Below are 72089 nucleotides of genomic sequence, written 5' to 3' on the forward strand. Positions count from 1 at the left end.
GCGTCAGGATAGATTTTTTGATATTGATTTATTTGTGCATTAAATTTCCCCATCCACTTTAATGGTAATTGCAAAAACTCCCATTCAAGTATTTTTTTCTCGGAAACCGTACGGGCTACAGTTACAAGATTTGGAGGGGAGGTTAATAGTTTTTTGCGAAATTATTATGAAAATAATCACACCAGTCGGCCACATGGTGGCGCTATAACAGCCCACTTTACCTTTTGGCCTATAACTCTTGAACCGTAGGTCGTAAAATCAAAATTTCTTTTCACCTGGATTCCTTGGGTCCCGACGCATCTCCCCATATAGGCCTCGCCCATTTGCGTCAGGATAGATTTTCCGCCATTTTGAATTTTCTTCAAAACACACTTTTTGCTCCTTTTCCTTCAAATTTGGTCCAAATCTCACACAAATCGGTACACATGACCTATGGACCCATGCGATAAAGATAGCCAAACGGCATTTTGATAGTCCTTACCGTTCGTCCGTAATCGGCTTCCAAAGTTAGCGGGAGGGGCCCGTTTTACAAAGAATGCCAAAAATCACAAACGAAACGTCCAATCGATCCCAGATTTGAATCACATGTCAAGGTTGGTTTACTCAACAAATCCCCAAAAGCATTTCACTTTGACCCATAGGGGCCGCCACAAATGCGCAAAATGTCACCGTTTGATGCAAAAACATGATTTTTGGGGGATCAGTCCCTTCAAAATCAAAAGCAAGTGATCTCAGGAGTGAGGTGACAATATGATTGGCCCGTTACATTTGTGGGAGGGACCTGTTTGACAAAAATGCAGATGTGAAAAATGCAAGGCAAAGGGTTCTATTTTAAAGGGTTTAAAGGGTTATATTATACCTCTATGGGTTTTCCTTACACATTATATTTTTTACACAGATCGGTGCAGTTATAGGTAAAAACATGAAACGGCCTGTTATAGCGCCACCACAAGGCAGATTTGAAGTGTCATTTCTTCCTCGGCCTATTTATGTGTTTATGTTTAATGTGCGTGCAAAATTACATGGAAATTGCATGCTGTGTCCATGATTTGAGGCATTTTGTTCAAAACAGACACTTTGGAAGCCATTCTTAGCCAATAAGGATGGAATATGAACAATCTGAAAGACCTGTTTCGTTTAATGACTAGAGATACTGTGTCCCAATCTGTGTGATGTTTGGATCAAATCTGTAGGATACTGCCATAAAAAATGGTTTTGCAAAAAGCTGCCTCCTGGTGGCGCTATAACAGGCCTATGTGATTTGGGGTTCTGAATTGGCATCCAGGGAGTGTGTGTGCACAGTTTCGCTACGATCAAGCTAACAGTGCATGCTGGACATTAGCTGTTCACAGACAGAGGGGGTGAAGGACACACGGACGGATGGACGGACTGACAGACAGGGTGCAAAACATAGTCTCGGCCATGCCTTTTGGCTTGGCCCAGGCAGCAACAAAGCATCATGCTGTGTAAAGTAAAACACAAAAAAAGACTAATTCAGGTGCCCACTCGTCCAGGTGCCCAGTTGTCCTGGTGCCCACATGTCCCAAGTGCCCAGTTCCCAGTTGACCAGGTGCCCACATTTCCCTAGTGCCCATGTGTCGCTAGTGCCCTCCTGTCCCTAGTGCCAAGATGGTTTTGGTGCCCAGTTATCCCTAGTGCCTGATGCGTTGTAAGCTTGTAGATCTGCTATTTTCTAATGATACATTTTGTATACATTTTATGCATTTGAAAACTTAAAATAATTACTACTTTTACTTCTGGTACTTTAAGTATATTTTGATGCCGATACTTCTGTACTTTTACTCAAGTACATTTTCATTACCAGACACAGTGTTGGGAGAAATTAGGAATGTTAACTGCCTTCTGTGTTTTTTTTCTTCTTCTTCTTCTTCTTCTTCTTATTATTATTATTATCATTATTATTATTATTACCCTTATTATTATTATTATTATTATTATTATTATTATTGCTGTTGTTGTTTCGTTATTTTACTTTTTGGTTATAAAAAACAAAATAACTACATAGAAATATTTCAGTAAAAATATTTATTTAAGATTCATGTAAGGATCATTTTCAGAGGTTAGCAAATAGCCTAACTTCTTTTTTTTTTTTTACTTTTACTTTACTTTTATTTTTATGCCGCTGTTCTATCATGCAGACATTCAGTGTAGACGGCTGTTTATCTTATTATTATTATTCATATTGGTATAACATGATGATTGTTTTCATAGACCTGCTTGCTTATTTCTCTCGCACAATGTGCTTCAAATACTGTGTTTCAGGCCGGATGACGTAACGACACACGCTTAACGTTGTTGCCATGTCCGCTTATTATAAGCGAATTGTGGCTACTTTTTCTCTCAAGTTGCTCGTCAATATTGGTGGTTGCGACTTTTTGCCATTGTTTCTTAAAGTGCAGTTTCTTATCGCAAGGAGTTGTGAGCTTGTTGATTGGCTTTTTTTCATATAGCCTCGTTTTTAAAGGGCGAAGGGCTCGCTTCATAGACCTGGTTGCTTGTTTCTCTCGCAAAACCTGGCAACCCTGTGAAAGCACATTTTGAGACAAACCGCCCCCCTTCCCCCCTTCTTCTCAGATCTTTGTTTTACCAGCTTGACACATCGTGACGAGAGGAATTGTAAACGATTAAACTTCATTTACATTTATAGAATATCACTGATCTACATCTTTTCTTCCGAGGAGTTTCATTTCGTCGTCTTTTGTGTGAGGTGAGTAATATAATTGTTAAATTATATAGTATATCCGTCCATTAGCTGATATGCTAACTTTCCAAGCTAACGTTGCATCATGGATGAACTGCAAATGGTGCTTGCACTTTTCCCCGTTTTGTTCCGTACGTCTACTTAAACGTTCACATTTCAAACAAAGTTTTGCCCGATGGCCACGGATGTTACAGTTATGTACGATCCACCAGAAGTACCCGTATTTTCCGTATTGTTCAATTAAAATACTTTTAATCCGATCGGTGGCCATTTTCTCATAGAGTTCGATTGTATCAGAGTGCAATACACTTCCCAACCGATAGGGTCACATAGTTGAAAGCATGGCGGAAATGGTGAGAGACTGGCCACCGATCGGATTAAAATGCTTTTTATTGAACAATAGAGAACATACTGGTACTTCTGTGGGCCCCTACATAATTGTAACATCCGTGGCCATGACATAAGCACTTTATATTTGAAATGTGAACGTTTATGTAGATGTACGGGCCATAAATGGACAAAGTGCAAACTTCAGGTTGAAGTTAAGCCATGTCTGACATGTTTCATGGCTAGTTCTGTAGGCGAAACTACGTTTGTTTTCGGTGTCGGTGAGACATCGTCTCACAACACAATCGACCATATATCTGTATCAATTCATTATATATAACACAAAATGTAGCTTTTAATCGACTATGCATTTGTTTGTTATATATTATGTAAAAAAAAACATGTGATTATTAAAACTAGCCACTAACAAGAGTTCTCCTGTAGGACTTAAGTGTGTGTGTGTGTGTGTGTGTGTGTGTGTGTGAGAGGGGGAGAGAGAGAGAGAGAGAGCATGCGTGTGTTTTGCAATATTTTTACATTGAAACGTTTTTTATTGAAAAGTACCAGATCTACAAGCTCACTTGTGTGCTTACAATAAATGAGCTCAATGGAAAAAGCACATTTACACTACTGAATATAGCAGATGTACAAGCTCATTTGTATATCTAGATCTGATGTGGTGTGAGCAACTGTCTATGTAAATCAATAAATGTATCTTCAGGTTAACTTTGTCTAAAATGAATATTTTTCTAATTCATTTGCAGGTTTGGTGGAGATCCTGTGTGTTGGTGACAGCAGACAGACTCTTCCAGACACTACTGCAAGACAGGTTTGTTTAATATACAAACCTCACAACATTTGTAATCATCTAATGTTGCCATTATGGAAATGGTCTTGGGGTCAAAATGGCAGATCTACAAGCTCATAGTGTAGCATTCGGTGCTGCGCTATGAGCTTGTAGATCTGGTATTTTGGAAAAATTGTGCAAATCTTAGAATATATATAATATAAATAGTTTGAAAAACACGTTGCTATATCAGTGGTGCTTTTCCATGTCAAGGACCCCCAAAATGTATTTGGCTGTGGAGCTCATGGCGCTGCATATTATTTTTTACAAGTCACCTTGTAGATCTGCTATTTCTGCTTCTCTCACTATATTTTATATGTTTGGCAAATATTTGTAGATGCCTTTGAATACTTTTTTTTAAAGCATGAGGCACTACACTGTCTCTCAGCATTCTATGTACAGTATGTGACTACCTTGCTTATATAACAGATTCAGCTTTTAATTGACTTTGCTTGTTATATTTATTCTGTTAAAACTTGTGATTAAGATGGACAACTAGCCTGTAACAGGAGAATTTAGGACTGAGATGAGGTGTGTGTCTGTGTACACACACACACACACACACACACACACACACACACACACACACACACACACACACACACTTGGTGCCGCACTATGAGCTTGTAGAACTTCTATTTTTGAATAGCCAAACAAATCTACAATTGACACACAGATGCATCCCCGGTCTTAAGGTGTTGAAAGCAGTTACTGTGTTCACCCAGAAGGAGTATAGTAGCAGTAGCACCCCTACTGACTGTAAGACTGTTTGCATACTGGTACTGTGGTGTAGTTAACTGGTATAGTTGCTGTGTTTTCACCTTTTGGATGCAATATATTATTTACTATAGCACTTTACTGTAATGGCTGCATGAGATCACTGTACTGTATCTATAGCTGCATGCATGAGACCACTGCACTGCATCTAGAGAACACTGTGCTGTATCTACACCACTGCATCTTGCTATATGAGACCACTGCATATCTATAGCTGCATGAGATCATGTTCTGTATCTTCACCACTGTACTGCATCTATTAGACCACTGCACCGTATCGACAGCTGTATGAGACCACTGTACTACATCTAATAGACTACCCACTGTATCTATAGCATGCTGTACTGTATCTATAGACCACTCTAGTGCATCTGTAAACCTCTCTAGTGCACCTGTAGACCACTGTTGTGCATCTGTAGACCACTCTAGTGCATCTGTAGACCACTCTATTGCATCTGTAGACCACTGTCGTGCATCTGTAGACCTCTCTAGTGCACCTGTAGACCACTGTTGTGCATCTGTGGACCACTCTACTGCATCTGTAGACCACTCTATTGCATCTGTAGACCACTGTAGTGCCTCTCTAGCCCATTCTAGTACATCTGTAGACCACTCTGTTGCATCTGGAGACCACTGTTGTGATATGTAGACCACTCTAATGCATCTGTAGACCACTTTAGTGCAGCTGTAGCCCACTGTAGTGCATCTGGAGACCACTCTAATGCATCTGTAGCCCACTGTAGTGCATCTGTAGACCACTCTATAATGCATCTGTAGACCACTCTAATGCATCTGTAGCCCACTCTAATGCACATGTAGACCACTCTAATGCATCTGTAGACCACTAATGCATCTGTAGACCACTCTAATGCATCTGTAGCCCACTCTAATGCATCTGCAGCCCACTCTAATGCACATGTAGACGATGTGGTGTGAGCAACTGTCTATGTAAATCAATAAATGTATCTTCAGGTTAACTTTGTCTAAAATAAATATTTTTCTAATTCATTTGCAGGTGTGGTGGAGATCCTGTGTGTTGGTGACAGCAGACAGACTCTTCCAGACACTACTGCAAGACAGGTTTGTTTAATATACAAACCTCACAACATTTGTAATCATCTAATGTTGCCATTATGGAAATGGTCTTGGGGTCAAAATGGCAGATCTACAAGCTCATAGCGTAGCACTCGGTGCTGCGCTATGAGCTTGTAGATCTGGTATTTTTGAAAAATTGTGCAAATCTTTGAATATATATTCTATAAATACTTTGAAAAACACGTTGCTATATCAGTGGTGCTTTTCCATGTCAAGGACCCCCAAAATGTATTTGGCTGTGGACTTCATCTCAAAATGTTGTTCCTGTTCACACGATTTTGAAAAGCATGGCACATACAAGCTCATGGCGCTGCATATAATTTTTACAAGTGACCTTGTAGATCTGCTAATTCTGCTTTTCTCACTATATTTTATATGTTTGGCAAATATTTGTAGATGCCTTTGAATACTTTTTTTTTTAAAGCATGAGGCACTACACTGTCTCTCAGCATTCTATGTACAGTATGTGACTACCTTGCTTATATAACAGATTCAGCTTTTAATTGACTTTGCTTGTTATATTTATTCTGTTCAAACTTGTGATTAAGATGGACAACTAGCCTCTAACAGGAGAATTTAGGACTGAGATGAGGTGTGTGTGTGTGTGTGTGTGTGTGTACACACACACACACACACACACACACACACACACACACACACACACACACACACACACACTTGGTGCCGCACTATGAGCTTGTAGAACTTCTATTTTTGAATAGCCAAACAAATCTACAATTGACACAAAGATGCATCCCCGGTCTTAAGGTATTGAAAGCAGTTACTGTGTTCACTCAGGAGTATAGTAGCAGTAGCACCCCTACTGACTGTAAGACTGTTTGCATACTGGTACTGTGGTGTAGTTAACTGGTATAGTTGCTGTGTTTTCACGTTGTGGATGCAATGTATTATTTACTATATTCGTTACCGTTTCAAAGTATGCTTTAATAAGTACCTGACAAACAAACATGCTCACTTGTGTGTGCCTAATTGTCTTGAGGTCAATCCAGGGCTAGTGTTTAAGGAGGCATTGCCAATATCCATGGCTTGATTTACTTATATTTTGATAAGTGCTAGGCATACCTGAATTTTGTATTAACCCTTTAAGACCGTGATCGCTGTCATTTTAGATTCATTTGGCTATTCAAAAATAGCAGATATACAAGCTCATAGCGCAGCACCAAGTGAGTTTGTAGATCTGCCATTTTTGAAGAATCTTGAAAGTTTGCAAACATTTTTAACTCTGATCTGTGCTTCTGGGGGTCCCTGGAACAACTTATTTTGACATATGGGTCTGCAGCAAAATACATATCATTTTTGGGGTCCTTTGCGAACATTCTAACTCCGATATGTGCTTCTGGGAGGCCCTGGAACAACATATTTTCAAATCGGGGTCTGCGGCCAGATGCGTATCATTTCGGGGGTCCTTGACATGGAAAAGTAGAGCACTAACACACGTTGGCAGCTTGTAGATCTGCTATTTTTACTCTTATTGTGTGCCACTCCAGTAAGATGAAGTAGGCAGTGGTTTTCAAATTTGTTGATTTGAAGCACTTGTATGTCAATGTACGGGCCGTAAATGGATAAAGCGAAAACACCAGGTTGAAGTCATGTTTCAGAGCTAGCTCTGATCATTGTTTTTCTTAACATAACACCTTGCTTTTGTTATTGCGAACGCAGCGGAAGGAGGTGCGCCTCCTTCATTGCTGTACCACAATAACCTACCTGACCTGGTGGAGACCTGTGCTCCTCTTTTAGGGCCCAAGCACTGCACAGTAGTGCAAAGTGAGCTTACTATGAAACCGTGCTCGGGTTGTGTGTCTGTGTGTCTCTCTGTGTGCACTGTCTGTGTGCAGCCGCACCCCCATGTGACTCACTATTTGAAAATGGCAGATCTACAAGCTCACAATGCAACGCGTTGTGAGCTTGTAGATCTGCTGTTTTCCAATTCTCTCCTAAATTGGCAGACATCTGTAGCCATGACATAACAAGGCATTATACATATATATTTGAAAATGGCATATCTACAAGCTCACTGTGAGTTTAATGTTTGGAAAATAGCAGATCTACAAGTTCACTGTAAGCTTGTTGCCTTATTTTAAATAGCCGATCTACAAGCTCACTTGTCAGCTTGTAGATAACTTGTGAGCTTGTAGATCTGCCTTTGACAGATATGTATTTCTGTCTAAAATACAATATTTTTGCTTAAAATTTTCAGCTGTGGCGTGGCTGTACACCAGACCTGATATCTTGGCCAACACAGCTGTGGACTGAGGGGACCATCCCAGACTGCACTACTGCAAGGTTTGTTTAACATAACATGACACATGTGATTGTCTTGGGATCAGTCCATTGTCCCTTTTTAAGGAGGCATTGCCAATATATATACTCTGTAGCTTAACTCTTTGACTGCCATATCAATAGTGTAATAGTGTGCCACTGCTGCCAGCAAAAAACAGTGATTTTACTGTACCTTTTGAAAAATCACGGAATCATCTCTGTGACTGCAGTCCTCAAGGAGATCCGCGCATTACATGCACAGGGTTATCAATATTCCCAGAGGGGTCCCAAAATTATTTTGTTGATCCCCAGATTATTAGTGCACACTTTATTGTCTCCACCAGGCCGGAAGGCATGGCTGAGACTATGTTTTGCACTCTGTCCGTCTGTGTGTGTGTCATTCTGTCTGTGGACAGCCAATCTTTGGTACCGTTGACTTGATGGTAGTGAAACTGTGCACACACGCTCCCTGTATGCTATAGCAGAATTCTGTCCCAAATTAGTCACATGGGGCTCCTGGTTATGCCACCAGGAGGCCAATTTTTGCAAACACACTTTTGACTGCACTACACATGTTGTTCAAACATCACAATAATCGGTACACAGTATCTCTATTGTCATTCAACGAAACGGGCTCTGTTTTGAACAAAATGCCTCAAATCATGAACACAGCGTGCAATTTCGGTGACATTTTGCACACACATTCCCACTAGGAAGAGGAAGAAATGCCACTTGAAAAATGTCAAGTCAGCCTCATGGTGGCACTATAGCAGGTCGATACATGTTTTTACCTATAACTGCACTGATCTGTGTAAAACCTTGTATGCACACTCCCTAGTGGCCAAGAAAAAGCCTTTGCCCTGCATTTTTAACATCTGCCTTAAGTGCAATCAGGTAGCTGACTTGTGTAAAACTATTATTTTTCCCTATTGAAACTGCAATGATTATATTTCCCCCAAATGAATCTGGAAAATGAGGGCCGAAACGTACTCAAAAAGTTGTGCAACTTTGCACACACATCAAGTGAAGAAAAATTACGTATTTTAATCTTCTCAAAAAGGGGCATGGCCTAATCGCTCAATAGCGCCCCCTACAAAAGTTCATGCTTCAAGCCCAACAATACAACTTCACCTACATGCATGAAAATTGTTACAAACTTGTATCATGTCCCAACTTATGAAAAAGTCTCTTGGAGCCATGACCAAAACCAAACCGGAAGTTGGCCATTTTTTATTGGTAGTGGCGTTGTTGTGCATTTCATGCCGTTTTCACAGGTTGTACTTTCACTGACTCCTCCTACGCGGATTATCGGATCCCCCTCAAATTTGCTCACACACAAAAGACGTTAACAATGAAAAGTTATCAAAAGCTTGTGTAAAACGGCGTGACCACGGCAAAGCGTCCAACTTCAACGCCAAACAGGAAGTGAAAATAGCCGATCTACAATTCCTACTGGCTGGCCTTTAAACAGCCATAACTTCGGTTTGCAACAAACTACAGAGTACAATTTTGGTATGTGGACTAAGACCACCAATAGGGACGAGCTGTCATTTCTGAAGCCCCACCCCCTCTGTCTTCCTATTGGCTGGCCTTTAAACAGCCATAACTCGAGTTCGCAGCATACTACCCAGTAGAAGTTTGGTATGTGGACTTAGACCACCAATAGGGACGATCTGTAATTTCTGAAGCCCCGCACCCTCTGTCTTCCTATTAGCTGGGCTTTATACAGCCATAACTCCAGTTCCCAGCATCGAATATCTACAACATTTGCTAGGTACACTTAGACGGCCAATAGGGGCAGGCTGAAATTGCTTAAGCCCCGCCCCCTCTGTGTTCCTATTGGCTGGGTTTTAAAAAGCCATAACTCCGGTTCCCAGCATCAAAAACCCACAAAACGTCCTAGGTACACTTTGACGTCCAATAGGGACAGGCTGAATTTGTTAGCTAATTTAGCCTAACTTTTCAGCTGATTGCTATACAGGCTTGTATCGTAGATGTATACAGAACGTCGACGACCCGGTCATCGCTGCGTGCAGCTTTAATTCTAGTTACATACTGTTTCCACACATTTTAAAAAGGTAATGACTATGTAGGATCCAATTTAGTCAAAGCTGTCAGCCATTCTTATTCAAAAAATTCAAATGAAATAAAACAAAATGGTTACACTATTACTCTACAGATAAATGGTAACAGTAAACAACAGTAAAAAAAGTTTGCAACAGCAAACTTATGAATTAATCCTTTATTTTCCCATACTGCTAAACCTAACCTAAGTGCCGTACTTAGATTCTATGGTGTACTCATCATATACATAATCTTTGGTATACATATATTCTTATGTAATACTTTCTCTCTTTAGTTATACTTTTCTAATTTTTTTGGTTAATATTGTATACAATCTTGAATGGCTAAGTTAAACAAGGGAATGTCAACTATTACAAAACTCAAGTCTGTTATAGCCATAATGGCATGAATGATAGATGGATATGAATAAAACAAGTGCCATACATACAAATGCAGCTGTTATATTCTTAACATACCAATAATGCACATTATGGAAAGATGAAAAAACTCAACAGTCAAAGTAATTACTTCATATATACCGATACTTGAGCAGATCTAAACAAAGATTTTCATCAAAAATGTGCCCTTTAAACAGCCATAACTACAGTTCGGAGCATGCTTAACGCCCCAAACTTCGTAGGTGCTATATAGCAGTGTAAAACACTTCAAATGGCCATGCTTCAGTGACCAATGCTCTTAGCAGCGCAACATAGGACTAGGTTTGAAGGCTGCGCAGCAGCCTGAAACTCTACTGTCATAAAATGGCACACACGGTTTTTACTCAAGAATATAACGGTAGAAAAAATATATATTAAAAAGTAATTATATTGTGAAACTATAGCGCTAGTCTGAAATTGTTCTATATTTTTTTCTAGTGTTCATCGGATCGGAACAGCTCTTCTGGTGACTTTTTAACGGTAAGTAAGTCGATTCTAGATGCCTGGAGTGATTTTTGACTAATGCTACACTAGTGTTGAAGGTTGTTTTTTGGTAAAGACTGTACATTTTAATAAAAGTTCAGATCAAAAACTTGCTGACATCATGCCTGGTCGTGGGAAGAGATCTAACGCTAAAAGGAAATTCTGGGCTTCTAAATTAGCCCATGCAGATGCACCAAACAGTTGCACAGTGGTCAATGAAGGAACACAACATGCACAGTCAAATGTTGAAGACAACATTGGCGAGGCCATGGACCTTTCCAACAATGACCCTGTACAACAAGCATGCACCCCGCCACCCTCTGTGAAATCTGTGCAGGCATCCAAAAGCCAAAATCATCATAGGTTTTCCAAAATGTCAAAGAATCGGCAGTGTACATGCATGGCTCTGACATTTTTGGCACACCAACATGAAGGTCTTGACTTGAAGATGGATGATCTTGACAAGATACTAGACAGGGGAGACAGTCTGTATAAAAGAACAATAGAACAACTAAAAAGACAAAATCAGTTTCAGTCATGCCTGCTGACAATGGAGGAAGTACCTCTAAAGGTCGAAACGGAACACAATACGTACTCCGTGAAAAAATCGAACGTGGAAATGGGATATATGAGAGCTGAGGGAGAGCCCCACCGACAGCATTGGTTCCTGAAGCTTCAGGAAAGACTTAAGTGTCTGTCTGAGGACGTCAAATATGCACTCCTAACAGTATCACCATTCACCATTGCTGTTTTTAGAGACAGGTCTGGAAGATATGGACTGTTTGACTCTCATCAGAGAAGTGCTGATGGCCTACCTTTGCCTGGAGGAAAGGCTGTAATGATGACATTCACTCAGTTGGATGATCTGTTCGCTAAGATAGACCAGCTAATTGACTTCTCACATGAAAACACGATAGACAAAATGCAGTTTGACTTCATGCCAGTGACATTTGAACAGACAAATGCTCGGTCACCCCATCTGTCAACAGTGCAAGTTCATCCTGACAACCTGCATCACAAAGAGCCTGTTGATCTAACTTGTCAGGATGAAACAAACACTGGACCTCCAATCACCAAGCATTGTCTGCAGGCTGGCCATTCACTGTCAACACAAGTGATGTCAGACACTACAAATGAAGGGGCAAACAAAATAGGTAACCAACGAAAACGAAAATTAGCGAGGAGACAAAAGGACCAACTAAAATCTGATACCAAGGAAAAACCTTGGACTCCGAGGAAGGAATACATGAACAAATATATTGCCATGAGATGTATAACGGATACAAAATTCAGGACAAGGCAAAAACAATTTAAGAACGCATACTTTAAAAGAACATACAATGAAGATTGTATGTTCAGAGGGCAGCATCAGGTCAAAAAAAAGGCATATGGCAAAAAGAGGTTCAAATTAGATGAGGAGTTCAGAGGGCAAAAACAGGTCAAAATTAAGGCTTATGACAAAAGAAGGTACAATGAAGATGAGGAGTTTAGAGAAAAGCATCAGCAAAAACAGAAGGGATATAGAAACAAGAGGTTCAAAGGAGATGAGGAGTTCAGGGAAAAGTTCAGGGAACGCATGAAGTCCTATATGGCCCGCAGATGCAAAACGGACCCGTTCTTCAAGATGCGCTGTGTGATGCGACGTTCAATGAGGATAAGAAATAGATACAAGGACTTATGTGATGAACTGCGCAAACTTAGCAAAGCTTTAAAAGCGAGGAAAGATTTAGATACTGCGAGGAAAGATTTAGATACTGCGAGGATAGATTTAGTTACCGCACCCCAACAGAATGAGCTAGTACAAGGCGCTATAGCGAGTTTCCAGAAAGCCACAAAAGATGGACCAACTAAGGTGTGCACAACGTGCCATCGGGCTCTTTTCGCTAATCAAGTGTATGTTTGTCAAAGGTCAAATTACACGATCAAACCCGCAGTGGTTGCTGCCTGCTTAACAGGCAAATACCTTCATTCGTGTGATGATCAATGTGGAGGGCCGAAAGATTGCGCTGTACCCTTAGAAAGGCGAACAGAGTGGATTTGTCAAAGCTGTCACAAAAGTGTAGAAGTAGGTAGAATGCCACGCTTGGCTGTCGCAAACAACCTGGGACTAGCCCCCATTCCTCCAGAGCTCCGCCAACTCAATGTGCTGGAAAGACAAATTTTAGCAATAGACATACCGTTTGCCAAGATTCTCACACTTCCTAAAGGCAAACAGAGTGCGATACATGGTGCTGTGGTTTGCGTGCCAGCAGACGTGGCAACCACAGTAAACACGCTACCCAGACGGCTCGATGCATCCTGTTTGTACAGAGTGAAGCTGAAGAGACGTCTGCGGTACAAAGGCTATCATCTTTTTCACACTGTCAATATGACCAATGTGTTATCGGGCTTGAGTAAACTCATCGAGACACACCCCGACTACAAAAACATCATAATCCGAAATGATGAGAGCATCAACGATGCAAATGTGGAGGGCCAGCTTGAAGAGCTACCCACTGTTGAACAGACAGCCACAGATGAAGTCATGGACAGTTGTGATGAGGCCGAAATGATTGAAGTAGCCGATGCTACTGAATCTTTCGACCCATCACAGGGAGTGGATCAACATCCACCCACTGCCCAAGATGAGCAAGATGCGCTGAGACCTGGACATGGCTTGGACGGTTGCTTGCAACCGGATGACATTGGACAAGAGACAATGACATACGGCGATGGCATTTTCTGCCTCGCCCCAGCCGAAGGCAACAGGCCTGTCAGCTACAGCACAGTCCCAAATCTCGAAGCAAAGGCCTTCCCTGTCTTGTTTCCATCTGGCGAGAACACGTTAGATCGGAAGAGAAAGCTCAAACTGAGCCCAAGCAGGTACTTTAACGCAAGGCTTTTCAGTGCCGATGATCGTTTTGCGAGAGACCAAAGCTATCTCTTTTTTGCCCAGTTTGTTACAGAGACCCACACGGCCAAAAGCACCATCTCAATTCAATTGAGGAAGGGCAAACCCTTTAGCAAGGATGGTCGCAGGATCACTAACAAGATGTTGCAGGACAAGCATGAAGTCGAGAGACTGGTCCGAAACCGCGATGCAACAAGGTTCATGCAACCCCTGAGGGGGACGCCAGCCTACTGGCAGAAGACCATGTTTGATTTGTTTGCCATGGTCCGTCAGTTAGGCCCACCTACCTTCTTTTTGACCTTAAGTGCTGCCGAATTCAGATGGCCAGAGGTCATAACGGCAATAAAAGCACAGCAAGGCCAAATAGTGGATTTTGACAAGCTTGACTGGAACGAGAAATGCGACATCCTCAGAAGCAATGCAGTGACTACAATGCGCATGTTTGACAAGCGAGTTGCTCATGCGTATACAAAACTGCTGCAATCTGATGCTCGCCCGCTCGGTCACGTCATAGATTGGTTCCATAGAATAGAGTATCAGGCCAGAGGTTCCCCACATGTTCACGCCTTATTGTGGGTAGCCGACGCCCCCAAACTTGGGGAAGACTCGGACGAGAAAATATGCGAATTTGCGGACCGCTACATTTCGTGCCAGCTGCCTGATCCAAACGAAAATCCTGTGCTTCACCGAATTGTCCAAGAAGTTCAGATGCACAGCAGAAACCACACAAAGTCCTGTAAGAAAGGTAACAGGACATGCAGGTTTGGTTTCCCCAAGGCACCAGTGGACTCAACCTGGTTAACTAACCCAGTGCCAGTTGATCCAACGGAAGAAGTCACGGATGAAGACGAAAGTGGCGCAACAGGAGGAAATGATCCTTCATTTCCTCCTGTTGCACCCCTTTCGTCTTCATCCGTGACAGACGAAAGTGCAAAGAATGGTACCGAGGGCATAGGCAAACAACAGAAGGCAAGAGCACAGGCTTCTTTGGCCAAACTCAAACCTCTGTATGATCTACTTCTGGACTTACCATCAGAAGTGACCGACCTCTCAGAGTTGCTGGCAAAGTGCAATTTGACTCACGAAGAGTACGACAGCTGTCTTGAAGACATGCGAAATGTCCAGGTGCTCTTGATGAAGCGTGGAGTCAAGGATTGCTATGTGAACAACTACAACCCAGTTTTGCTGGAGGCCTGGAATGCCAACATGGATATCCAGTTTGTCCTGGATCACTTTGTTTGCATCTCATACATGTTGTCCTACATATCCAAGGCCGAACATGAGATGGGTGAGATGCTGAAACAAGTAGTCGTAGGCATAGACCCCACGAAAGTGACCGAGAGGGGTGCAATGAACGAACTTGTTCACGCATACGTTAAAAACAGACAGGTTAGCTCTCAGGAGGCAGTGGCCCGGACTTGTAGCTTGTCATTGAAGAAATGCTCGCGCCCAGTTGTCTTCCTCCCAACGGATGACAATGCAATGAAAATGAGCCTCCCGCTCAGCTTGCTGCAGAAAAGACCAGGAGATTCGAACCAAGTGTGGATGTCGAGTCTTCTGGACAAATACAATGCCAGACCCAAAACGTCGGTGTTTCACAACATGTGTCTCGCAGAATTTGCATCCGAGTACAGAATCGTGTACGGTAGCGAAGCAAAAAAGCCAGATTGCCTTAAGCTGTCTGACAACATGGGAACCATTAAAAAGCGCATGAAAAAACACGCGGTAATCAGATACGCGAAATTTTCGGAACAGAAAGACCCCGAGAAATACTTCGGCACCTTGCTGAAGGCTTACCTTCCGCATCGCTATCAGACCACACTGAAAACCGTAGACTTCCCCACCTACAAGGACTTCTACGAGTCTGCGTCGGTGAAAATACCTGGGCAAAAAGGGACTTGGCGCGCGAATGCCATCGTTGCGGAAAACAGGATGAAATATGAAAGACATGCTTCTTCGATGGAAGAAGCATTACAGGAGTTCATGAAAAATGGCCCCGCGGAAGATGCGTGGGCCAACATTGCCCCCGAAAATGAGCTCGAGCGGATGGAATGTCTTGCCGAACAAGATCAACATCCACTTGCGGACGACGAACAAGACGACGTCCCAGAGTTCAGTTGTCAAGAGGTGGGTACAATTGTTGCGCACAGGGTGTCGGCTCCGCAAATGAGCCTCGATTACCTGCGCTCATTGTGTCGAAACCTCAACCGGACTCAAGCCTCCATCTTTCACTCGGTACGTGACTGGTGTTTGAAGAGCGTACTTGAGAAAATTGACAAACCCGAACCCTTCTTTTTCTTTGTCACTGGGGGTGCTGGAACTGGCAAATCCCATCTGATTAAGTGCATCTACGGTGAGGCAACAAGGATTCTCCGTCGACTCTCCAGACTATCTGAAGAGACGGATGCATCCATGCCCACGGTGCTGCTGTCTGCGTTTACAGGAACTGCAGCATACAACATCGCGGGAAACACATTGCATTCCCTGTTGAAGTTGCCCAGAAAACTGAATCCACCCTACATAGGGCTGGGAAACAAATTAGATGACGTGAGGGCAAAGCTGGGAAATGCGGAGATTATCATCATAGATGAGGTCTCGATGGTTTCAAAGGCCATGTTTCTTTACATCCACTGGAGACTGCAAGAGATCAAAGGCAGTAAGAGGCCATTCGGTGGCATGTCGGTACTTGTAGTAGGCGACTTTTACCAGCTCCCTCCAACATCCAGTGGGAAACCGCTCTGCGTGCTCGAAGAAGGCACACCGGACCTTCTGCACCAACACTTTCAGATGATCACGTTGACCGAGATCATGCGACAGAAAGATGATGTGCCCTACGCACAGCTTCTGAATAGGTTGAGGGTCAAAGCGAAGAAAGATCCGCTGAGTGACACAGACAAAGCACTCCTTGCTCAACGAGTGACATTGCCTCACCTTTGTCCTAAGGATGTTGTGCACATCTTTGCAACCAACAAAGAGGTGTCTCAACACAACGCCAAATCTTTGTCTGCGCTCCACAGCCAGATTGTCAACATACCCGCGGAAGACTATAGGCAAGTTGATAACCACAGGACTCGACTTGCCAGTCCCCGTACAGGAGATCATCAGGATCTTCTTGACAACTTGCAGGTTGCAGTAGGCGCCCCAATCATGATCATTAAGAACATAGATGTGGAGGATGGCCTTGTGAACGGGACATTTGGCAAGATTGATAGTGTAGAGATACAGGTAAACAAGGACGAGAGTAGAGTAGCCAAGCTTTGGCTTGTAGTAGACAAGCCTGGAGCAGGACAGAAATACCGGAAAACTACACCTGGCTCTGCACAAGTGTACGTCGAGAGATACGAGGACCACCTGAAAGATAAAACGCTTCGTAGGCAATTTCCCATCAAGTTGGCATATGCTTGCACAGCTCACAAAGTCCAAGGCATGACTACACAGTCTGCAGTGGTTTCCTTGAAACGGATCTTCCAACCAGGCATGGCCTACGTTGCCCTCAGTAGGACAACGTCATTGCAAGGTTTGCATATAATTGACTTCGATGCGAAGAAAATCTATGCTGATCCTGCAATCACAGCTGCCCTAGAATCCATGAAGACCGCCTCACTGGACAGTTTTATGCCACTGTTAAAGTATCGAGAGACGACAGGCCAGGCGCAAACACTCGCGATTATACATCACAACACGCAAAGTTTACCGGCACACATTCGAGACATCAGGCAACATCACGAACTAACCCATGCAGATGTCCTGTGCTTGACCGAGACTCATCTCACCGGCTGCAATGTGGCTGACAGTCTCCAATTAGATGGATACACCATGTTCAGCCGCAACAAGCACATCTCGTACTCCAACCTTCCTGAACGTGCAGAACAGGATGGCGGAGGCGTCGCTGTGTATGTGAAAGACCATTTCCAGGCACGTGAAAAGCGTTACATACACAATGTGACCAACCTCGAGTTTGTGGTCGTCAAGATAGAGTCCCCTGTCAAGCTTCTGATAGCTGCAGTGTACAGACCACCACGTTACGATGACCCGTTCATGGACAATCTTAAGGCCCTTCTGGACGCCTTAGAAGTGATGGACCACCATCCCATCGTAGTCTGTGGTGATTTCAATGAAAATCTACTGGCCAGTGTAGGTACTCCGATAGCAATGCTGCTCGAGTCCAGAGGATACACACAACTGATCAAGGAGAAGACTACTGACAAAAACACGCTGTTGGATCACATTTACATCTCAAGACCACAGCAATGTCTACAGTCTGGAGTATTACGTACATACTACAGCTACCATGATCCTGTGTATTGCGTATTATCCTCCGATCAGGACTAGTGCATAGCCTGCAAGACAAGCTTGCAAACACTGGAACCATGTAGACCTTAGTTAGTTGTAGAACATCGTGCTCTTTCCCACCAAACGCATTCTGACCTGCTATATTCTAATATATAATATATCCCATCTGCCGCACTCAATAACAAACGGATTGCGAACAATGGAACCTACTGATGCTTGGATTGGACATAAACAATTGTTATTAATAGTGGTCACCAGAGATGTTGTCGAGACGGCAGGAACTATTCATAGCCACACGCTACCTCATGCTCTGGTGCCACTCCAGTGTAGGTACTCAGATAGCAATACTGCTCGAGTCCAGAAGATACACTGTTCAAAAAACACGCACCAAACCAAGCCGTAGGGCCATCTTCCGCAGGGACATTTTCATGAACTCCTGTAATGCCAAACCGAGCCGCAACCCGCGCACCAGACCAAGCTGCGACGCGCGCACCAAACCGAGCCGCAACCCGCGCACCAAACTGAGCCGCGACCTGCGCACCAAACCGAGCCGCGACACGCGCACCAAACCGAGCCGCGACCCGCGCACTAGACCAAGCCGCGACGCGCGCACCAAACCGAGCCGCAACCCGCGCACCAAACTGAGCCGCGACCTGCGCACCAAACCGAGCCGCGAGCCAAAATACCGACGCGTGACACGTTGTTTTCAGATCTACTGATGCTTGGATTGGACATAAACAATGGAAGGATGGCAAATAGTGGTCACCAGAGATGTTGTCGAGACGGCAGGAACTATTCATAGCCACACGCTACCTCATGCTCTGGTGCCACTCCAGTGTAGGTACTCAGATAGCAATGCTGCTCGAGTCCAGAAGATACACTGTTCAAAAAACACGCACCAAACCAAGCCGCGACCCGCGCACCAAACCGAGCCGCGACGCGCGCACCAAACCGAGCCGCGACCCGCCCACCAAACTGAGCCGCGACCTGCGCACCAAACCGAGCCGCGACACGCGCACCAAACCGAGCCGCGAGCCAAAATACCGACGCGTGACACGTTGTTTTCAGATCTACTGATGCTTGGATTGGACATAAACAATGGAAGGATGGCAAATAGTGGTCACCAGAGATGTTGTCGAGACGGCAGGAACTATTCATAGCCACACGCTACCTCATGCTCTGGTGCCACTCCAGTGTAGGTACTCAAATAGCAATGCTGCTCGAGTCCAGAAGATACACTGTTCAAAAAACACGCACCAAACCAAGCCGCGACCCGCGCACCGAGCCGCGACCCGCCCACCAAACTGAGCCGCGACCTGCGCACCAAACCGAGCCGCGAGCCAAAACACCGACGCGCAACACGTTGTTTTCAGATCGTTATTTTCAGTGCGACACAAGCATACATCATTTGAAGGAAATCACACTTTTTAAGAAGAAAACACCAGAGCAATAAATACTGCCGCAAACATCTGCTTTTTTTAAACAAATATCTCTGTTCCGTTAACATTCTCTTCCCCCTTCCACAAAGCGTTGTTGTTCTTTAGGGATACTGCATTAGGATATAATGTACACAGTCACACACACACATAGAAGATATGGAGATTGGAGATCAAAGAAAACAATAGAGGGGGGGGGGGGGCGTGTAATTGGGGACCCATAAAATGTTTCTGGGACCCATTTAAATGACCACCTGTGGGTCCCGGGACCCATTACATTGAAAACCTAGCAACATCACTGCAAATCTCACCTTTTTTGTCTTGTTGAGTATTATTCATATTGTAGGATTCTTTTGTCTTATTCATATTATAGCATTGTTTTGTCTTATTCATATTGTAACATTGTTTTGTCTTTTTTCATAACTATTGATTGTGAAGCATTTGTTTGAAAAGAACACTAACACTTGTTTCCCTGTTTTTCAGAAGCCGTCCAGCACTGACAGATTTGTTTTGCCTTTAACCTTTTTCTACTTTTCAGGAATGTTCTTTGTGAATGATTGTCATATTTCTAAGATAATTGCATTCCATTTATGTTGTGGCTCGTGAACCGGTAGTACCCAATTTCTATAAACACAATATTGGCCATCCCTGAAATTAATAACAAACTCACACATAAATTAAACAATTCGAACAAATGCATAACAAACTATTTTGGATTGTATACTGCCTTTTCATGACCCACTACCTTATATTTACATGTGCATGTTGTAAATGTTTAACTCACCATTTGTTTTTAGGGCTGTAAGACTGTAACACTTATTAGGACTAAATTATTTTATAATTCATTTTGACAAAAAAATATAATTTTAGTCAAACAGCCAATATACACGCATTAAAATAGGACTTAATTTCTTAATTAAACTAGTAAATGTAATCCCAAAATAATTATGGAAAATGTTACACATTGATTCATTGATAAATACAAAATTAGACATCTACAAAATACACTTTGAGATAATTCACTTAATCAATATAGTTGCAGCCCTACAATTTTACCTATTTTTCAGCATGTTAAATGTTGTTTAATAATATATTAATATATTTACCAGGAGCTTGCTTGATCGCCTTTTTTAACAAAGGGGTCGGTGCAAGAATTTTTCCCTGTGCACTCCTAAATTGGCTGAAATAGGAGGCAGGTTTTTTGCTTCACCCTGGAAAATATTAAATTTACTTAAAAGTTAGAATATAATTTTGGATAACAACAATAATAGTAGTTATAATAATCATTCTAGCATCAATAATATATCTGTCAATAATAAACTGTTTACAGGCATTGTAATAGTTACTATAATATAAAATTGTATAATTATCACTAATAACTATAATTAACCTATATATAGAATCATAAAATATAACCATACTATTATTACATATAGAATCATAATAACAACTATAATAACAATAATTGATAGGACATTATACCAAATATATTGATGGTGTTGCTTACAGTAAAGGTACCAATAATACAATTGTGTCAATAAATACTTTAAACTATATCTGCTCTGCTTTGTCTCTACTTATTATTCTTTTTACCATGTGTTTGAAAAGTGAATCTATATGTTTGCATGTATTTAACATTTACAATGAATATACATGTGTGTTTGAGTTGTTCTGGAATTACCATTCACAATCAGAAGGGTTCTTGACTACTAAAGCTGAACAAAAAGAGAAACTTTGGAATGTAACATCTCATTAAATACCTAAGCCCATACACATATGAACATAAAATACAAAAGTTGTTTGTTTAACTGACAATAATTTTTGCCCTCTACTATCTGGTGTTTTAATTTATTTATTTGACCAGCTTATCCACTTAACGGTTTGATCCATGCAAGAGTCAAAGCTTGTAATTTAAAGTGTTGTCAGACTATAATCTCTGCCTGCTGGACAAAATGGATTTCAATCCCTCTACTGTGTGTAAAATTGTGAAGCAATTGGTGCCTGCCTGGTGATGACAAGTCTGTCACAATGTAGGCTAAACAATAGTTTTTAATTGTGGTATTGACGCCATTCAGTAACATTGATATGCCTGATATGCTGGGGAGTATCTATTGTACAATATACAAAATGGTATGGCTTCAACCCAGCTACTTGCCAGGTCAACAACTATCGTAATGGTTCCACATGTATTAAATGGTGAGACATTCCCAAGTACATTACAAGGTATTTAATATCTATTATCAGGCTGGGGGAAAATAGGTGCTGAATCTTATACTCACAAAACATGACATCATAATATAAGTGTGGGGAAAATGTGAAATGTCTTCTGAGTATTTACAACTTGTTTGCAAATAGCAGATATGCCATTTACTCTATATACACAGGGTATGTCTCCTCATAATATCTCAGATCAGAACAATAAGGTAAAAACAAATAGCAAGTTTGCTTTAACAACAATTTATTTTGAGATCTACAACACCATCTGTTCCACTTGGGACTTGACTGTGAACTACCATGTGACGATGGATTCCTTGGACCCCCATGGCCACAACCCAGAACTCTGCATGGGCGCAACCACACTCTGCAATTTCCCCGGAATTGCGACGCGTCTAGTTAGTGTGGTTGCCCAACAGGGCAACCAGACTATTGTTATTGATAAACTGAGATAAACAATATTTCAAACCGCATCTCCTCCCACAGTTTTCATCCCCCAATGTTGCGCCATATGTCAAAATGACCGTCTAAATCGGGAATCGTGTGCTTGTATTTTGCTAAGAGATTGGTTCAATACTTTAATTGATATTAATTCATTAGTGCCATTAAATGTCCCCATCCACTTTAATGGAAAAGTGCAAAAACTCAAATTCAAGTATTTTTTTCTCAGAAACCTTAACAGCTAGAGTTATCAGATTTGGAGGGATAATTCATAATTAAGTCCCAAATTATTTAACAAAATATCACACCATTCGGCCTCATGGTGGCGCTATAACAGCCCCCTTTACGTTTTGGCCTATAACTCTTGAACCGTAGGTCCGAAAATCAAAATTTCTTTTCACCTGGATTCCTTGGGTCACTACGCATCTCCCCATATAGGCCACGCCCATTTGCGTCAGGATAGATTTTTTGATATTGATTTATTTGTGCATTAAATTTCCCCATCCACTTTAATGGTAATTGCAAAAACTCCCATTCAAGTATTTTTTTCTCGGAAACCGTACGGGCTACAGTTACAAGATTTGGAGGGGAGGTTAATAGTTTTTTGCGAAATTATTATGAAAATAATCACACCAGTCGGCCACATGGTGGCGCTATAACAGCCCACTTTACCTTTTGGCCTATAACTCTTGAACCGTAGGTCGTAAAATCAAAATTTCTTTTCACCTGGATTCCTTGGGTCCCGACGCATCTCCCCATATAGGCCTCGCCCATTTGCGTCAGGATAGATTTTCCGCCATTTTGAATTTTCTTCAAAACACACTTTTTGCTCCTTTTCCTTCAAATTTGGTCCAAATCTCACACAAATCGGTACACATGACCTATGGACCCATGCGATAAAGATATCCAAACGGCATTTTGATAGTCCTTACCGTTCGTCCGTAATCGGCTTCCAAAGTTAGCGGGAGGGGCCCGTTTTACAAAGAATGCCAAAAATCACGAACGAAACGTCCAATCGATCCCAGATTTGAATCACATGTCAAGGTTGGTTTACTCAACAAATTCCCAAAAGCATTTCCACTTTGATCCATAGGGGGCGCCACGAATGCTCAAAATGTAACCGTTTGATGCAAAAACCTTATTTTGGGGGGATCGATCCTCTCAAAATGAAACGCAAGCCATCTCAGGAGTGACGACACAATGTAATTGGCGCAGCCTCCGACGTTATTCCTCCCGGCGTATTCCTCGAGTCCCGGCGGCCGCGACCCGCGACCGGCGTCGGCGCAACCACACTCTGCAATTTCCCCGGAATTGCGACGCGTCTAGTTTCCATCTTTATAGATAAACTTTTTTCAAACCGCATCTCCTCCCACAGTTTTCATCCCCCAATGTTGTGCCATATGTCAAAATGACCGTCTAAATCGGGAATCGTGTGCTTGTATTTTGCTAAGAGATTGGTTCAATACTTTAATTGATATTAATTTATTAGTGCCATTAAATGTCCCCATCCACTTTAATGGAAAAGTGCAAAAACTCAAATTCAAGTATTTTTTTCTCAGAAACCTTAACAGCTACAGTTATCATATTTGGAGGGATAATTCATAATTAAGTCCCAAATTATTTAACAAAATATCACACCATTCGGCCTCATGGTGGCGCTATAACAGCCCCCTTTACGTTTTGGCCTGTAACTCTTGAACCGTAGGTCCGAAAATCAAAATTTCTTTTCACCTGGATTCCTTGGGTCACTACGCATCTCCCCATATAGGCCACGCCCATTTGCGTCAGGATAGATTTTTTGATATTGATTTATTTGTGCATTAAATTTCCCCATCCACTTTAATGGGAATTGCAAAAACTCCCATTCAAGTATTTTTTTCTCGGAAACCGTAAGGGCTACAGTTACAAGATATGGAGGGGAGGTTACTAGTTTTTTGCGAAATTATTATGAAAATAATCACACCAGTCGGCCACATGGTGGCGCTATAACAGCCCACTTTACCTTTTGGCCTATAACTCTTGAACCGTAGGTCGTAAAATCAAAATTTCTTTTTCCCTGGATTCCTTGGGTCATTACGCAGCTCCCCATATAGGCCACGCCCATTTGCGTCAGGATAGATTTTCCGCCATTTTGAATTTTCTTCAAAACACACTTTTTGCTCCTTTTCCTACATTTTTTTCCCAAATCCCACACAAATCGGTACACGTGATCTATGGACCCCTGCGATAAACCTGTCCAAACGACATTATGATAGTCCGACCGGCGTCGGCGCAACCACACTCTGCAATTTCCCCGGAATTGCGACGCGTCTAGTTGTGTTTGACGTTGAGCATGGGAACATTATGAATACAAATGTAATTTATTTTTGGCTTTTAGGGCTTCGTAAACAAAAGTTGCACAAGGTAGATATGACACATAATATACATCATTTAATTACAACAAATAGATTCATAGTGGGATTAGCAGAGTGGAAATAGCCAATCTACAAGCTCAGAACGTGTCGCATCGCAACACGTTTTGAGCTGGTAGATCTGCTATTTCCACAAAATGTTTGAAAATATATGAACATTATTAACATGGTAATGATTATGACGATTATGCAAAACATAATTGCAAATTCAAATAATTGCAATTAGGCTATTGCGTAATAATTGTGACCGGTCTAGTAATAATTGTCTACCGGTCTAGTAACCGGTAACTGATGACTGGTATCAGACATCACTTTGAGAGCCACTGGTCTAGCGGCTGAGAGCTGAACCAAGACGTCTGTGGTTTTATTTTCAAGCCGAATCCCAACCCTCAACATTCTGCCTCCTCCCGTGTTATGGAGAAATTGGTGACCTGGCAAAAGATGTGTCCATCGTGTCCATCACATGTCAAACATCCAAAGTAAATCACTGCTGTTAGTTCATGAACAGAGTTGCTCTTTTCATAAACAAACGGTTGTTATTTACATTTGGACGTGGTGATGTTTTTGTGAAGTCCACGAGATGGTCGCATGTTTTCTGAAGGTCACCAATTTCACTGTAACACACAACCATGCTGGAGGTAGGAGGCACAAACTGGAGTTTTGGAATCAGCGGCCATATTGGAAATAAATCGGGCCTCTTCCTCATTTCCCTTCACAGGTGTTACCAATGATGCTAATGAAGGCTCTGTTCCAAATGGACCCTTACGGGTGTGTCACTCTTGAGTTTACAGATGGAAACAAATTCCATTTGGTCCAAACAGTCCATTTGGTTCCATTTGTACACTCAGAGTTATGGGTGTCCTTTGAGAACCACTGTGCTACACTAAATAGAACAGAGCCTTCATTTGTATCATTGGTAACGTGGTAATGTGAAGGAAGTAAGGAAGAGGCCCAATCCTTGGCCAAATGAATATTCATGTGGGGGTCCTTGATATGATAACATTTGAGAGCCACTGTCTTTAGTTGTTTCTGAAACTTGATGAAATGATAAGCATTGTAGACTTTACTTGAACATGGTGTTTGATACAGGAATAGACGGCACCTCTTTGCTAAATTGGCAATGTTTCTCCCAAAATGTAAAGCAAATGAAGAATTTGCAAAATGTTCTTAAAGCAGGGGTCTTCAACAGGGGGTCCGGGACCCAGAGTTACTACAGGGGGTCCGCCAAATCTTTTTTTACATTAACCACTTGAACCCTAGCATCCCTTTGCTGAGGAGAACTTAAGCCAAAAATAGCAGATCTACAAGCTCACAACGCCTCGCGCTGCAAGGCGTAGTGAGCTTGTAGATCGGCTATTTTTTAGCAAAGAGTTATAGGTGTAGAGGGAAAAAAGAGCAGCAAAAGTTTATCCCAAACACAATTTTATACAATATAGAGGGGGTCCCTGCTTCATCTCTCTCTCAGCTAGGGGGACCTTGGCCTGAAAACGTTGAAGACCCCTGTCTTAAAGGGATAGTTTAAAACAGTGGTTCTCAAACTTTTTCATGTCAAGGACCCCCTAATTGACACTTATTACCCCACGGACCCCCATTTTAAAAGATAAGCCAGGGACCCCAATAAGAGAAGGTTTTTACGGCTCTAGCAGTGATTCTCAACCATTTTCATTTCAAGGACCCCCCAGTTTGACATGCATTAGGCTACGGACCCCCATCTAGTGGCATTTATACCTCTGGGACCCCAATTCACATTGTAAAACCAATGTCAATTTAACTCTGAGAGTGCGGGTCCATTTGGTTCCATTTGTACACTCTCTGAGTTACAGACCCATAAGGGTCCATTTGGTTCCTGTCCATCATTTAGCTGGGGACCCCCTGGAACCCCCTCAAGTACCCCTGGGGGTCCCCGGACCCCACTTTGAGAACCAACGGTTTAAAACACTTTTTCCTATGGATTAGTCACCCCATGGAGACATGAATTCATGAATATGTTTTTGTTTTTGTCTCATTCCTAAACCAATAATTTGATGACCGGCAGCGGTTCCGGTAGGAGACACAAAGAGTCTCCTTTGTGCCTACCGGTCCATAATTCAAGGCTCCGTGGGGTGACTAATCGAAAAAAAGTATGTTTTTGGGTGAACTATCCCTTTTTAAGTAATGTAAAGTATACATGATGTGAACATGTACGGGTGGGTACATCATTATCAGACCTAAAACGTATTGTTTTATGCCCACAGTGGCTGTAGGCCAGTCAAGCATCTTCAAAGCATGTACTTAAAGGAGTAGTTCACCCAAAAAATCACTTATTTTCTATAAATTGCACACCCCATGAAGCCTTGAATTCATGATTTAGTTTTTGTCTCATTACTAAGCCAATCATTTGATGACCGGGTGTATTTCCGGTAGGAGACACAAATAATTTACTTTGTGTCTCCTACCGGATACATTAGCCGGTAGGAGACGGGAATCTAATTATTGGCATAGGAATGCGACAAAAACAAATCCATGAATTAAGGCTTCATGGCGTGTGCAATTGATAGAAAATAAGTCATTTTGTGGGTGAACTACTCCTTTAAGTTACTTAATTACTTACTTTGAGGAATAGAAATGGCCAATTACACATTGAAGTGCCCACTTTTGAAGTGCCCACTTTTCCCGGGTGCCCACTCTTCAAGTTACAAAAATGTTGATTTATTTTCAAACATGTTCAATGTTCATGTACAATACAATTAAATCCTTAATCACAATTATTTGTGACAATTACTCAAGTAAAATGCCATAATGGTGACACAGCCCTGTCAGTGACCAGCTTATGGCTCTACAGACCATCTTGGCTTCCAAAATGTCACCCTGTAAGGCCTGCTCAACTCAACGTTTTTGTTTTCTTTTTTGTGTCTTTACAGAACACGAAGATGACAAGAAGTAGACGTCCGTAAGTGAAGATGGCAGGAAGGTAGGAACCTTTTGATTGCAGCTGCTGCTTGTTAAGGGGGCTACATGCTACATGCTACCACACCATGTATGTGGTAATTTGCGTCGTCTATCGTTTCACGTCATTTGCATCGCGTCATTTGTGGGTAAAGCTTCATCACGTCGGTCCACATCACATAGGACCATGTGCCTTTCTGTGATGTGGATTAATGTGATTTTATTTATTGTTACACGTCATTTGCGGCCAAAACTTTGATCACATCGGTCCACATCACATATGACCATATGTGGTCATAACTTCTCCTCTTTTTCTCTATTCTTTGCTTTAATAAAGCAATAACAAGATTATTTGTTTTTATTTACTTTTGTGTCTGAGTTACTTGATCGATTTTTTATTTTTGTCTATCTTTCTTTTCACAAACACATTTCTTTCTTCTTGCCTGTCTATTGCACTAGTTCTTCACTAGTGGTTTGTGTGTACAAATGTATGTGATGTAGAGCTATGTGATTTATGTCTGGTATCATTATGGTAGCATGTAGCCCCATTAACACTGTGTTAACAGTCATCTATGCTGTAGGTCTGTGCAAACTAAAAGAGAAAGCAAATGATGTGCGTGGTGTCATTTGCTTCTTTCTAAGTGTTTTTTTTTTTCATCTGCTGTTTGAGTCGTGGCTGCTGTTCAAGGTAAGTGATAGTAGTGACACGGTCTATCATTGGTTGTCGGGCAGAAACACACATATATATATATATATATATATATATATATATATATATATATATATATATATATATTTTTTTTTTTGTCGTAAAGACATTTCTTTACTTGGTCATACCGTGTGACAGTGTCACATACTAAAGCAGTACAAACAGCCGATCTACAAGCTCACAACGCAAAGATCATGATAATTATATTGGATCCATTGGAACACAGGTTATTTTGTGTCCATTTTAAAAAGTAACAATTTTGGACATACAAGGTTTCTGCCTGACCTCCATACTTTAACTTCCCCTCTTTTCTCTTCATTATTTGCTTGAATAAAGTTATAACTTTTTTTCCTTCTAGTGTGTCTTTGAGTTTTTTACAAATGGAACCAAATGGACCCGTCACTGGTCCATTTGGTTCTATTCGTAGTACTGACAGTATACGTATCCAGGCTGTTTATGTAATGACAGGGTACAGTATATGTAGGCCTACGCTAAGCTGTATAATATAGTGACAGGGTACAGTAGATGTATACTAGGTTGTATAATATAGTGACAGGGTATAGTATATGTATACTAGGTTGTATAATATAGTGACAGGGTACAGTATATGTATACTAGGTTGTATAATATAGTGACAGGGTATAGTATATGTGGCTCTTGGTCACATAGCAAACTCACATAGTTAAACCTATTTGTGCTTTATCTATTTTTGATAAAGTTAAAAATATAGCTTTTTTTTTTTGCCCTGTCATAGTATCAACTAAACATTTTTTTAGCTTTAACTGTAAAATTTGCACTATCAGCGGCGCTTGCGTTGCGTCATTTAACGGGTGGCGGGCCAGCGGTTTGCGTCGTTTGCGTTCAATGCCTGTCATTCGTGAAGAATATGTAAGGGACTTGACCATTTTTTTTTATTATTGGGTCACGGCCAGCGTTTGTGTGATTTATGTCTCGTAGCATTTCGCGTCATTTGCGTTAAGTAATTTGATTTGCGTCGCGTCTCAGGATTTCACGTCATATCCGTGCAGGTAAGTCTTCATCACGTCAGCCCACATCACAGAAGTCCATGGTGTAGTGTAGTGTAGTATGTGATGTGGATTGATGTGATGTATGTGTTGTCATTTCACAACACATGCGGGTAAAAATTACATTTGATTTCACGTCGCTTCCGTCATATGCAGGTAAGTCTTCATCACGTCAGCCCACATCACATATGACCGTACACGGGGGCCGTATGTGATGTGCATTGATGTGATGTATGTCTTGTGTTGTGTCATTTCACAACATATGCGGGTAAAACATCATCACGTTAGTCCACGTCACATATGAACATATGTGGAGGTATGTGATGCATGTCGTCCTTTACGTCGTGTGTCGTTTCGCGTAATTGTATTGCCGTTGTACCGTTTCAGGCTATTTGCGAGTAAAGCTGCATCACGTCAATCCACATCACATAATAATAATAATAATAACATCACATTACCGGTCGTAGGGTTAGGGTTATATGTGATGTGGATTTATGTGATTTTGTGATTATTTCACGACATTTGCGGATGGCTCGTCATTCACATCGGTCGGCAATTTTTTCTTTTAGGCGAGGTACACGCCGTTGTTTACAGTAGGTCAGAACAGGGAGAGATGTAGGGCCATCATTCATATCATATGCATTTAATGACTTTGGTTATTCCTGTTGCTTGTGTTGTATGTTGTGTATTAATGTCATTCATAGTGTTGTATATTGTGTACTAATGTCATTCATAGTGTTGTGTACTAATGTCATTCATGCTGTTGCTGTATTGCTGACAAATATTGGCACAATTGATTTTGCGTTGCGTCATTTGCGGTAAAGCTTAATCACGCCAATCCACATCGCATATGACCAGTATGTGATGTGAAGGTGTTTGACGGATGTCGGCATGTGCATCACGTATAGTTACTCGTTATTTGTGCCGTCATTTGCGAGTAAAGCTTCATCACGTCAATTCACATAATAATAATAATAATAATAATAATAATATAATATAAACGATACATACAACCATATGACCAGTATGTGATGTGGACTTCGTTTCACGTTGTTTGCGTACAATGCTCGTCATTTGGCCAGAGAATAATGAAGAAAATGGACTGATGCTGGACTGAGACTGATGCAGAGAACATGAAACAAAGAATGCTGCTGCCATTGCGTCATATGCGCCTCGTATGATTTATGTCAATCGTTCACAAATGATGTAAATTATACGAGTCTCTATCTATCCCTCTCTCTGTCTCTTCATCCCTCATCTCTCCATCTCTCCCCCTGCTAAGTATGTTGGTGAATGTAATGCACATTACAAAGTGCTTTGGTTAAAGGTACTATAGATAAATGCACCATTTAAATTGAAACTTTGAATTGAACTCATAGGCATCAGCTAGCAGCCACTGTGACACTGTGTAAGAGGCAGTTCAGTCACTGTAGACTGTATTACTTCTGGAAAATAAAATAAACATTAGTCATAACTGTGTGATTGCATTCTAAACATTACAGTCATAACTGATGTCATTCAAAATGTGTAAGCTCTATATTTAACAGCTACCAGGCATTGTGCCACTGCAGAGGTTCCCAAACCTTTTAGCTCAGGACCCAAACTAGTGAAGATAATAGATTTGCAAGCTCACAACGAGCATGTAAATCTATTTTCACAACCTCTTTTTTTTGTTTTGTTTCTAATTTATTGCTTAGATTTGTTGTTTTCACAAAATAGCACATGTTCTATTTTGCTTGCTTCTTATATGTGCTTTTAATTCATTTTCATTTTACTATTTGACCCCAGAAAAAATAGTCACTGTTTGAATCTGGATCTGAAATTATCAATAAACAAGCAATGGAAAAAACACACTGGAATGTAAACATTTCAGTGTAAAGATTTTCATAACGTTTTAGCTCGAGACCCAAAAGAGAAATGTGATGTCTCCCTGGGACCTAGTGAGAATAGCAGATCTACAAGCTCGGCTTGTAGATCTGCTATTTTCATTACTCTTATTTTAATATTTTAAATTGAATTTCTTTGATTTTTGTTTTTAAATGTATCGGGTTCTTTTGAAACATAAGAACGTTTTACTACTCTAAATATTGTATTTTATTCATGTAAAACAAATGTAGGATGCTAAAAGGAAAGAGGAATATTCACTGACTGATCTCAAAAACAAATTAAAACTGGCAGAAATAAAGACTCACTCCATAAAAACCTTAAGGAAAACTCCTCAGACAGAGACTAAGAACATATATTTTTATTTTATTTTTTCTATGTTCATAAAGTGCTCCAAGTGCTCAAAGTGAAAAGTGCAGCGACACACATTTAGGTCGTAGGACCATCGTCAGTGCAATTAAAGCTTCATCACGTCAGTCCACATCACATAATGACCGTAGTGTAGTGTAGTGTAGTGTAGTATGTGATGTGGATTTCTGTGTTGTCATCTGTGGGTAAAGCTTCATTATTCATGCCGGTCAATAGGCGAGGCACTGACGATGGTCCTTTGACCCAAACGTTTGCTGTTGCACTTTTCACTTTTAGCACTTGGAGCTCTTTATGAGCATAAAAAATTAAAACACTAATATATTTACTTAGTCTCTGTCTAAGGAGTTTTCCATAAGGTTTTTGTGGAGTGAGTCTTTTCTTCAATCGGTTTTTATTTTTTTAAAAGATGTTAACATAGCTACCCATTTATGGTCTGTAAATGATTACATTATTACAAATTTTAAAAATATAAAATTGGTTGGAGGAGTCAAGATTTTATTTCACACTTGTAAGTTTTGTGGACATTTTTGTTTTTTGATAACAAATATGATCTATATGTCATTTACCCGATTAAAAGCATTATCAGGTTTTTATTAAAACAAAGTAAAACAATGTCCACAGAGCTTTAAAAAGTGTTAAATAAAATAAAGTTCCTCTAAAAATGTCAATCTTAATTGTGAAACTTAATTACATGTTGCTCATGTGTACTTAATCCATAGGGTTAGGTTTTCATCTGCCGTAGTTGTAGATCTTTAATTAAATGTTCATGTACAGAGTGTTAATCCATAGGGTTATGTTTTCATCTGCTGTAGTTGTAGATATTTGAAATGTGTAAATCAGTGGTTCTCAACCTTATTCTGGATCTGACCACTTAACATGGCAGCCGTGTTAAGTGGACAGATGGGTGGGCCTTTTCAGATCATGCTTTAAAGACCAATCAATCCATTGGTACTAACTTAGTATAAATTATTTATTTAGTATAACTTTTTTATATTAAATCTTAATGTTTTTGCCAAATATTTAGGAGGAGAACCACTGGTTTAAATGTCAACTAAATGTAAGTTGTATGTTAAACAAATGATTCCCCTACTTTATGGAATTGCTTCTTTTTTAATTTACTTTATTAAATTAGTTTGAGCTTGTAGATCTTCACTCTTGTAGATTTTCATTATTTTCTTTTCTTTATGGAATTTCTTATTTAGCATTTTCCTAAATTACCTTATTTTGAATGTTTTTCTTTATTTTTGTGACATTGATCTTGTAGATCGGCTATTTTCACATTGTATAATGTTTTTTGGACATCAACAATATTCCAATATGTCATATCTGCTCTATTCAGAACAAACCAATGTCATTTTCAAATGTATTTAATACATTACAATGTTCAATGAACCGTAATCCACAGGCCAATCACCTGTTGGAAGCTTTGATTGAATACTTTATTAACAGGTTCGGGGGAGGGGGGGGGGGGTTTATTTACTCATGACCCAAGAAAATGTGTCCACGACCCATTATTGAGTCCCGACCCATAACTTGGGAAACAGTGGACCAGGGTCCATTTGTTGCCTTAAATGTATGAGGTTCTTTTGAAATATGAGAACTTTTTATTTCTGTAAATGTTTTATTTAAAAAAAATGTAGGAAACTAAAAGGAAAAAGAGGAAGATTTATAGACGGAGATTAAGAAAATCTATTTTTGTTTTATTTGTTTCATGATCATAAAGTGATCCAAGTGCTCAAAGTGAAAAGTGTAGCAACACACATTTAGGTCATAGGACCATCGTCAGTGCTATATCATCAGATCTAATCATTTGCGGTTAAAGCTTCATTACGTCAGTCCACATCACATAATGACCATAGTGTATGTCTGGTGTAGTGTAGTGTAGTATGTGATGTGGATTTATGTCTTGTATCATTTTGCGTAATTTGATTTGCGTCTCGTCATATCATTTCACGTCACTTATAATTAATTTGCAGGTAAGTCTTCATGTCAGTCCACATCACATATGACCATAGGCGCTGTATGTGATGTGGATTTATGTGTTGTCATTTGCGGGTAAAGCTTCATTATTCACAGCGGTCAGTAGGCGATGCACTGACGATGGTCCTTTGACCCAAACGTTTGCTGCTGCACTTTTCACTTTTAGCACTTGGAGCTCTTTATGAGCATGAAAAATTAAAACACTAATATATTTACTTAGTCTTTGTCTAAGGAGTTTTCCATAAGGTTTTTGTGGAGTGAGTCTTTTCTTCAACCGTTTTTTATTTTTTATAAAGATGTTAACATGGCTACCCATTTATGGTCTGTAAATGATTACATTATTACAATTTTCAAAAATATAAAATTGGTTGGAGTAGTCAAGATTTTATTTCACACTTGTAAGTTTTGTGGACATTTTTGTTTTTTGATAACAAATATGATCTATATGTCGTTTACCCGATTAAAAGCATTATCAGGTTTTTATTAAAACAATGTCCACAGAGCTTTAAAAAAGTGTTAAATAAAATGAAGTTCCTCTAAAAATGTCAATCTTAATTGTGAAACTTAATTACATGTTGCTCATGTACTTAATCCATAGGGTTAGGTTTTCATGTTCATTTCTGCTGTAGTTGTAGATCTTTGAAATGTGTAAATCAGTGGTTCTCAACCTTATTCTGGATCTGACCACTTAACATGGCAGCCGTGTTAAGTGGACAGATGGGTGGGCCTTTTCAGAGCATGCTTTAAAGACCAATCAATCCATTGGTACTAACTTAGTATAAATTATTTATTTAGTATAACCTTTTTGTATTAAATCTTAATATTTTTGCCAAATATTTAGGAGGAGAACCACTGGTTTAAATTTCAACTAAATGTAAGTTGTATGTTAAACAAATGATTCCCCTACTTTATGGAATTGCTTTTCTTTTTTTAATTTACTTTATGAAATTAGTTTGAGCTTGTAGATCTTCACTCTTGTAGATTTTCGTTATTTTCTTTTCTTTATGGAATTTCTTATTTAGCATTTTCTTAAATTACATTATTTTGAATGTTTTAATTTATTTTGTGACATTGATCTTGTAGATCGGCTATTTTCACTTTTTATAAAAAAAAATTGGACATCAACAATATTCCAATATGTCATATCTGCTCCATTCAGAACAAACCAATGTCATTTTCAATGTTTTTAATACATTACAATGTTCACTGAACCGTAATCCACAGGCCAATCACCTGCTGGAAGCTTTGATTGAATACTTAATTAACAGGTTGGGGGGGGGGGGGGGGGTTATTTACTCATGACCCAAGAAAATGTGTCAACGACCTATTATTGAGTCCCGACCCATAACTTGGGAAACAGTGGACAAGGGTCCATTTGGTTCCATGTGTTTCCTTAAATATATGAGGTTCCTTTGAAAAATAACGTTTTATTTCTGTACATTTCTTTTTTTTTATTGTAGGAAACTAAAGGGAAAAAGAGGAATATTTACTGACTGTAGCTGGTCTCAAAAACAAAGCAAAACTGGCAGAAAAAAAGACTCCCTCCACAAACTCCTTAGACGGAGACAAAGAAAAGCTATTTTTATTTTATTCGTTTCATGATCATAAAGTGCTCCAAGGGATCAAAGTGAAAAGTGCAGCAGCCAACATTTAGGTCATAGGACCATCGTCAGCGCTATATCAACAGATCTAATCATTTGCGGTTAAAGCTTCATCACGTCAGTCCACATCACATATGACCATAGTGTGTGTGGGGTGTAGTGTAGTGTAGTATGTGATGTGGATTTATGTCTCGTTTCATTTTGCATAATTTGATTTGCGTCTCGTCTTATCATTTCACGTCACTTCAGTCATGTGCAGGTAAGTCTTCATCACGTCAGTCCACATCACATATGACCATAGGCGCTGTATGTGATGTGGATTTATGTGTTGTCATTTGCGGGTAAAGCTTCATTATTCACGGCGGTCAGTAGGCGAGGCACTGACGATGGTCCTTTGACCCAAACGTTTGCTGCTGCACTTTTCACTTAGCTCTTGGAGCACTTTATGAGCATGAACAAATAAAATACAAATATATTTTCTTAATCTCTGTCTAAGGAGTTTTCCTTAAAGTTTGTGTGGAGTGAAAACATGGCTACCTATTTATGGCCTGTTCATGAATTTTCCATGGCCAGACATTTGGGATCAATAAAAGTAGGAAAAAAGGCTGTTATTCTAGTCCGGACTTGTCCTTTAACATGGCAGCCTTGTTAAGTGGATAAACTAAATTGGTAAATGGATGAACTGTGACGGGATAGATGAGGGAGGTCAGCAAGAGTTTTTTTTGTGCAAATATTAATTTGAATATCTGTTAGTTTATTGTATCTTATCTGTATTTTGTTTTAGTTTTTCTCCTTTTTTATTGTTGTAATGTTAATTATTGACATGTATTTTGGGTTATTGTTTTCCTGTTTTCTTCTTGGTCGTCATGACTTCATAGGCTTGTCAAAATTACATAATAGCATTAGTCTTGATGGATAATATCATTGGAAATTATGTAATATTTGCACAAAAAATATTTCAGTTGTAATGTATGTTTTGTTTTAACTTCCATTTACTGTATTTGAATGTGATAGTATTCTATGTATGTGTTTACCTTGTTTATTGTGAGTCACTCTGGACAAAGAGTATAGAGGAATATCTACATTGAAAATTGTGAAGTGACTTTACTGTTGAAATGTAAATGAGTGAATGTTACCATGTGATTTGTAAATAACAACATAAAAACAAAGGCTCTGGTGTGGTTCTCCTGGTTTACCGGGATGGGGTTCAATTCCCTGCAGTGCCCTACTCATAGTGTTGTATTTACCATTTCATATGGTCTGTTTTATTTATGTTCATAGTGTTGTATTTACCCTTTATGGTTTTATTCTTTATGTTCATTGTGTTGTATTTACCCTTACATGGTTTGTTTTATTCTTTATGTTCATTGTGTAGGGTTGGGATCCTTCATTATCATTATAATTGTTGATGACCAAATGGACCATTACAGGTCTGTAACTCTTTAGTGTACAAATGGAACCAAATGGACCCGTTATGGTGGTCCTTGAAACGTAAAAGTTTGAAGACCACTGGTATTGTAATGGTTTATCAGACGTGAAGTCCACACACCAGCTCTTAGTGTGATGGATACGGTTCCAAATGCTAACGCAGCTACAAGCTCTTAGCCTGTCTCAAAGTGGGGTCCGGGGACCCCCAGGGGTCCTTGGGGGGATTTCAGGGGGTTCCCAGCTAGAGTAGTTAAGGTAGCATCATAAACATTTTAACCACTTTATCCATTTACTAGAGTCTCGGGGGACTACGCCCCCCGAGACCCCAGCCGTTGCGCGGGGCTTTGCGTTCGCTGGTGCCTACGTGTGTCTGTCTTTGTGTTTGTGTCGCTGTAGCACAGAGTGGGCATTAAGATGGGATGTATGCTCCTTTAAGGGAGGTGGATCGTGGGATTCTGTTGTTTGCAAAGAGGCGTTGTGAATGTTGTCTCATTGCAGACTCACCTTATTGCCACCTGATCGTGTGAGTGAGTGTTGTGTGTACGTAGGGCGGAATAGCTTGCGGGGTTGTGTGCTTTTTTGTTTGCTACTGGGCCTTGCATAGGAATGGATATTTTGAAAAGATGTTACAGTGTAAGGAAGCGTCTTTTGTGTGAAGTGGTAGGCCTTGACAATTATGTAGTGCAAGCATAAATGACACATGGAAGAATGCAACAGATGTACCTCAATGGGGAAGAAGCAGATGTCCATGTTGTAAGGAAGTTGGCACGTCATCAGGTTCCAGAGATTGGCAACGCAGGGCCTGCAGAATGGGAGTGAAAGAGCAGCCAGGAATCAACCACACAATGTGACATGTTGAAGAGGGATTATGTGAAAGGAAAGGCAGTGATATGTGTGTGAAGTGTTAAGCAGCAGCACTATTAGTTATGTGGATTCATGAGAAAGGAATGTAACAATGCATGAACCTTGCCTCAAGGGGGACGAAGCAGTAGTCCAGGAAAGAAGCAGCAAGGCCGGCAGGTGGCGCGGGTTGTCATGAGAGGCTCTGCAGAATGGCTGAATGGCAGCGGTGACTTTGATGACAGCGGTTGTGGTGCTGTGTGATAAGCAGAAGGGGGTTGTGACCTATGTGGTGCCAGAAGTTGTTGGAACAGTACGGGATAAAAGTGTATCTCTGTATCACAACGACTTTGCTAACCACCAATTGGTCAGCTCATCGTCACGTTGATTAGGGGGTAAAACTGTAGTAATAGTAGTGGATTGTTTGTTTGACGGGGGACCACTGCAGGTGGTGGAGGACTGCTGTGAGATGGTCTGTGGAACGGGCACTGGTTTGCGGGCAAGGCAGTGAAATGTCTGTGAAGTGGTAATTTGCGTCATTGTCAGCAGCACTTATGTAGATGAATGAGAAATGGCACATGTGACAATGCAGCAGACGTACCTCTTTGTGAAGGAGCACTTGACCATGAAGGGAAGTTGCAACGGGCTGAGGTTACACAGATAGTCATCCATGACAGAGGCTGCAGAATGGGAGAAATGGAGAAGGCGGGAAGGAAGCACACAATGTGAGACGTCCACCATGGATCATGTGACAGTGAAGACAGTGATTTGTGTTTGAAGCGGTAGGTATTGTCAATTATGTAGAGCAATTACAAATGGCACATGGAAGAATGCAAGACTTTTACCTCAATGTGGAAGAAGCACTTGTTTGAAAACCACATTTTCAGTGTGGTCTGTCTGGTGCGGTATGGCAAACGTCAGGGCTGCTGGGTCACCCGTCCTTGAACTGGTAACATAAAGCTGTCCGTGGCTGAAGACAGGGGACTGTAGCCAGACTCCCACTCTTCTGAGGGTCTGCCCTTGGGACTTGTTGATGGTGGTGGCAAAAGCAGTGCGGATCGGAAACTGTCGTCTGGCCCAGTCAAAAGGGAACTGTCCAGCTTCAGGAAGGAACTTGATGCGAGGGATCAAGACTTCCTGTTGTGTGGCTGCGATTGTGCACAGCAGGAGCTTGTTGTTGAGGGACCTCTGGAAGAAGAGTTTGGTGCCATTGCACAGTCCGTCTTTAGGGCTGATGTTGCGGAGTAGCATCAAGGGCATTCCAGGCTTGAGGGTGATGATGTGGCGGGGAAATCCACTGGGGCAGAGGGTGTTGAGATATTTGATGGTGAAGCGCATAACATCTTGGTAGTCCACCAGGGTGTCAGCACTGGTGAGCTTGGTAGCCATACCTGGCATCCAGGTCTCCATGATGTCATTGATGGTGTCCACCTCTTTGTTGGTAGGGGCAAGCAGTGATCTGCCGTGCAGCCAGTCAGTGCGTGCGTAATTGGTTGGCAAGTCTGGAAACACTGTGTTGCAAAATTCTTTCATGGATGTGGCCTCTGCGACGTTGTTGCGATCTGTGTTAGGTTGAATGTGGAAACGCATGCTTTCAGGGATGGAGACAAAGTCGTTGGCATCATTTGCTGTGCCATCGCCAAGGCTGAGGGTCCACGTGTCGAAGTCCTGCAGACGTGGGTCTCCACTGGCCTTGACGCGCATGTTTTCTGTGAGGGAGAAGACGGAGAATTTTTCCCAGAGTGTGGAATTGTTCAGGCAGCTGTCTATAATCTGGCCCTCATTGGCCCCTCGAATCACTGGGAGACACTGTCGGAAGTCACCTGCCAAGACAATAATTTTGCCACCAAATGGAGTGTTTGTCTTCTGGAGTAGGTCTTGCAGTGAGCGGTCAAGTGCCTCTAGCAGGTGGCGGTGCATCATGGTGGCTTCATCAATCAGCAGGAGGCGTGAGCGGCGTAGTAGTTTGTCCAGGCTGCTCTGTGCTGTGATGTTCAAGGTAGTGTTCTTTGTGAGGTGGAGAGGAGCTTTCAGGCGCGAATGGAGCGTTCTGCCGAGGTGAAGGAGTTGGGCTGCAATGCCAGTGGTGGCCATGGCAAGGGCAATGCAGCCACCTGGTTCCAGACTCCGCACTGCATCTAGGAGGGCATTGAGCAGGAAGGTTTTACCGCAGCCTCCACGTGCAGATATGAAGACTTGTAGGCTTTGTTGTTGTGTGACAGCTGACATGACTGTGTCGTAAATCTGTTGTTGTGCTGTAGTGAACTTTGGTATCGTTGCCTCCACAGTGGCGGAGAGCTCGCGCACATCGTAGTTCATTTCTTCACGGATGAGGGCGTCTTCCATGTTGACCAGCCCATGGACAGTGGCCTTTTCAGCATCAGTCATTGGTTCCAGGAAAACGTTGTGGAGGTCCTGGTGATGTGACTGGAGTGAGGCTTGTAGATCCAGTCGGACCATGGTTTTCAGCTGGTCCTCAGTGAAGGAGAGATTCCTAAGCTGTGCTGTGCGCTTGAAATCATCAGTCCACTGTGACCAGTTGTCGTTGAACAGTGTTTTGGGGTCAGCTGGTTGGCAGAAGAGGAGGATGATTACGAATAAGAGACGAATCTGTGGGCACAGCTGTGTGATTGCAGCCTCAGTGAGGACAGTGGCCCACTCGTTGTCGTCATCCAATAGGCCGAGCTCCCTGCACACTTCCTTGTAGGTTTCCAGGGTCCTGCCATTGATGGAGTAGAGGTCGTCAAAACTTGTTTTCCCTCTGCAGTGGTCATGGTGGAGTAGCATTCTCAAGTAGAAGACGTCGCCTGCCACGGGGTTGACGGTGTGGACGCGACCAATGGTGACTGCCTTTTTTTCCTGAGCTTCCATTTTTTGGTTTGTGGTAGGTAGGTGTATTTCTGAGGCATGTCAACATAGCGCGGCATGGTTGTAGGGTCGAAGTGTGGACCTGCGAGGGCTTTCTGTTTGTCATTGTTGTCGAAGAAAGCAGTCAACTCTGTGGCCCTCTCCTGCTGCACCACAGTCTCCTCATGACCATGGGCAAAATAGACTTGCTGCTGCTCTTTCAGATGCAGGCGGAGGGCTTTGACAGGAGGGTGGTTCTTTGATATGTTGAAGGAGAAGAGTTTCCAGCAGGCCTCACTGGATCCAACTGAACGCATGTCCACATACTCGCGAATCTCATCACGTGCCGGTTGGACGCCATCCGCTTCAGCAGATACCATTGCACGGTCATGCCCTTTGGCAGGCAAATGTAGATAGGGGTGTGGGTGTAGAGAGTAGTACATGCAGGCGTTGCATGTTGGTGTGTATGTAGTGTGGTGTGCTGTTTGTGGAGGGGGAAGCAGTGTATTAGTTATAGGGCATGTGTGAAATGACTCTGCCGTCATGTGGAATGTGAAGTGCATGGAAGTGCAGAAGAGGGGCAACTAAGGAGCAGAGATAAGGGCAAAGAGGGCTGTGTGTTGCAGACAGAACATGCACACGCACACACGCAATGCACAGGGAGACACATACCCAGACTGTGTGCATGTATGTGGTGTGTGAGTATAGGGTGTATGACAGTGCAGTGGAGAGAATGTGTGCAAGAGTGGAGAAGAGCATAAGTCATTACCTTGTTTGGGAGACAGCTGCAAGGAAGGTTGTGTTGTGGCTGCAGCCTGGCGCAAAAGTCTCAAGGAGCGTCTCTGTGTGTTGGGCTGCGGTTGGTGCTGCTGGCTGCGTGTGTTCTTTGCGAGGAGTTGAGCTGAGAAGTGAAGACAGTTGGCTATGAAGTAGTGTGAGGAGCAATTATGCAGTGTGGATGAGAGGTGCGTGAATTGGCAGTAAGGCAGTCTGTGTGATGTAAGTGATAGATATTGGGGGCAGGTGTAGTAGGTAGCTAGTGTTCAGTGTGAAGATGTACATAGGAATGTGGGGTGGAGACGGAAAGAATTGCACACACATGTATGTTGCGGTGTATATAGTGTGTGGTGCTGTTTGTGGAGGTGAAGCAATGTGAAGGTGAAAGGCAATGAGGGCAAAGAGTGTGATGTGAAGGCCAATGCAACAGCAGAGGACGTCCACCTGAGGACAACAGATGTGCGCAAGGACGTCTGTGTCATGCAGACAATAGAGTGAAACACAGACACTCTGTGTGACAGAGAGACACAGACACACAGACACACACACACACACACACACACACACACACACACACACACACACACACACACACACACACACACACACACACACACACACTGCCACACAGACAGACACACACACACACACACACACACACACACACACACACACACACACACACACACACACACACACACACACACACACACACACACACACACACACACACACACAGGTGATGTGAAAGAGTAGGTAGTACATGGATGACAGTGGACTGCATGAGTGGAAGTAATGAGAATTGCATTAGGCAGTACCTTGCTTGTGAGGCAGCTGCAAGGAAGGGCCTGCTGTGTGTGCAGCGTGCTCCGGTGTGTGGTGACTGTGTTGATGGTGTTGTTGTTCTGTGCCAGTAGGCAGGTGTGTGCTGAGGCGATTGGGTTGATGGTCTGCACCTAATAATGGAAGACAGTTGAGGTGGATATATTTGTTGCATTGGAAAGGCAAGTAAAGGCATCAATGAGCAATGTGTTTTTGACACGGTAGGTGTACTGTGGAAGAGAAGTAGGTGAGGGTGATGTGGTGAGGATGTGAAATAAAGATGTCCCTGAAGTGAAGAGAATGTGTTGGAGGGTCAATGTAATAGCATGAGTCATCACCTGTGGCATGGTGCTGGGTGAATGTGCGTGTCCGTGTGTCTGGCGGCTGTTGCTGGTCGTGCGGGTGTGTGTCCTTTGCGAGGAGTTGAGCTGGGAAGTGAAGATAGTTAGAGATGAGGTAGTGGAATGAGCAGTAATGGCATGTGGATGTGATTATTGCAAGGACGGCTGCGTGTTGCAGACGATAAAGGGCCACGCACATAGACAGACACACAGACTGGCAGTGTTCCTCTGTGTGCATGTTGGTGATGTGAGGGAAAAGGTTGTACATATGCTTTTGCGAAGAGAATGGCTGGAAGTTTGGGAATGCAGTGAAGTCTACCTTGGCTGTCAGGCAGCTGCAATGAAGGGGTGTGAAGCTGGCGTTGTGGTGTGGCATCATGACCGGCATCTGAGAAGTGATGTGGCATGTACAGTATATGAGGTACACATTGGATGAAAAGGATTAAGTGCAGGTGGGAGACGTGGCGTGCTTTGGGTGGACATAGAATGTGCGAGAAGGTGAGTGTAGTCATGATGGGAAAGTGTGCGCCAGTAATGAGCAGTAATGCGATATATGTGAATCAGTGAGACAAAAGAAGTGGTGGTGTGTTGTTGTGCTGGGCAGAGCATATGTTGGTGATGAGAGATTATAGGTGGGAAATAGTGTAGAGTGGAAAGACTGCATGGAAGGGATGAGGACAACAGAAGGTGTGGGAGGTAGGGCTGGTGATGTGGACTCACTTCGTGCTTGTTAGCTGAGAAGTGAGGTATGCATGTTAATAGGTGTTGAATAGGATTGACTGCATGTGTGGTGACACACACACATATGTATGCATAGTGGCTGTGGCATGATGTGTAATGATATGCGCAAGGGAAGAGCTAAGGACATGCAATGGAGGGGACTGCATAGTGAAAGAGACGTACAGAGAAGGTGGTGAAATGGAAGTACTGCATTACCTGATGTGTGTGGCAAGTGTGGCCGCTTGCGTCGTCTAGCCAATGCAGGCCTTTTCCTTTTCATGACTGCCAGACAATGTGACGGTCCCAAGCAGGAGTGGCGTGGTTGTAGGTAAACTGTGAAGTAGGGAACATTGTGAGGCAGTGTAAGTGTGGTGTGACACCTTGTGAGGGCAAATGAAAATGTAATAACGGTGTGTACAATACAGCTGCGTTCCTCATAGACATGCTGTGCAAAGTGCTGTGGCCAATGAGAAGCAGCAAAAGGCACAATAGGATTGACAACGTAAAAGAGGGCCGAAGAAAACAATGTCTTGAAAGTAATGGGTCCAAGACAACATAACAGGCAGTGAGGCAAAGAGTGAAGAGATGAATTAGAACATAGAGAGTGGGAAGAGAGGAATGGAACTGAGTGCTAGAGTGAAGGAAGAAGTGTCGGCATGTGCTTAGAAACACACGTGCAGTAAGTGGGGCCACAGACAGCGTGTGAGGTGATGGGTGTGTATGGCGTTGTTGTGATTCAGTTAGATGGAGACATGGTGGCAGTTGTGGTGCGCAACGGCTCCTTAGTATAGTTTTGTGTGTGAAGATGTTGTATTGAATGATGTACTGCCTTGGCATGAGATGACATTACATTGTTGGTATGTGAAGGCGTGATAGCATGTGAAACATTTGTAGTGGCAGTGTGTTAAAGAGCAGTGTGCTGAGGTGGTTTGTAAACATGTATTGGCATTAATGTTAGCAGTCATGAAATACAGGGGAAAAAAGCAGCATCCGTTTAGAAAACAATCATACATGTGCATAGAAAGAGTGTGAATTAGCATGGAGAAAATGCGAGGTTGTGAAAAGCATGGAGATAAGATGGGAAGATGAAAGAAAGAAGTGAAAACATGAGTGTTAAAAAGGCATTACACATTACATTGTTGGTTTGTGAAGGCGTGAGAGCATGAGAAACCCTAACCCTAACCCTAACCCAAAAGCATTGCAAAGTGCATTGTGTATGTGAGTGTAAAGAAAGGCTCCATACTAGAGAGTGGGCTCAACTGGGGAGATCTTGAAAGAACCGCTAAGAACCGAGTGAAATGGAGGACACTTAAGTCAAGTAAGTCAAGACTATATTATGTTGTAAAAGAAAGTATATGCTGTCATACTACGTTGGATGTTTCCATAGTGTAAAAGCAACACCACATGAAGCCACAACCTCCCCAGTTTGATTACAGAAAGAGAACATCAATTGCAGTCAAAATATCATCGCTGCCGCTAGCATCACTCAACGCCATTGTCGGGAGTTTACATCTTGAATTATTTAGCGGAGTGACGAATCTGCCGATCCACACAAACCATCTTTTGACCTCTCCCTTCAACCTCAAATATGCCCTTAAACATCTCATCGATGTGAAAGGCCTGGCTGCACAAGAGAAGGTGGAGATGCTTCACAAATCTGATGATTGGGGGTTTGAATCTTAAAGGTCCGGTGCAATGACATTTTCTGATATTTTTATACAACTACATTCTGACAAGGAGCACGTTTTTAAGATTGAGTAATTAAGATTGTTTTTTAAGGGACTTTTGATACAAAAATACACAAAAATTAGTTTAATTTGTTTTGGGCATCTATTGTTAGGTATGCCCATATAATAACGTGCAGCTATGAGTATCACACAGGTGAACAAAATCAAGATAAATTCATAGTCATAAAAGTGTATATCCCTCCTCACACTTTCACTCACTCAATGACATATGTCAGTAACATGGTCAGTTAAAACTCAGTGTCAAAAGTAGCAGAAATAAGCGATCTACAAGACCCCAACATATCGTGTGTGACGTGTGTGGGTGTGTGTGTGTGGGTGGGTGGGTGTGTGTGTGTGTGTGTGTGTGTGTGTGTGTGTGTGTGTGTGTGTGTGTGTGTGTGTGTCTTTAATTTACAGAGAGGAGGAAACCAGACAAACTGCTGTCCTGTGCATTTAGGGGAATAAAAAATACCATTACATCACCCTAATAATAATAATTTGACCTATTTGATCCTGTGGCGTAGACTCAGTTTCCAGCTTTACCCAGCTGATGGTTTACCACAGTTAGGGGTCCAATGCCTTGCTCATAGACACGATGACACACTCCGATGAACTCTCCAGGTGGATTCTCTCTCCATTCAGCTATGAAGCCTCGCACTGCACCTTCCATCACCATGTCCTGAGACACTTGTTCAGACCTACAGTCTGTTCTGTGTTCAGAATGTTCAGGTTTTTTTTACATGCAATGATGGGGTCCTTTCCAAATGCAGTAATGTTATGCTAGTAACACTAGGTTAGAGGGGAGTGGCGATGCGACGCGTTGTGAGCTTTTAGATCTGCTATTTTCAAACATTTTAGTACTTTAACTTTTGGTACTTTAAGCACATTTTGATACCAATACTTTTGCATTTTTACTCAAGTAAACTTCTACATTGCAGTATTGACTTAAGTCAAACATTTGAGTACTTTTTCCACCAGTGAAATTCATTTTATTTAAATGGATTTATGCCTGATTCAAACTTACTTTATACATAGCTAAGCTTTTTTTTTCGTTTCGGTAGTGACACTACCGAAACAAAAAAAAAAATGTTCCCCCGAAAACCTGTTAGGAGTACGTTTCAGGCAATTTAAAGTTGATTGGTAGTGACTTTTTTGTGATTTTTTTTTTCTGTTTCGGTAGTGACACTACCGAAACGAAAAAAAAAAAAGTTCCCCCAAAAACCTGTTAGGAGTACGTTTCAGATAATTTAAAGTTGATTGGTAGTGACTTTTTTGTAAAAAAAAAAATCCCGTTTCGGTAGTGACACTACCGAAACGAAAAAAAAATTGTTCCCCCAAAAACCTGTTAGGAGTACGTTTCAGGCAATTTAAAGTTGATTGGTAGTGACTTTTTTGTGAATTTTTTTTCCCGTTTCGGTAGTGACACTACCGAAACGGAAAAAAAAAAGTTCCCCCAAAAACCTGTTAGGAGTACGTTTCAGGCAATTTAAAGTTGATTGGTAGTGACTTTTTTGTGATTTTTTTTTTCCGTTTCGGTAGTGACACTACCGAAACGAAAAAAAAAATGTTCCCCCAAAAACCTGTTAGGAGTACGTTTCAGGCAATTTAAAGTTGATTGGTAGTGACTTTTTTTTTGGTCCCAAACATTCATCGAGCTATGGACTTAGTAATTTTTTTTCCGTTTAGGTAGTGACACTACCGAAACGAAAAAAAAAATGTTCCCCCAAAAACCTGTCAGGAGTACGTTTCAGGCAATTTAAAGTTGATTGGTAGTGACTTTTTTTTTGGTCCCTAACATTCATCGAGCTCTGGACTTAGTAATTTTTTTCCCGTTTCGGTAGTGACACAATGGTGTCTCTACCGAAACGAAAAAAAAATTGTTCCCCCAAAAACCTGTTAGGAGTATGTTTCAGGCAATTTAAAGTTGATTGGTAGTGACTTTTTTTTTGGTCCCTAACATTCATCGAGCTCTGGACTTGGTAATTTTTTTTCCGTTTCGGTAGTGACACTACCGAAACGAAAAAAAAAATGTTCCCCCAAAAACCTGTTAGGAGTACGTTTCAGGCAATTTAAAGTTGATTGGTAGTGACTTTTGTTTTGGTCCCTAACATTCATCGAGCTCTGGACTTAGTCATTCTTTTTCCGTTTCGGTAGTGACACTACCGAAACGAAAAAAAAATTGTTCCCCCAAAAACCTGTTAGGAGTACGTTTCAGCCAATTTAAAGTTGATTGGTAGTGACTTTTTTTTTGGTCCCTAACATTCATCGAGCTCTGGACTTAGTAATTTTTTTTCCGTTTCGGTAGTGACACGATGGTGTCACTACCGAAACGAAGAAAAAAAAAGGTCCCCCAAAAACCTGTTAGGAGTACGTTTCAGGCAATTTAAAGTTGATTGGTAGTGACTTTTTTTTTGGTCCCTAACATTCATCGAGCTCTGGACTTCGTAATTTTTTTTCCGTTTCGGTAGTGACACTACCGAAACGGAAAAAAAAAATGTTCCCCCAAAAACCTGTTAGGAGTACGTTTCAGGCAATTTAAAGTTGATTGGTAGTGACTTTTTTTTTGGTCCCTAACATTCATCGAGCTCTGGACATTTTTCGCCATTTTTCGTCACCAGCATTTTTCGTCATTTTTCGTCACCAGCATTTTTCGTCATTTTTCGTCACCAGCATTTTCCGTCATTTTTCGTCACCAGCATTTTTTCGTCATTTTTCGTCACCAGCATTTTTTCGTCACCAGCATTTTTCGTCATTTTTCGTCACCAGCATTTTTTCGTCACCAGCATTTTTCGTCATAATTCGTCACCAGCATTTTTTCGTCACCAGCATTTTTCGTCATTTTTCGTCACCAGCATTTTTCGTCACCAGCATTTTTTCGTCACCAGCATTTTTCGTCATTTTTCGTCACCACCATTTTTCGTCACCAGCATTTTTTCGTCACCAGCATTTTTTCGTCACCAGCATTTTTTGTCATTTTTCGTCACCAGCATTTTTTCGTCATTTTTCGTCACCAGCATTTTTTTGTCACCAGCATTTTTTTCGTCACCAGCATTTTTCGTCATTTTTCGTCACCAGCATTTTTTCGTCACCAGCATTTTTCGTAATTTTTCGTCACCAGCATTTTTTGTCATTTTTCGTCACCAGCATTTTTTCGTCACCAGCATTTTTCGTCATTTTTCGTCACCAGCATTTTTTGTCATTTTTCTTCACCAGCATTTTTTCGTCACCAGCATTTTTCGTCATTTTTCGTCACCAGCATTTTTTCGTCACCAGCATTTTTCGTCATTTTTCGTCACCAGCATTTTTCGTCATTTTTCGTCACCATCATTTTTTCGTCACCAGCATTTTTTGTCATTTTTCGTCACCAGCATTTTTTCGTCATTTTTCGTCACCAGCATTTTTTTCGTCACCAGCATTTTTTGTCATTTTTCGTCACCAGCATTTTTTTCGTCACCAGCATTTTTTGTCATTTTTCGTCACCAGCATTTTTATGTCATTTTTCGTCACCAGCATTTTTTCGTCACCAGCATTTTTTTCGTCACCAGCTTTTTTCGTCATTTTTCGTCACCAGCATTTTCCGTCATTTTTCGTTACCAGCATTTTTTCGTCATTTTTCGTCACCAGCATTTTTTCGTCACCAGCATTTTTCGTCATTTTTCGTCACCAGCATTTTTTCGTCACAAGCATTTTTCGTCATTTTTCGTCACCAGCATTTTTTCGTCACCAGCATTTTTCGTCATTTTTCGTCACCAGCATTTTTTCGTCAATAGCATTTTTCGTCATTTTTCGTCACCAGCATTTTTTCGTCACCAGCATTTTTCGTCATTTTTCGTCACCAGCATTTTTTCGTCACCAGCATTTTTCGTCATTTTCCGTCACCAGCATTTTTTCGTCAACAGCATTTTTCGTCATTTTTCGTCACCAGCATTTTTTCGTCACCAGCATTTTTCGTCATTTTTCGTCACCAGCATTTTTCGGCACCAGCATTTTTTCGTCACCAGCATTTTTCGTCATTTTTCGTCACCAGCATTTTTCGTCACCAGCATTTTTTCGTCACCAGCATTTTTTCGTCACCAGCATTTTTTGCCATTTTTCGTCACCAGCATTTTTTCGTCATTTTTCGTCACCAGCATTTTTTTCGTCACCAGCATTTTTCGTCATTTTTCGTCACCAGCATTTTTTCGTCACCAGCATTTTTTGCCATTTTTCGTCACCAGCATTTTTTCGTCATTTTTCGTCACCAGCATTTTTTTCCTCACCAGCATTTTTCGTCATTTTTCGTCACCAGCATTTTTTGTCATTTTTCGTCACCAGCATTTTTTCGTCATTTTTCGTCACCAGCATTTTTCGTCATTTTTCGTCACCAGCATTTTTCGTCATTTTTCGTCACCAGCATTTTTCGTCATTTTTCGTCACCAGCATTTTTTCGTCACCAGCATTTTTCGTCATTTTTCGTCACCAGCATTTTTTCGTCACCAGCATTTTTCGTCATTTTTCGTCACCAGCATTTTTCGTCACCAGCAATTTTTTCGTCACCAGCATTTTTTCGTCACCAGCATTTTTTGTCATTTTTCGTCACCAGCATTTTTTCGTCATTTTTCGTCACCAGCATTTTTTCGTCACCAGCATTTTTCGTCACCAGCATTTTTTCGTCACCAGCATTTTTCGTCACCCGCATTTTTTCGTCACCAGCATTTTTCGTCATTTTCCGTCACCAGCCTTTTTTCGTCACCAGCATTTTTTCGTCACCAGCATTTTTCGTCATTTTTCGTCACCAGCATTTTTTGTCATTTTTCGTCACCAGCATTTTTTCGTCACCAGCATTTTTCGTCATTTTTTGTCACCAGCATTTTTCGTCATTTTTCGTCACCAGCATTTTTTCGTCACCAGCATTTTTTCGTCACCAGCATTTTTCGTCATTTTTTGTCACCAGCATTTTTCGTCATTTTTCGTCACCAGCATTTTTTCGTCACCAGCATTTTTTTCGTCACCAGCATTTTTCGTCATTTTTCGTCACCAGCATTTTTCGTCATTTTTCGTCACCAGCATTTTTTCGTCACCAGCATTTTTCGTCATTTTTCGTCACCAGCATTTTTTCGTCACCAGCATTTTTCGTCATTTTTCGTCACCAGCATTTTTTCGTCACCAGCTATTTTCGTCATATTTCGTCACCAGCATTTTTTCGTCACCAGCATTTTTTGTCATTTTTGTCAAAAATGTTCCCCCAAAAACCTGTTAGGAGTACGTTTCAGGCAATTTAAAGTTGATTGGTAGTGACTTTTTTTTTGGTCCCTAACATTCATCGAGCTCTGGACTGGAGCATTTTTTTCGTCACCAGCATTTTTTGTCATTTTTCGTCACCAGCATTTTTCGTCATTTTTCGTCACCAGCATTTTTCGTCATTTTTCATCACCAGCATTTTTTGTCATTTTTCGTCACCAGCATTTTTTCGTCACCAGCATTTTTCGTCATTTTTTGTCACCAGCATTTTTCGTCATTTTTCGTCACCAGCATTTTTTCGTCACCAGCATTTTTTTCGTCACCAGCATTTTTCGTCATTTTTCGTCACCAGCATTTTTTCGTCACCAGCATTTTTCGTCATTTTTCGTCACCAGCATTTTTTCGTCACCAGCATTTTTCGTCATTTTTCGTCACCAGCATTTTTTCGTCACCAGCATTTTTCGTCATTTTTCGTCACCAGCATTTTTTCGTCACCAGCTATTTTCGTCATATTTCGTCACCAGCATTTTTTGTCATTTTTGTCAAAAATGTTCCCCCAAAAACCTGTTAGGAGTACGTTTCAGGCAATTTAAAGTTGATTGGTAGTGACTTTTTTTTTGGTCCCTAACATTCATCGAGCTCTGGACTGAGTAATTTTTTTCCGTTTCGGTAGTGACACTACCGAAACGAAAAAAAAAATGTTCCCCCAAAAACCTGTAAGGAGTACGTTTCAGGCAATTTAAAGTTGATTGGTAGTGACTTTTTTTTTGGTCCCTAACATTCATCGAGCTCTGGACTTAGTAATTTTTTTTCCGTTTCGGTAGTGACACTACCGAAACGAAAAAAAAAAATGTTCCCCCAAAAACCTGTTAGGAGTATGTTTCAGGCAATTTAAAGTTGATTGGTAGTGACTTTTTTTTTGGTCCCTAACATTCATCGAGCTCTGGACTTAGTAATTTTTTTACCCGTTTCGGTAGTGACACTACCGAAACGAAAAAAAAAATGTTCCCCCAAAAACCTGTTAGGAGTATGTTTCAGGCAATTTAAAGTTGATTGGTAGTGACTTTTTTTTTGGTCCCTAACATTCATCGAGCTCTGGACTTAGTAATTTTTTTTCCGTTTCGGTAGTGACACTACCGAAACGAAAAAAAAATTGTTCCCCCAAAAACCTGTTAGGAGTACGTTTCAGGCAATTTAAAGTTGATTGGTAGTGACTTTTTTTTTGGTCCCTAACATTCATCGAGCTCTGGACTTAGTAATTTTTTTCCCGTTTCGGTAGTGACACAATGGTGTCACTACCGAAACGAAAAAAAAATGGTTCCCCCAAAAACCTGTTAGGAGTATGTTTCAGGCAATTTAAAGTTGATTGGTAGTGACTTTTTTTTTTGTCCCTAACATTCATCGAGCTATGGACTTAGTAATTTTTTTCCCGTTTCGGTAGTGACACAATGGTGTCACTACCGAAACGAAAAAAAAAATGTTCCCCCAAAAACCTGTTAGGAGTACGTTTCAGGCAATTTAAAGTTGATTGGTAGTGACTTTTTTGTGAATTTTTTTTTCCGTTTCGGTAGTGACACTACCGAAACGAAAAAAAAATTGTTCCCCCAAAAACCTGTCAGGAGTACGTTTCAGGCAATTTAAAGTTGATTGGTAGTGACTTTTTTTTTGGTCCCTAACATTCATCGAGCTCTGGACTTAGTAATTTTTTTCCCGTTTCGGTAGTGACACAATGGTGTCTCTACCGAAACGAAAAAAAAATTGTTCCCCCAAAAACCTGTTAGGAGTATGTTTCAGGCAATTTAAAGTTGATTGGTAGTGACTTTTTTTTTGGTCCCTAACATTCATCGAGCTCTGGACTTAGTCATTCTTTTTCCGTTTCGGTAGTGACACTACCGAAACGAAAAAAAAATTGTTCCCCCAAAAACCTGTCAGGAGTACGTTTCAGGCAATTTAAAGTTGATTGGTAGTGACTTTTTTTTTGGTCCCTAACATTCATCGAGCTCTGGACTTAGTAATTTTTTTCCCGTTTCGGTAGTGACACAATGGTGTCTCTACCGAAACGAAAAAAAAAATTGTTCCCCCAAAAACCTGTTAGGAGTATGTTTCAGGCAATTTAAAGTTGATTGGTAGTGACTTTTTTTTTGGTCCCTAACATTCATCGAGCTCTGGACTTAGTCATTCTTTTTCCGTTTCGGTAGTGACACTACCGAAACGAAAAAAAAATTGTTCCCCCAAAAACCTGTTAGGAGTACGTTTCAGCCAATTTAAAGTTGATTGGTAGTGACTTTTTTTTTGGTCCCTAACATTCATCGAGCTCTGGACTTAGTCATTCTTTTTCCGTTTCGGTAGTGACACTACCGAAACGAAAAAAAAAATGTTCCCCCAAAAACCTGTTAGGAGTACGTTTCAGGCAATTTAAAGTTGATTGGTAGTGACTTTTTTTTTTGTCCCTAACATTCATCGAGTTCTGGACTTAGTAATTTTTTTTCCGTTTCGGTAGTGACACTACCGAAACGAAAAAAAAAATGTTCCCCCAAAAACCTGTTAGGAGTACGTTTCAGGCAATTTAAAGTTGATTGGTAGTGACTTTTTTTTTTGTCCCTAACATTCATCGAGTTCTGGACTTAGTAATTTTTTTTCCGTTTCGGTAGTGACACTACCGAAACGAGAAAAAAAATTGTTCCCCCAAAAACCTGTTAGGAGTACGTTTCAGGCAATTTAAAGTTGATTGGTAGTGACTTTTTTTTTGGTCCCTAACATTCATCGAGCTCTGGACTTAGTCATTCTTTTTCCGTTTCGGTAGTGACACTACCGAAACGAAAAAAAAAATGTTCCCCCAAAAACCTGTTAGGAGTACGTTTCAGGCAATTTAAAGTTGATTGGTAGTGACTTTTTTTTTTGTCCCTAACATTCATCGAGTTCTGGACTTAGTAATTTTTTTTCCGTTTCGGTAGTGACACTACCGAAACGAAAAAAAAAATGTTCCCCCAAAAACCTGTTAGGAGTACGTTTCAGGCAATTTAAAGTTGATTGGTAGTGACTTTTTTTTTTGTCCCTAACATTCATCGAGTTCTGGACTTAGTAATTTTTTTTCCGTTTCGGTAGTGACACTACCGAAACGAGAAAAAAAATTGTTCCCCCAAAAACCTGTTAGGAGTACGTTTCAGGCAATTTAAAGTTGATTGGTAGTGACTTTTTTTTTGGTCCCTAACATTCATCGAGCTCTGGACATTTTTCGCCATTTTTCGTCACCAGCATTTTTTCGTCACCAGCATTTTTTCGTCACCAGCATTTTTTGACATTTTTCGTCACCAGCATTTTTTCGTCATTTTTCGTCACCAGCATTTTTTCGTCACCAGCATTTTTTTCGTCACCAGCATTTTTCGTCATTTTTCGTCACCAGCATTTTTTCGTCACCAGCATTTTTCGTCATTTTTCGTCACCAGCATTTTTTGTCATTTTTCGTCACCAGCATTTTTTCGTCACCAGCATTTTTCGTCATTTTTCGTCACCAGCATTTTTTCGTCACCAGCATTTTTTCGTCACCAGCATTTTTCGTCATTTTTCGTCACCAGCATTTTTTCGTCACCAGCATTTTTCGTCATTTTTCGTCACCAGCATTTTTCGTCACCAGCAATTTTTTCGTCACCAGCATTTTTTCGTCACCAGCATTTTTTGTCATTTTTCGTCACCAGCATTTTTTCGTCATTTTTCGTCACCAGCATTTTTTTCGTCACCAGCATTTTTCGTCATTTTTCGTCACCAGCATTTTTTCGTCACCAGCATTTTTCGTAATTTTTCGTCACCAGCATTTTTTGTCATTTTTCGTCACCAGCATTTTTTCGTCACCAGCATTTTTCGTCATTTTTCGTCACCAGCATTTTTTGTCATTTTTCTTCACCAGCATTTTTTCGTCACCAGCATTTTTCGTCATTTTTCGTCACCAGCATTTTTTCGTCACCAGCATTTTTCGTCATTTTTCGTCACCAGCATTTTTCGTCATTTTTCGTCACCATCATTTTTTCGTCACCAGCATTTTTTGTCATTTTTCGTCACCAGCATTTTTTCGTCATTTTTCGTCACCAGCATTTTTTTCGTCACCAGCATTTTTTGTCATTTTTCGTCACCAGCATTTTTTTCGTCACCAGCATTTTTTGTCATTTTTCGTCACCAGCATTTTTATGTCATTTTTCGTCACCAGCATTTTTTCGTCACCAGCATTTTTTTCGTCACCAGCTTTTTTCGTCATTTTTCGTCACCAGCATTTTCCGTCATTTTTCGTTACCAGCATTTTTTCGTCATTTTTCGTCACCAGCATTTTTTCGTCACCAGCATTTTTCGTCATTTTTCGTCACCAGCATTTTTTCGTCACAAGCATTTTTCGTCATTTTTCGTCACCAGCATTTTTTCGTCACCAGCATTTTTCGTCATTTTTCGTCACCAGCATTTTTCGTCACCAGCATTTTTTCGTCACCAGCATTTTTCGTCATTTTTCGTCACCAGCATTTTTCGTCACCAGCATTTTTTCGTCACCAGCATTTTTTCGTCACCAGCATTTTTTGTCATTTTTCGTCACCAGCATTTTTTGCCATTTTTCGTCACCAGCATTTTTTCGTCATTTTTCGTCACCAGCATTTTTTTCGTCACCAGCATTTTTCGTCATTTTTCGTCACCAGCATTTTTTCGTCACCAGCATTTTTTGCCATTTTTCGTCACCAGCATTTTTTCGTCATTTTTCGTCACCAGCATTTTTTTCCTCACCAGCATTTTTCGTCATTTTTCGTCACCAGCATTTTTTGTCATTTTTCGTCACCAGCATTTTTTCGTCATTTTTCGTCACCAGCATTTTTCGTCATTTTTCGTCACCAGCATTTTTCGTCATTTTTCGTCACCAGCATTTTTCGTCATTTTTCGTCACCAGCATTTTTTCGTCACCAGCATTTTTCGTCATTTTTCGTCACCAGCATTTTTTCGTCACCAGCATTTTTCGTCATTTTTCGTCACCAGCATTTTTCGTCACCAGCAATTTTTTCGTCACCAGCATTTTTTCGTCACCAGCATTTTTTGTCATTTTTCGTCACCAGCATTTTTTCGTCATTTTTCGTCACCAGCATTTTTTCGTCACCAGCATTTTTCGTCACCAGCATTTTTTCGTCACCAGCATTTTTCGTCACCCGCATTTTTTCGTCACCAGCATTTTTCGTCATTTTCCGTCACCAGCCTTTTTTCGTCACCAGCATTTTTTCGTCACCAGCATTTTTCGTCATTTTTCGTCACCAGCATTTTTTGTCATTTTTCGTCACCAGCATTTTTTCGTCACCAGCATTTTTCGTCACCAGCATTTTTCGTCATTTTTCGTCACCAGCATTTATTCGTCATTTTTCGTCACCAGCATTTTTTCGTCACCAGCATTTTTTTCGTCACCAGCATTTTTCGTCATTTTTCGTCACCAGCATTATTCGTCATTTTTCGTCACCAGCATTTTTTCGTCACCAGCATTTTTTTCGTCACCAGTATTTTTCGTCATTTTTCGTCACCAGCATTTTTTCGTCATTTTTCGTCACCAGCATTTTTTCGTCACCAGCATTTTTCGTCATTTTTCGTCACCAGCATTTTTTCGTCAATAGCATTTTTCGTCATTTTTCGTCACCAGCATTTTTTCGTCACCAGCATTTTTCGTCATTTTTCGTCACCAGCATTTTTTCGTCATTTTTCGTCACCAGCATTTTTTCGTCACCAGCATTTTTCGTCATTTTTCGTCACCAGCATTTTTTCGTCACCAGCATTTTTCGTCATTTTCCGTCACCAGCATTTTTTCGTCAACAGCATTTTTCGTCATTTTTCGTCACCAGCATTTTTTCGTCACCAGAATTTTTCGTCATTTTTCGTCACCAGCATTTTTCGGCACCAGCATTTTTTCGTCACCAGCATTTTTCGTCATTTTTCGTCACCAGCATTTTTCGTCACCAGCATTTTTTCGTCACCAGCATTTTTTCGTCACCAGCATTTTTTGCCATTTTTCGTCACCAGCATTTTTCGTCATTTTTCGTCACCAGCATTTTTTTCGTCACCAGCATTTTTCGTCATTTTTCGTCACCAGCATTTTTTCGTCACCAGCATTTTTTGCCATTTTTTGTCACCAGCATTTTTCCGTCATTTTTCGTCACCAGCATTTTTTTCGTCACCAGCATTTTTCGTCATTTTTCGTCACCAGCATTTTTTGTCATTTTTCGTCACCAGCATTTTTTCGTCATTTTTCGTCACCAGCATTTTTCGTCATTTTTCGTCACCAGCATTTTTCGTCATTTTTCGTCACCAGCATTTTTCGTCATTTTTCGTCACCAGCATTTTTTCGTCACCAGCATTTTTCGTCATTTTTCGTCACCAGCATTTTTTCGTCACCAGCATTTTTCGTCATTTTTCGTCACCAGCATTTTTCGTCACCAGCAATTTTTTCGTCACCAGCATTTTTTCGTCACCAGCATTTTTTGTCATTTTTCGTCACCAGCATTTTTTCGTCATTTTTCGTCACCAGCATTTTTTCGTCACCAGCATTTTTCGTCACCAGCATTTTTTCGTCACCAGCATTTTTCGTCACCCGCATTTTTTCGTCACCAGCATTTTTCGTCATTTTCCGTCACCAGCCTTTTTTCGTCACCAGCATTTTTCGTCATTTTTCGTCACCAGCATTTTTTCGTCACCAGCATTTTTCGTCATTTTTCGTCACCAGCATTTTTTGTCATTTTTCGTCACCAGCATTTTTTCGTCACCAGCATTTTTCGTCACCAGCATTTTTCGTCACCAGCATTTATTCGTCACCAGCATTTTTTTCGTCACCAGCATTTTTTGTCATTTTTCGTCACCAGCATTTTTCGTCATTTTTCGTCACCAGCATTTTTCGTCATTTTTCATCACCAGCATTTTTTGTCATTTTTCGTCACCAGCATTTTTTCGTCACCAGCATTTTTCGTCATTTTTTGTCACCAGCATTTTTCGTCATTTTTCGTCACCAGCATTTTTTCGTCACCAGCATTTTTTTCGTCACCAGCATTTTTCGTCATTTTTCGTCACCAGCATTTTTCGTCATTTTTCGTCACCAGAATTTTTTCGTCACCAGCATTTTTTTCGTCACCAGCATTTTTCGTCATTTTTCGTCACCAGCATTTTTCGTCATTTTTCGTCACCAGCATTTTTTCGTCACCAGCATTTTTCGTCATTTTTCGTCACCAGCATTTTTTCGTCACCAGCATTTTTCGTCATTTTTCGTCACCAGCATTTTTTCGTCACCAGCTATTTTCGTCATATTTCGTCACCAGCATTTTTTCGTCACCAGCATTTTTTGTCATTTTTGTCAAAAATGTTCCCCCAAAAACCTGTTAGGAGTACGTTTCAGGCAATTTAAAGTTGATTGGTAGTGACTTTTTTTTTGGTCCCTAACATTCATCGAGCTCTGGACTGGAGCATTTTTTTCGTCACCAGCATTTTTTGTCATTTTTCGTCACCAGCATTTTTCGTCATTTTTCGTCACCAGCATTTTTCGTCATTTTTCATCACCAGCATTTTTTGTCATTTTTCGTCACCAGCATTTTTTCGTCACCAGCATTTTTCGTCATTTTTTGTCACCAGCATTTTTCGTCATTTTTCGTCACCAGCATTTTTTCGTCACCAGCATTTTTTTCGTCACCAGCATTTTTCGTCATCAGCATTTTTCGTCATTTTTCGTCACCAGCATTTTTTCGTCACCAGCATTTTTCGTCATTTTTCGTCACCAGCATTTTTTCGTCACCAGCATTTTTCGTCATTTTTCGTCACCAGCATTTTTTCGTCACCAGCTATTTTCGTCATATTTCGTCACCAGCATTTTTTGTCATTTTTGTCAAAAATGTTCCCCCAAAAACCTGTTAGGAGTACGTTTCAGGCAATTTAAAGTTGATTGGTAGTGACTTTTTTTTTGGTCCCTAACATTCATCGAGCTCTGGACTGAGTAATTTTTTTCCGTTTCGGTAGTGACACTACCGAAACGAAAAAAAAAATGTTCCCCCAAAAACCTGTAAGGAGTACGTTTCAGGCAATTTAAAGTTGATTGGTAGTGACTTTTTTTTTGGTCCCTAACATTCATCGAGCTCTGGACTTAGTAATTTTTTTTCCGTTTCGGTAGTGACACTACCGAAACGAAAAAAAAAAATGTTCCCCCAAAAACCTGTTAGGAGTATGTTTCAGGCAATTTAAAGTTGATTGGTAGTGACTTTTTTTTTGGTCCCTAACATTCATCGAGCTCTGGACTTAGTAATTTTTTTACCCGTTTCGGTAGTGACACTACCGAAACGAAAAAAAAATTGTTCCCCCAAAAACCTGTTAGGAGTACGTTTCAGGCAATTTAAAGTTGATTGGTAGTGACTTTTTTTTTGGTCCCTAACATTCATCGAGCTCTGGACTTAGTAATTTTTTTTCCGTTTCGGTAGTGACACTACCGAAACGAGAAAAAAAATTGTTCCCCCAAAAACCTGTTAGGAGTACGTTTCAGGCAATTTAAAGTTGATTGGTAGTGACTTTTTTTTTTGTCCCTAACATTCATCGAGCTATGGACTTAGTAATTTTTTTCCCGTTTCGGTAGTGACACAATGGTGTCACTACCGAAACGAAAAAAAAAATGTTCCCCCAAAAACCTGTTAGGAGTACGTTTCAGGCAATTTAAAGTTGATTGGTAGTGACTTTTTTGTGAATTTTTTTTTCCGTTTCGGTAGTGACACTACCTAAACGAAAAAAAAATTGTTCCCCCAAAAACCTGTCAGGAGTACGTTTCAGGCAATTTAAAGTTGATTGGTAGTGACTTTTTTTTTGGTCCCTAACATTCATCGAGCTCTGGACTTAGTAATTTTTTTACCCGTTTCGGTAGTGACACTACCGAAACGAAAAAAAAATTGTTCCCCCAAAAACCTGTTAGGAGTACGTTTCAGGCAATTTAAAGTTGATTGGTAGTGACTTTTTTTTTGGTCCCTAACATTCATCGAGCTCTGGACTTAGTAATTTTTTTTCCGTTTCGGTAGTGACACTACCGAAACGAGAAAAAAAATTGTTCCCCCAAAAACCTGTTAGGAGTACGTTTCAGGCAATTTAAAGTTGATTGGTAGTGACTTTTTTTTTGGTCCCTAACATTCATCGAGCTATGGACTTAGTAATTTTTTTCCCGTTTCGGTAGTGACACAATGGTGTCACTACCGAAACGAAAAAAAAATGGTTCCCCCAAAAACCTGTTAGGAGTATGTTTCAGGCAATTTAAAGTTGATTGGTAGTGACTTTTTTTTTTGTCCCTAACATTCATCGAGCTATGGACTTAGTAATTTTTTTCCCGTTTCGGTAGTGACACAATGGTGTCACTACCGAAACGAAAAAAAAAATGTTCCCCCAAAAACCTGTTAGGAGTACGTTTCAGGCAATTTAAAGTTGATTGGTAGTGACTTTTTTGTGAATTTTTTTTTCCGTTTCGGTAGTGACACTACCGAAACGAAAAAAAAATTGTTCCCCCAAAAACCTGTCAGGAGTACGTTTCAGGCAATTTAAAGTTGATTGGTAGTGACTTTTTTTTTGGTCCCTAACATTCATCGAGCTCTGGACTTAGTAATTTTTTTCCCGTTTCGGTAGTGACACAATGGTGTCTCTACCGAAACGAAAAAAAAATTGTTCCCCCAAAAACCTGTTAGGAGTATGTTTCAGGCAATTTAAAGTTGATTGGTAGTGACTTTTTTTTTGGTCCCTAACATTCATCGAGCTCTGGACTTAGTCATTCTTTTTCCGTTTCGGTAGTGACACTACCGAAACGAAAAAAAAATTGTTCCCCCAAAAACCTGTCAGGAGTACGTTTCAGGCAATTTAAAGTTGATTGGTAGTGACTTTTTTTTTGGTCCCTAACATTCATCGAGCTCTGGACTTAGTAATTTTTTTCCCGTTTCGGTAGTGACACAATGGTGTCTCTACCGAAACGAAAAAAAAAATTGTTCCCCCAAAAACCTGTTAGGAGTATGTTTCAGGCAATTTAAAGTTGATTGGTAGTGACTTTTTTTTTGGTCCCTAACATTCATCGAGCTCTGGACTTAGTCATTCTTTTTCCGTTTCGGTAGTGACACTACCGAAACGAAAAAAAAAATTGTTCCCCCAAAAACCTGTTAGGAGTACGTTTCAGCCAATTTAAAGTTGATTGGTAGTGACTTTTTTTTTGGTCCCTAACATTCATCGAGCTCTGGACTTAGTCATTCTTTTTCCGTTTCGGTAGTGACACTACCGAAACGAAAAAAAAAATGTTCCCCCAAAAACCTGTTAGGAGTACGTTTCAGGCAATTTAAAGTTGATTGGTAGTGACTTTTTTTTTTGTCCCTAACATTCATCGAGTTCTGGACTTAGTAATTTTTTTTCCGTTTCGGTAGTGACACTACCGAAACGAAAAAAAAAATGTTCCCCCAAAAACCTGTTAGGAGTACGTTTCAGGCAATTTAAAGTTGATTGGTAGTGACTTTTTTTTTTGTCCCTAACATTCATCGAGTTCTGGACTTAGTAATTTTTTTTCCGTTTCGGTAGTGACACTACCGAAACGAGAAAAAAAATTGTTCCCCCAAAAACCTGTTAGGAGTACGTTTCAGGCAATTTAAAGTTGATTGGTAGTGACTTTTTTTTCGGTCCCTAACATTCATCGAGCTCTGGACATTTTTCGTCATTTTTCGTCACCAGCATTTTTTCGTCACCAGCATTTTTTCGTCACCAGCATTTTTTGACATTTTTCGTCACCAGCATTTTTTCGTCATTTTTCGTCACCAGCATTTTTTCGTCACCAGCATTTTTTTCGTCACCAGCATTTTTCGTCATTTTTCGTCACCAGCATTTTTTCGTCACCAGCATTTTTCGTCATTTTTCGTCACCAGCATTTTTTGTCATTTTTCGTCACCAGCATTTTTTCGTCACCAGCATTTTTCGTCATTTTTCGTCACCAGCATTTTTTCGTCACCAGCATTTTTTCGTCACCAGCATTTTTCGTCATTTTTCGTCACCAGCATTTTTTCGTCACCAGCATTTTTCGTCATTTTTCGTCACCAGCATTTTTCGTCACCAGCAATTTTTTCGTCACCAGCATTTTTTCGTCACCAGCATTTTTTGTCATTTTTCGTCACCAGCATTTTTTCGTCATTTTTCGTCACCAGCATTTTTTTCGTCACCAGCATTTTTCGTCATTTTTCGTCACCAGCATTTTTTCGTCACCAGCATTTTTCGTAATTTTTCGTCACCAGCATTTTTTGTCATTTTTCGTCACCAGCATTTTTTCGTCACCAGCATTTTTCGTCATTTTTCGTCACCAGCATTTTTTGTCATTTTTCTTCACCAGCATTTTTTCGTCACCAGCATTTTTCGTCATTTTTCGTCACCAGCATTTTTTCGTCACCAGCATTTTTCGTCATTTTTCGTCACCAGCATTTTTCGTCATTTTTCGTCACCATCATTTTTTCGTCACCAGCATTTTTTGTCATTTTTCGTCACCAGCATTTTTTCGTCATTTTTCGTCACCAGCATTTTTTTCGTCACCAGCATTTTTTGTCATTTTTCGTCACCAGCATTTTTTTCGTCACCAGCATTTTTTGTCATTTTTCGTCACCAGCATTTTTATGTCATTTTTCGTCACCAGCATTTTTTCGTCACCAGCATTTTTTTCGTCACCAGCTTTTTTCGTCATTTTTCGTCACCAGCATTTTCCGTCATTTTTCGTTACCAGCATTTTTTCGTCATTTTTCGTCACCAGCATTTTTTCGTCACCAGCATTTTTCGTCATTTTTCGTCACCAGCATTTTTTCGTCACAAGCATTTTCCGTCATTTTTCGTCACCAGCATTTTTTCGTCACCAGCATTTTTCGTCATTTTTCGTCACCAGCATTTTTCGTCACCAGCATTTTTTCGTCACCAGCATTTTTCGTCATTTTTCGTCACCAGCATTTTTCGTCACCAGCATTTTTTCGTCACCAGCATTTTTTCGTCACCAGCATTTTTTGTCATTTTTCGTCACCAGCATTTTTTCGTCATTTTTCGTCACCAGCATTTTTTTCGTCAACAGCATTTTTCGTCATTTTTCGTCACCAGCATTTTTTTCGTCACCAGCATTTTTCGTCATTTTTCGTCACCAGCATTTTTTGTCATTTTTCGTCACCAGCATTTTTCCGTCACCAGCATTTTTCGTCATTTTTCGTCACCAGCATTTTTCGCCATTTTTCGTCACCAGCATTTTTTCGTCACCAGCATTTTTTTCGTCACCAGCATTTTTCGTCATTTTTCGTCACCAGCATTTTTCGTCATTTTTCGTCACCAGCATTTTTTCGTCACCAGCATTTTTCGTCATTTTTCGTCACCAGCATTTTTTCGTCACCAGCATTTTTCGTCATTTTTCGTCACCAGCATTTTTTCGTCACCAGCTATTTTCGTCATTTTTCGTCACCAGCATTTTTTCGTCACCAGCATTTTTCGTCATTTTCCGTCACCAGCATTTTTTCGTCACCAGCATTTTTCGTCATTTTCCGTCACCAGCATTTTTTCGTCAACAGCATTTTTCGTCATTTTTCGTCACCAGCATTTTTTCGTCACCAGCATTTTTCGTCATTTTTCGTCACCAGCATTTTTCGGCACCAGCATTTTTTCGTCACCAGCATTTTTCGTCATTTTTCGTCACCAGCATTTTTTCGTCACCAGCATTTTTCGTCATTTTTCGTCACCAGCATTTTTTCGTCACCAGCATTTTTCGTCATTTTTCGTCACCAGCATTTTTTCGTCACCAGCTATTTTCGTCATTTTTCGTCACCAGCATTTTTTCGTCACCAGCATTTTTCGTCATTTTCCGTCACCAGCATTTTTTCGTCACCAGCATTTTTCGTCATTTTCCGTCACCAGCATTTTTTCGTCAACAGCATTTTTCGTCATTTTTCGTCACCAGCATTTTTTCGTCACCAGCATTTTTCGTCATTTTTCGTCACCAGCATTTTTCGGCACCAGCATTTTTTCGTCACCAGCATTTTTCGTCATTTTTCGTCATTTTTCGTCACCAGCATTTTTTCGTCACCAGCATTTTTTTCGTCACCAGCATTTTTCGTCATTTTTCGTCACCAGCATTTTTTCGTCACCAGCATTTTTCGTCATTTTTCGTCACCAGCATTTTTCGTCACCAGCATTTTTTCGTCACCAGCATTTTTCGTCATTTTTCGTCACCAGCATTTTTCGTCACCAGCATTTTTTCGTCACCAGCATTTTTCGTCACCAGCATTTTTCGTCACCAGCATTTTTTCGTCACCAGCATTTTTTCGTCACCAGCATTTTTTGTCATTTTTCGTCACCAGCATTTTTTCGTCACCAGCATTTTTCGTAATTTTTCGTCACCAGCATTATTCGTAATTTTTTTCACCAGCATTTTTTCGTCACCAGCATTTTTCTTCATTTTTCGTCACCAGTATTTTTCGTCATTTTTCGTCACCAGCATTTTTTCGTAATTTTTCGTCACCAGCATTTTTTCGTCACCAGCATTTTTCGTAATTTTTCGTCACCAGCATTTTTTCGTCAATAGCATTTTTCGTCATTTTTCGTCACCAGCATTTTTTCGTCACCAGCATTTTTCATCATTTTTCGTCACCAGCATTTTTTCGTCACCAGCATTTTTTGTCATTTTCCGTCACCAGCATTTTTCGGCACCAGCATTTTTTCGTCACCAGCATTTTTCGTCATTTTTCGTCACCAGCATTTTTCGTCACCAGCATTTTTTCGTCACCAGCATTTTTTCGTCACCAGCATTTTTTGCCATTTTTCGTCACCAGCATTTTTTCGTCATTTTTCGTCACCAGCATTTTTTTCGTCACCAGCATTTTTCGTCATTTTTCGTCACCAGCATTTTTTCGTCACCAGCATTTTTTGCCATTTTTCGTCACCAGCATTTTTTCGTCATTTTTCGTCACCAGCATTTTTTTCGTCACCAGCATTTTTCGTCATTTTTCGTCACCAGCATTTTTTGTCATTTTTCGTCACCAGCATTTTTTCGTCATTTTTCGTCACCAGCATTTTTCGTCATTTTTCGTCACCAGCATTTTTCGTCATTTTTCGTCACCAGCATTTTTTCGTCACCAGCATTTTTTCGTCACCAGCATTTTTCGTCACCAGCATTTTTTCGTCACCAGCATTTTTCGTCATTTTTCGTCACCAGCATTTTTCGTCACCAGCAATTTTTTCGTCACCAGCATTTTTTCGTCACCAGCATTTTTTGTCATTTTTCGTCACCAGCATTTTTTCGTCATTTTTCGTCACCAGCATTTTTTTCGTCACCAGCATTTTTCGTCATTTTTCGTCACCAGCATTTTTTCGTCACCAGCATTTTTCGTCATTTTTCGTCACCAGCATTTTTTGTCATTTTTCGTCACCAGCATTTTTTCGTCACCAGCATTTTTCGTCATTTTTCGTCACCAGCATTTTTTCGTCATTTTTCGTCACCAGCATTTTTTTCGTCACCAGCATTTTTTGTCATTTTTCGTCACCAGCATTTTTTGTCATTTTTCGTCACCAGCATTTTTATGTCATTTTTCGTCACCAGCATTTTTTCGTCACCAGCATTTTTTTCGTCACCAGCTTTTTTCGTCATTTTTCGTCACCAGCATTTTTTTTGTCACCAGCATTTTTTGTCATTTTTCGTCACCAGCATTTTTTCGTCACCAGCATTTTTCGTCATTTTTCGTCACCAGCATTTTTCGTCATTTTTCGTCACCAGCATTTTTTCGTCACCAGCATTTTTTCGTCACCAGCATTTTCCGTCATTTTTCGTCACCAGCATTTTTCGTCATTTTTCGTCACCAGCATTTTTTCGTCATTTTTCGTCACCAGCATTTTTGACACCATCATTTTTCGTCATTTTTCGTCACCAGCATTTTTTCGTCACCAGCATTTTTCATCATTTTTCGTCACCAGCATTTTTCATCATTTTTCGTCACCAGCATTTTTTCGTCACCAGCATTTTTCGTCATTTTTCGTCAACAGCATTTTTTCGTCACCAGCATTTTTTTTCATTTTTCGTCACCAGCGTGTGACACTACCGGTAGTGTCACTACCGAAACGGGAAAATAAATTCACAAAAAAGTCACTACCAATCAACTTTAAATTGCCTGAAACGTACTCCTAACAGGTTTTTGGGGGAACAATTTTTTTTTCGTTTCGGTAGTGTCACTACCGAAACGGGAAAAAAAAATCACAAAAAAGTCACTACCAATCAACTTTAAATTGCCTGAAACGTACTCCTAACAGGTTTTTGGGGGAACATTTTTTTTTCTTCGTTTCGGTAGTGTCACTACCGAAACGGGAAAGAAAATTCACAAAAAAGTCACTACCAATCAACTTTAAATTGCTTGAAACGTACTCCTAACAGGTTTTTGGGGGAACATTTTTTTTTCCGTTTCGGTAGTGTCACTACCGAAACGGAAAAAAAAAATCACAAAAAAGTCACTACCAATCAACTTTAAATTGCCTGAAACGTACTCCTAACAGGTTTTTGGAGGAACATTTTTTTTTTCGTTTCGGTAGTGTCACTACCGAAACGGAAAAAAATTTACTAAGTCCAGAGCTCGATGAATGTTAGGGACCAAAAAAAAAGTCACTACCAATCAACTTTAAATTGCCTGAAACGTACTCCTAACAGGTTTTTGGGGGAACCATTTTTTTTTCGTTTCGGTAGTGTCACTACCGAAACGGGGAAAAAAAATCACAAAAAAGTCACTACCAATCAACTTTAAATTGCCTGAAACGTACTCCTAACAGGTTTTTGGGGGAACTTTTTTTTTTTCGTTTCGGTAGTGTCACTACCGAAACGGGAAAGAAATTTCACAAAAAAGTCACTACCAATTGCTTGAAACGTACTCCTAACAGGTTTTTGGGGGAACATTTTTTTTTTCGTTTCGGTAGTGTCACTACCGAAACGAAAAAAAAAAATCACAAAAAAGTCACTACCAATCAACTTTAAATTGCCTGAAACGTACTCCTAACAGGTTTTTGGGGGAAAATTTTTTTTTCCGTTTCGGTAGTGTCACTACCGAAACGGAAACAAAATTACTAAGTCCAGAGCTCGATGAATGTTAGGGACCAAAAAAAAAGTCACTACCAATCAACTTTAAATTGCCTGAAACGTACTCCTAACAGGTTTTTGGAGGAACATTTTTTTTTTCGTTTCGGTAGTGTCACTACCGAAACGGGAAAAAAATCACTAAGTCCAGAGCTCGATGAATGTTAGGGACCAAAAAAAAAGTCACTACCAATCAACTTTAAATTGCCTGAAACGTACTCCTAACAGGTTTTTGGGGGAACCATTTTTTTTTCGTTTCGGTAGTGTCACTACCGAAACGGAAAAAAAATTACTAAGTCCAGAGCTCGATGAATGTTAGGGACCAAAAAAAGTCACTACCAATCAACTTTAAATTGCCTGAAACGTACTCCTAACAGGTTTTTGGGGGAACTACCGAAACGGAAAAAAAATTACTAAGTCCAGAGCTCGATGAATGTTAGGGACCAAAAAAAAAGTCACTACCAATCAACTTTAAATTGCCTGAAACGTACTCCTAACAGGTTTTTTGGGGAACAATTTTTTTTTCGTTTCGGTAGTGTCACTACCGAAACGGAAAAAAAAAATCACAAAAAAGTCACTACCAATCAACTTTAAATTGCCTGAAACGTACTCCTAACAGGTTTTTGGGGGAACATTTTTTTTTCCGTTTCGGTAGTGTCACTACCGAAACGGAAACAAAATTACTAAGTCCAGAGCTCGATGAATGTTAGGGACCAAAAAAAAAGTCACTACCAATCAACTTTAAATTGCCTGAAACGTACTCCTAACAGGTTTTTGGAGGAACATTTTTTTTTTCGTTTCGGTAGTGTCACTACCGAAACGGGAAAAAAATTACTAAGTCCAGAGCTCGATGAATGTTAGGGAGCAAAAAAAAAGTCACTACCAATCAACTTTAAATTGCCTGAAACGTACTCCTAACAGGTTTTTGGGGGAACCATTTTTTTTTCGTTTCGGTAGTGTCACTACCGAAACGGAAAAAAAATTACTAAGTCCAGAGCTCGATGAATGTTAGGGACCAAAAAAAGTCACTACCAATCAACTTTAAATTGCCTGAAACGTACTCCTAACAGGTTTTTGGGGGAACTACCGAAACGGAAAAAAAATTACTAAGTCCAGAGCTCGATGAATGTTAGGGACCAAAAAAAAAGTCACTACCAATCAACTTTAAATTGCCTGAAACGTACTCCTAACAGGTTTTTGGGGGAACAATTTTTTTTTCGTTTCGGTAGTGTCACTACCGAAACGGAAAAAAAATGACTAAGTCCAGAGCTCGATGAATGTTAGGGACCAAAAAAAAAGTCACTACCAATCAACTTTAAATTGCCTGAAACGTACTCCTAACAGGTTTTTGGGGGAAACATTTTTGGTAGCACTTTACAATAATGACCCGTTATAAAGCATTTATAAACGTTTATACAAAAGTACAAAAGTAGTTTGTAGACTATTAACAAATCATTAACAACCTGTTTGTTGACATTCGTAAATGATTACTAAAACCTTCATAACTACAGTTACAAATCATTTGTAAAGTATTAGTAAGTAGTGAACTATTCTTGAATAAGCCATTTATATACATCCGTAAAAGATTATTTAATCATTTGTAACGACCCATTCTAAAGCATTTATAAACGTTTATAAGCAGTTTGTAGACTATTAACAAATCATTAACAACCTGTTTATTGACATTCGTAAATGATTACTAAAACCTTTATAACTGCGGTTACAAATCATCTATAAAGGTATTAGTAACTATTCTTGAATAAGCCATGTATAATACATCTGTAAATGATTATTAAATCATTTGTAACTGATCTTACATAATATATACAAGCTATTGGTAGCTTGTTCATGTTTAACATATGCTTTGTTAAACATTCCTAAAGTATCTATAAATCCTTAGTACATGTTATTATGTGCCCTATAGTAAAGTGAAGACAGTTCATCATTTACAACTGTCTGTTAATGTGTTTGTTCATGTTTAACATGCTTTGTAAAACATTCCTAAAATATCTATAAATCCTTTGTACATGTTATTATGTGCCCTACAGTAAAGTGAAGACAGTTCATCATTTATGACTGTCTGTTAATGTGGACTTTCTCCTTACCTGTTGCAAACTACCTGGCTTTCATGAATGCAGACACCAAACAATTACTAGAATTATCATTCATGTTAAGCAAATGATGCGTAAGACATTCGTAAAGAGTATGTAAACCATTTGTGGTGTTAGGAACCAAAAAACTACAAAGTACTACCAATCAACTCTAAATTGCCTGAAACGTACTCCTAACAGGTTTTTGGGGGGACGATTTTGGCCTCCACACTTAGTGATTATTTCGGATTTAACTTTCGTTTCGGTGGTGACCAACTTTCGTTTCGGTAGTTTGATTACAAAATGTAAGTTGTGTAAAAAATAATCGGACTATACTAAGTTGTTATTTGTTTGTTTAAGTCAGGCTATACTCTACTCAGAGTCATAAGTTTACAAAATGTACTAAAGTACAGTGAACGTCTGTGCGGTTTGTCTTCATCACTGAAAATAACGTACATGTAAACTGATGTCATGTGCAGTTGGATTGAAGAAACACAACCATTTCACTCCTAATAATACCTATTTGATTTGACATCCTGACTTGCTGCTGTAACTGAGGCTTGAACCTGTTACCTGTGGCTCACTAGTCATTGACTCTATCCATTCACCTACAGCTGTTTCCTTGGAATCTGTGGTTCTGAAACATTTTGTTGTCAACCCCCCAAATTGACATGTATTTGGGCAGTGGACCCCAATGTGAAAAGATGTAGTGTCAGGGCCCCCCATGAAAAAGATTTATATTTATGCTGTAACACATTTTTTAAAAGTTATTTGTCTTGTTTGTTGTTCAAGTCAAAGCACCAGGAAGGCTGTACTTGTCAGCCATCTGTTAGCTCAATGGGTTGAGACGCAGTATTCATGATCCAGAGGCCATGAGTTCAAATCCCATTGATGTCTTTCCTATGATTCTTTCCTTTGCAGACTGGCTTCCAGAAGATCAACTGAAAACTACCAGGAAGGCTATATTTGTCATCCAACTGTTAGCTCAATGGGTTGAGACGCAGTATACGTGATCCAGAGGCCATGAGTTCAAATCCCATTGATGTCTTTCCTATGATTCTTTCCTTTGCAGACTGGCTTCCAGAAGATCAACTGAAAACTACCAGGAAGGCTGCACTTGTCAGCCATCTGTTAGCTCAATGGGTTGAGACGCAGTATTCATGATCCAGAGGCCATGAGTTCAAATCCCATTGATGTCTTTCCTATGATTCTTTCCTTTGCAGACTGGCTTCCAGAAGATCAACTGAAAACTACCAGGAAGGCTGTACTTGTCAGCCATCTGTTAGCTCAATGGGTTGAGACGCAGTATTCATGATCCAGAGGCCATGAGTTCAAATCCCATTGATGTCTTTCCTATGATTTTTTCCTTTGCAGACTGGCTTCCAGAAGATCAACTGAAAACTACCAGGAAGGCTGTACTTGTCAGCCATCTGTTAGCTCAATGGGTTGAGACGCAGTATACATGATCCAGAGGCCATGAGTTCAAATCCCACTGGTGTCTTTACTGTGATGCTTTCCTTTGCAGACTAACTTCTAGAAAAACAAGTTAAAACCACCAGGAAACCTGTAACTCTCAGCCAACAGCTTAGCTCAACTGGTAGAGCGTCTGTCCAATAACATGACTTGACTTGACTTGAGTAGGTTCGATTCCCACTCGAGTCAAGTGTCCCCGGTAACTTGGGGCAAAGGATAAATTGACTGATATCCTTAGTGATGCTTCCCTTTGCAGACTAACTTCTAGAAAAAACAAGTTAAAACCACCAGAAAACCTATAACTCTCAGCCAACAGCATAGCTCAACTGGTAGAGCGTCTGTCCAATAACATGACTTGACTTGAGTGGGTTCGATTCCCACTCGAGTCAAGTGTCCCAAGTAACTTTATCCGTTGCCCCAAGTTACCGGGGACACTTGCCTCGAGTGGGAATCGAACCCACTCAAGTCAAGTCATGTTATTGGACAGACGCTCTACCAGTTGAGCTATGCTGTTGGCTGAGAGTTACAGGTTTCCTGGTGGTTTTAACTTGTTTTTCTAGAAGTTATTCTGCAAAGGGAAGCATCACGAAGAATATCAGTCAATTTATCCGTTGCCCCAAGTTACCGGGGACACATGACTAGGAGTGGGAATCGAACCCACTCAAGTCAGGTCAAGTCATGTTATTGGACAGACGCTCTACCAGTTGAGCTAAGCTGTTGGCTGAGAGTTACAGGTTTCCTGGTGGTTTTAACTTGTTTTTCTAGAAGTTAGTCTGCAAAGGAAAGCATCACAGTAAAGACACCAGTGGGATTTGAACTCATCGCCTCTGGATCATGTATACTGCGTCTCAACCCATTGAGCCAACAGATGGCTGACAAGTACAGCCTTCCTGGTAGTTTTCAGTTGATCTTCTGGAAGTCAGTCTGCAAAGGAAAGAATCATAGGAATGACATCAATGGGATTTGAACTCATGGCCTCTGGATCATGAATACTGCGTCTCAACCCATTGAGCTAACAGATGGCTGACAAGTACAGCCTTCCTGGTAGTTTTCAGTTGATCTTCTGGAAGCCAGTCTGCAAAGGAAAGAATCATAGGAAAGACATCAATGGGATTTGAACTCATGGCCTCTGGATCATGAATACTGCGTCTCAACCCATTGAGCTAACAGATGGCTGACAAGTACAGCCTTCCTGGTGCTTTGACTTGAACAACAAACAAGACAAATAACTTTTAAAAAATGTGTTACAGCATAAATATAAATCTTTTTCATGGGGGGCCCTGACACTACATCTTTTCACATTGGGGTCCTCTGCCCAAATACATGTCAATTTGGGGGGTTGACAACAAAACGTTTCAGAACCGCAGATTCCAAGGAAACAGCTGTAGGTGAATGGATAGAGTCACTGACTAGTGAGCCGCAGGTAACAGGTTCAAGCCTCAGCTACAGCAGCAAGTCAGGATGTCAAATCAAATAGGTATTATTAGGAGTGAAATGGTTGTGTTTCTTCACCACAACTGCACATGACATCAGTGTACGTTATTTTCAGTGATGAAGACAAACCAGACGTTCACTGTACTTTAGTCCACTTCTAGCCCTGTTTACTTTAACACTCTTTTGAATATTATATAAATGTCTCCCTTTCTCCTCACTGTCCCACCTCTCTTTCCATCTTTGATTTATTATTTCCCAAATAACACTCTTTACTTCTGCTTTACTTATGCTAACTTGCATTTCTATCGATCCCTTCAATAACGACTTCTTTGCCAACTCATCCGCCCTTTCATTCCCCTTCACCCCTATGTGTGCTGGCACCCAAATAAAATTAATCTTACCTCCCTTTTTACCTATCCTACTATAATTCTAGTAACCTCTGTCTGTAGTGGTGAGTGAGTGAGTGAGTGAGTAGGTGAAGCTACCCGGTTCTCCTCACTGGCTGGAGCAATTGCTCTGATTTCACACACAGCCATTGACCATTACCATCTGAACTTAACTGTGAAGCCCGTTTTTCGATTTCATCAAATCTCATCTTCTTATTAGCGTTTTTGTGTAAAACACTGTCGCCATGGTTACGGGGCTGCCCAGCTATGGGACAAACTGCCTCCCGGGTTGCCAGATCATGTGCGCATATCCCCCCATGGATGCGTCGACCAGGTATGGTCTAGTTCTAGTAACTGACTGAAGAACTTCATATAAAAGACCTTGACGACTGTTTGAATGAAATGACCTTAAACTTGCTAATACTGAGGCTGAATCTGAACAGACCACTACCTTTTCAAGCCTTTCTCTTTCCACCCACCTTAACGCTACCAACACCCCCAACATCTCCACAGTGTACACCCCTAAATGATCAGATGTTCTTCTATTAATACCAATTCCCTTCGAAGGTACTGACACCCCAAATCCTGTCACTCCTGTCTCAGGTTGCTTTGCTCCGTCTGTATATATTTTAACACAATCCTTATACTTTATATCCACAC

General features: G+C 40.6%; 1 long non-coding RNA gene across 1 annotated transcript; it reads left to right on the forward strand.

Annotated features, from left to right (window-relative positions):
* Nucleotides 1–2608: 2608 nt before the first annotated feature.
* LOC311042272 lies at nucleotides 2609–20367 on the forward strand. Its single transcript, XR_014600480.1, has 6 exons — nucleotides 2609–2728; nucleotides 3814–3878; nucleotides 5689–5753; nucleotides 7987–8072; nucleotides 10988–11029; nucleotides 20135–20367. It is a non-coding gene; the product is annotated as an uncharacterized lncRNA (long non-coding RNA).
* The last annotated feature ends 51722 nt before the right edge of the window (nucleotides 20368–72089 follow it).

This window comes from Gymnoscopelus microlampas (assembly GCF_963454915.1).
Source record: "Gymnoscopelus microlampas genome assembly, chromosome: 3".
In the NCBI taxonomy this organism is placed as follows: domain Eukaryota; kingdom Metazoa; phylum Chordata; class Actinopteri; order Myctophiformes; family Myctophidae; genus Gymnoscopelus; species Gymnoscopelus microlampas.